Genomic DNA, 60,288 nt, shown 5'->3' with positions numbered 1-60,288 from the left:
TTGGCTGATGCCTGCTTACTACTCCACCGACACTGGACTCCTCACTCTGATTGGCTGATGTCTGCTTACTACTCTGCTTACCGACACTGGAGTAGCTCTGATCAGACTTCCTGTCCAACTTCCCACAGGTTCATCCTGAAGACATTTCCAAGCCATTTCCCTGCACATAAAACACCAGTCTGAAATCTGCTCCCCATGGAAATTGATCTGGACACCTGCCAGCTGCCATTTATCTGTCAGTTCAACGTTTGGTTACCCGGCCACCCATCCCATCCAACCTCGATCCTAATGGTCTCCCATTTATCCACAAGTCATACATCTATATATCCGCCACCTATCAGTCCATCTATCCAGCAACCAAATGTGTAGCCATCATTCAATCATCCAACCTCCTATTCTAATAACCAAATATCCACTTAAGTCAACTATCTGGACATTTGTTTATTCATCTATTTAGCCATCTGACCATCCATCCCTCTATTCATTTTTCTGTTTACCCTTTCTCCATTCATCCATTCATCAAACATCAACCATCTATTCTAGCATTTAGCCATCCTCACAGCCATCCACATGCCCATCACACAAATATTATTTTGTATCTACTGTGTCCAGATATGGGTCTGCAGATACTTTACTGCACAAGAAAACCCCACCCTTCTTGGAGCTTTCTTCTGAGTGAGCAATCCAATTAGCATCCATTGCTCTTTATGTGCCTATCCAGAGAAGCCCAAAGACAAAAAGTACAGCCTAAGCCTGCAAAGGTTCTCAACAGAAGAAAGGCTGGGGTTCAATGTCTATGGGCCGACTAAGAAGACTACCCTAGCTGGCAGGTCAGCAAAGGAAACCTGGGGGAAACAAAGCCTAGGTTTTTTAAGGGTCAGTCCAAAAAGGTAGAAAAAAGTATTTCAAGTACTGAACTGTGTAAGATGAACTGCCCTGAGCATTGTGTAGCTCACTGTGGAAGTGTGATAAGTACTTGTTGGAAGAGAGACAGAGAAGGAGAGAGAGGAGATGGAGAGAGAGAGGTATGGCTTTAGGAAACTTCATCTTGCTTGTCACAGGGTCTTAGCCAAAGTTTTAATGGAACAAAAGGACATAAAAAGCCAAAACAGTTTGCCTTTCTGTGAAATGGGGAATTAAAGCTCCACGAGGTTACGATCCAATTACGGCTCTTAAAACACAAGCGGTCTGGCACTGGATAGTACTCTGTGTTACTCTTCATCATCAACTAATAATAACTGATCATCAATCACACAATGAATACAATGTAGCAATAATAACCATTGGGGAAACATTAGAATATGGCTTTCTGGTTATTATCATTTCAAGCCGTTGCATGGGCACTTTTCTACACTCAGTTTTTGAAGGGAGCCCCGAAGGGGCACATTGCCTTTTGATGTCTCTCCTTACAGGATATGGTCTAAGAGAAGTGGATCCCCTCTGTCTGGAGGACCCCCGGGTCCCTGGAGAGCCTGCCCTGTGCCTGGCCTCCTGCTGCTGGGTGGAAGATTGGGGCCCCGATGGACAAGCAGAGCACCCTACTTTCTCTTAATGATACCATTACAGCACTAAAGCCTTTTGGAAAATTATTTGTATTTTCAGCTGAATGACCTATAGGGGATTGAGTATGTGGCCAGCGTGCTTCCGGCCTGGACCGGTCCTGCTTGCTCTCCATTCACCTCAGCAGCTCGAGTGGTTCCTGTTTGCTCTCAGCCCCAGTGGCCGGCGGTGGAGCAGAGGCGGGCCCAAGCCCAGGGTCTCCATCCCCCCTGACCGTGCGCCCACCCGTGGGGCCAGGGCTTGCATTTTGGCTTTGCCCTGACCCTCTCTGACAGGAGCTTGTCCCCAGGCAGGGTGGGGGGCTCAGACTGCAGCTGGCGGAAGAACCTGGAAAAGGGGAAGTACTTACAGCCAAAGGGGCCTCTTTGGCGCACAAAGAGCCCAATCACACAGGTCAAATGGCATTTCCCTCTGGACCCCTGAGGTGAGGAGACCGAGGAGAGCAGAGCGGCAGAGACCCCGAGAGACCACTGAAGGGCTAGCCTGTCAGGACACACCTGACTGGCAGGAAACGTGTGGCCAGCAGCCCGAGCAGGCCTTGGCCTTCCTGTGATGGCCAGGACAGCGTGGCTGGGGCCAGGAAAGCTGTTCAGGTTCCCATGTGGAGCCTTTGGAGGGAAGAAGGGGTTCTAGAATATTATACGCATGTAGGGATGAGCTCATTGGCAGCTCTTAAGGAGAGCTTAAGGCGTATAAGCATGAAGCATCTGAAAAGCCCCAGGCCAATTCCCCTGGCCGCTCTCGAAGAGCTGCTTGGTCTCTGAGTTCTCGGGAGAATGTTTGAAAGTGGAGCTAGCAGAACTGGGCATGAATCATCGTCTAGGCCCTGCTAGCTGGGCAGAAAGGCCTTGTAGTGTTCATGACGTTCTTTGTAACTCCCAAGCCGTCTGGTGGCATGGAAATCAGAGGGCGGCAGACCCGAGGTTCGCTAGCACTCCTTAAAAGGAGCAGCTGCATTATACCAAGCCCGCAGGGCCCTGGAGCTGGGCCTCACCAGTGTGAAATGAGAGCCCAAGATGGCGGCATGCAGACTCACAGAACGTCACAGCTGAGGAAGGCGCTGGAGAAGCACCAGTGGCTCCCGTGCGTGGCCACGGCGACATTCATGAGCTCTCCCGTGCTCTCCTCCCCGTCCAGCCACAGATGCCACCAAGGAGTAGGAGTGCTAAGGGCTAAGTGAATGCACAGAGCAACCAAAGGCTGGACCCACCCTATAGGCTACAGGGAGAGAGGAGGGGACTTTTTTAGTGCCACAACCAGGGAAAGCAACAGCTGGGCTGAGACTGATAGCCTGGCTGTGGAGGAGACAGCACGTGTGAAGGCCCTGAGGTGAGAGCTAACCTGGCATCTCCAGATTGTCCTGTGGCTTGAGTCAGGGCTCCTCTGGGTGCAGGCCAATAGAAAGAAGGAGGATCTGTGTGGTACAATCCCCAAGTCTTGGTTTCAGTCTCAGAAAGATGGAAGCCCTTGAGAAGGTCTGAGCTAGGTGGATAATCCCAAGGCCAGTGTGGTAAAGAGCAGATATAAGGGCTAAAGACAGGTCACTCAGCAAAGGCTGGGCCAGTTGCTGTGACAGAGGTAAACCGTGGATGGATCTAGAAAGCTGGTGCTCAGAGGAACACTGGCCAGGCTTGAAGCTGGAAGTCTCAGCCCCCAGCCCTGGTCCTGGTCTCAGCAATGGAGGTGGCAGGTGGTCTTGGTTTAAGGCTACAAGGTCATAGCCCTGGTTTAAGGCTACAAGGTCATAGCCCTGGTTTAGCAGAAAGCTAAGTTCAGCCAACAAAGGCAAACAAAAACAAAAACAAACCAGAGGTAAAAGACCTTCCGAGCCTGTCTTCACTGAGCCTTGGCAGAATGGGAGAAAAGAGCCCAGAAATGATGAGGGGGTGGGGGTGGGGTCGAGCAGCCTAACATTGGGCTTATAAAAGGAAAATCAATTTGTACTCCTCAGAGAAGGCTGCATGTGGCCTGAATTACTCCTCTGGCTTATTTAGTTTTGCCTTCAAATCAGAAAATTGTAGTTATTACAGCTCTGGGGTTGATGGACATGGAGGCAGCTGCAGATCCACACCTCTGCTTTTGTCTGCTGGAAATCTGACTTTGGAGTGGTCTCCTCCCCGTCCCCCCCTCCCCCTCCCCCCCCCAAACCACCACAGGGCATGAGTGAGGAGGCCAGGAAAGAGGGCAGAGGGCTGGGGTCTTGGAGGGACTTGAGGACCAGGCAAATGGATTTCCTAAGCTCCGGGAGCCATGATTCTTCCATTTGACATATTGTGTACTCTCCATAAAAGGAGCAGCATCCGGTCCCAGCTGCCTTCCACAGGCCCGCAGCCCTGCCCCCCGACTACAGAAGAGCACGTGGCCCTCCTCGGTGACTCGGTAATTACCCATTGATCATCTTCAGGCTTTGCCTTTAATCCCCTTAAGCTCCCACAAATAGCCCTTAATTCACAATCACCTGAAACGCTATTGATTTTTTTTTAATTTAACTTTCAGTACATTTCCACTCCCACTCCCTCCCAGAGGAAAGGGGGAGGATGATTTCAACCCCACCCCAGAGTCCTTAAAACACCACCTCCTCTCCTCTCCCCAAACGCCCCTATCTCCCACGCACAGAATAGGCACTCTCCCCCATTATTTACTGCAGCCTTGTGACCTTTTAAATTCTCAACAGTTCCAAGATCAAAGCCAAGCCCCCCGTGTGCATGAGTTGGGCGATTTGTTATTAACTTGAAGCCTCTGGATATAATTCACTCCTTCTCCTTGGTGTGTGGATCTCCTTGTGGTCCTGTACCCTGTGGGGTGGTGGGTTTGCATTTGCCCAGTGGGTCGAGCCGGTGCGTGAAAATGAGTGGGGAAAGAGGTGTGTGTGTGTGTGTGTGTGTGTGTGTGTGTGTGTAAGGGAAAGGGGTCCTGGCAGCCACATAATTGGACTTGGCCATTGAATGGCTGTGTCACTTACAGCAAGACCCCAAGCTTTGCCATCAATTGGAGGAGAGCCAGTAGCGACCCTGCTGACTACGATGACGCAGAAATGGTGCGTGAGATGCCACGGGGAGAATGGGACCTGGGGACGGAGCGTGTCTGCCCGTGTGTCCCTGGCTGTGCTGTCACCGTCACATAGATTTGGCTATTGGGGGAAACTGGGTGAGGGGTGCACGATTTCTGCCATCACCTTTGAATCTCTCAGTGTGTCAAAACAGAATGGCGGGGTTTTAAAAGGACAACACCCACTTCACAGATTTTTTTAGAAGGAATTTCAGAGTTAAGTTGATGTTGAGCATGGAGTGGCACACCTGGCATCCATGGGTGCTTAATAAATGGAATTTATTTTTGACCTGTCCATCTATTTATTTAAGCCACCAGTGGCTCCTTTTCTCATTAGGAGCTCCCAGAAAGTCCCAGTGTGATTTGTTGAAAGGGTGTCTATTGGCCTTTGCAAATGAAAAACTTTCCTCCCGTGCAGGTTCATTTATTCTCAAGGTTAATTGTTGCTAATTGCAGTTAGATTGCCAATGGAAGGCTCAACACAAGCCCAATTAGAAGCTGCAGGGAGTGTGGTTGGGTCAGCAAGCGGGGCTGGAAACCGGCCCTGTGGGCCAGTGTGGGGCTTGTAAAACAGGACAAATCTGGTCTAAATGGTGAAGAAAGACCTGGCTGCTGGACAGCCCGAGCTCCAAGCCTTGTTTTCCCTTCAGATCTCGCCAGTACACTTCACAGAACCAAGTGCAATCTTGGACATCAGTGAAGTTCTGTTCCATGTTGGCTCTCAGGCATCAGACAAGCCCATGTGCAGACCTACAGCCCGCTATTGGGTTCGCTCACAGTGCCTGGCTGGCACCTGCTCGTTCCTTCCAAACCTGTTGCTAGATGGTTCTTCATGCCTAGTGGAGACTCAGGTAAACCTCAGCCCCAATCCAAACTCAGATCCCACCGCTGCTGAGACCAGGGCAGGATCCTTTATCTATCTGAGCCTCAGCTTCCTCTCCCTAGATTGCTGACTAAAACACTTACTTCACAGCTAGTGGAAGAGGAAGCCGGGTAAGGGGTCGATGAAAAATTCAAAACAAAGGTGCTAAAATGGAACTATGCAACCTGAGTGCATGTGTGGGGTTAGAAAAGATGGGGGAGACCGATGGGAGGGGTGACACTGACCGAGATGCATTGTACTCATAAACTGATTTGCTGAATCGAAACCCCTTTGTGGAACTACTTAATTACAACACAAACATTAATTGAACATGTACTCCTCAGGGTGTCTAGAGACTAGAGATCACAAATTGGAGTGGCTGGTATCGACTTGGTGTTCACGAGGGAGGGCTCGGCCCCACTCATTGCTTTCGTTTTTAGTTTTCATTTTCTTTGCTGCGTCTACATCTGTAGAAATTGAAGAAGACAGTTGCATACGAAACAATAAATCCTTGATACTATGCCAGTACTATGACACTTGTAGACTCAACTTTAAAGACAAGTTAGGAAGGCAGCCAGCACGGCTTTGCTCGCCCACAAAAGGCTGGAGGCCACTGCAAAGCAAGGAAGCAGGGCTGGCATGGGAGGCATTGCCAAGCCAGCCAGAACCCAGGGTCCCGGGCCCCTCCAACACAGCTCTTCATGTGCAAGGCTGTATGTCATTCTGGAGCCCTGGGGAGGCAGAGAACGTAGGGCCTCCATCTCAACCATCAAATAGGATTGGCCTGTCCAGGGGACCTGGGCCGGGAGAGGCGACTGGGGCAAAAGGCAGAACGCTGGAAGTCTGGAGGAAGGCTTGATACGGAAAACCTTCATCCGAAGACAGTTCCGCCCTCTCCCCACCTGGAGACGGCAGAGAGCAGCATCCAGCACCAGATTTACTGCCCCTGGCACGGCCTCCACTGGGTAATAAACTGCGCTTTCTAATCAATACTGGCTCGGGCTGCCCGTCTGCAGCATGGATACCATTTAGCAAAGTCACGGAGTAATGGAAAACGCAATTGAGTTGCATAATGAGGCTGGGTAATTGGATGGACTGGGTAGAATGTCCAGCTAAGTATATTCAGTCTGCTGAATTAATTAAAAACTTGACACTTCAAGCGCCATCCGAAGTACCCCCATTCATTATTTCTTGAATGCAAAGGTCAGACGTAGTGGCTGAGTTACGGACGCTGATAAAATTGCTCAACTCTGGGGCCCCGCACAAGGAGGCAGCCTTGGCCTCCAGGCCCTACACTCACCTGGCTTTGAGGGGTGGTGGCTGAACCACAGCTCTTTCCCTTGTCCTCTCTGCTCTTAGGGGCAAGGGAGGACAGAGGCTGACCCCTGCCTGGCCCCGCCCGACACCCTGGGCCACAGCACCTTGTGGGCAGAGGGCCGAGTGCAGGGCTCATGTGTGCAGTTCTGGCCAATGTCCTTGTGCGTCTCCCCTTCCATCTCTGGGAACTGCTAAAGCGAAGTCAGAAAGTAGCTACAGAACTCCAAACACATGGGCTCTGTAGTGAGGGTCTTACTTTTTATGAGAAGAAATGGAAGTGCTATGCTTAAAGCAAAGAGCCCCGTGACTGTTATGCCATGCCCTGGATGTCTTTGGGCCCGTGGCTGGACCTTGTTTGCCTTCAGCTCATGTCACCTCCAGGCCTTGAAATGTCAATGGGTCAGAATGGTGCAGTCAGCTCAAGGGCTTCTCCCCGCACACAGGACCAAGGGCAAAGCCAATCTAGATGTCTGGGGCACTTCCAGTCCACCAACTCAGGACCTAACCCGATGGCTTGCTGTCCTGGACTCTGCATGGTGGACATCCTCATACCTTGGAGTTCAGAAAACTTAAGTCACAGCAGGAGGCACAAGCCAAGATCCATTCCCCAGAGGAGGAAGCAGGCATTGCAGACTCTGCAAACTTGCAATGGGGCTCACCACCAGCCAGCAGCCCCAGAGGCCGGGGGCCGAACCAGCTATGTGCCTTCGGACACGGAAGAGCGGAAGGAAGCATGTAGAAGATGTAGAGAACAAATCCTGCCAAGAGCGAGGAGCAGCCATGAGCCCAAGCCCAGCTGCCAGTCTGACAGTACCCACCAGCCAAGCGGCAGACGCACATTCCCACCCAAAGATTGCACCCCTGGGAATCGAGCGTGCTGGTGGCTGTGTGTCTGAGGCAAGGGGGTCACAGAAAGAGTTGTCACAACAAACCCCTGCTTCCATGGATGAAGGTACACCCAAACGGGGAGGCACCCCATAGCTAAGGGCCCTGTGAAATCCTCCCACTCCACACAGATACCTCTAGATGCCAACCAGAGACATGGCCTCCCCCCATCACGGCAACCAATGTGGAAGGACCTGAGAACAGATTCACTGCCTATCAATGCACCCGAGGGGGCACGGTAGCCAATATGAGACCCACATACCCATACATGGAAGATTCTGGAAAACCTAATGCGGGAGAGAAGGCGATAGGGAAATTTTTCTTTGTATTGTATTTCTTTCAGTCACAATTAATTTGTTTTTGCACCATCACAAGCACAAGTGTTTTGCACTTTTTTGGGGGGGAGTGTGGGGGATTGAATGACAAAACTTCCCTAATGAGCTCTAACATGTTAGATGAGATGGAATTCCTGCTTACTCCTACAATAATAGCTCTCCACAACCCGGGGCTCTGAGCAAGCCACACACGTTCCAAAGTTCAGAAGTCGATGAACACTCATCCGGTTGGAGTAAGCCAGTGTTCTGAGCCAGGCTGGCTCTTCAGTCTACAACAGCACGGCTATTTACTTAACCGACCATCTTCATTCAGATGATGCTCTCCCTGTCAGAAATGAATGCCCATTGAATCTGTCACCCTGACAAAGTGCACCTGTGTTTACCCTTCTGCTGCCAATGCTGAGAGTTCAATATTTTACTCATTAATTTTTAACACCTTTTCTAAAAATGGGGCTTTAGCGAGGGAATGAAGGGACCATCCTTTTCCCATGCATACAGCCTTCCTGCCTCCCGGCTCTCCTGGGACTCTTCTGGAAGCGGGGTGGAGTCACGCCCTCCGAGGCTTTGCTGTTCACAGGCCACGCTCTTTCAAAGTTCGCCGAGTGAGCAGGGATATGTGCGGGGATACTCCTGCTTGCGCCCGGCCCAGGGCTCCAGGGTGGACTTTTCTCTGTCTTCAGGAAACATGCAAATCGTGCCCCACCTCTGTCCACCTGCTCCCCCAGCCACCAGGGAGAACCCTTTCTCCCCAAACTGTCTCCAAGCAGATGTCTGTCAGGTCATTCCCATGACTGATTTGCAGGATCCTGCCATTCCCCGTAGGGAAGGACAGAGTGGCGCTGACATGCTGGCACAAGCAGGCGTCCAGTCCACTGTCCATGCGTTCTTTTCAGCCCCCTGTGTAAGTTGTCTGCCGAGGGCCAGGTGCTTTTTGTGGTCTCAGCACTCAGGACCTCCCTAAGGACGAGCTCACCATAGCAAGGCCACACAGACCTGCAGCTCTGCATCACCCTCAGGGTGTTAGGGGGAAAATACATGGCACCCTGGAAGCAGGCGCACTTGGCCAGGACTCAGGGAAGAGCTGGCAAGGAGGCTGCTCATCTCCAGGCCCCCGCGGTGTGTGCGTTCCCGACATCTCACCGTGCTTCTCTGCAGACGCTGGGTGGAAGGCCTTAGGGTGTGTTCCTTGGCTCCGCTCCTCTAACTCAGGCCTTGTTCACCTCATCATGTCTGGGCCTCCATTCTTTCGATTCGTTCCTTTTTTATTTTTCCTTTTGTGATAAGGTGGTCACAGCGACTGTTGTTTTCAGCGTGGCTGCGTGCCAGCCTGTCTGCCATTGCCGCCCTCTGGCTCTGATGATGGCCACGCTGGCACCTTCACAGGGCACCCAGTTTTGCCTTTACACCACCAGGAGGAAGACAGGACTCATAGGGGACAGCCACCAGACCCTGTGTGGGAGAGCCGGGACGCAAACTGGTTAAGCATGTTCTGGGACGGGGTCGGCTCGACTGTGGGAAGCCCAGAGCTTGGCCTGGGTAGGCTCAATCACCGCTTCCTTCCTTCCCCCCGGAGGGCTAGCCGGGGCACAGGACTGCCCACTTCCTGCCAGTGTGAAGTTCACCATGGGCGACCTCATCCTGTCACTCCAGCCATATCCTGTATGTGGCCTTTGAGGGCGGGGCCCCGCAGGGGTCTCATTGTGAGTTCCAAGGCTATCTTGTATGGTGACCCCTTAGCTATTCATAGATCTGCTACAATTCCACCCCAGAACTCCATTTGGAGGCCCCAAGGTCCTCTCTGTCTGTTGGAGAAAACTTCCTGGCCTTCTAACATGGAATCCAGTGCCTGAGAGAGGGTCCTAGTGCCTGTTAGAGTGGAGAGCAAGTGGGAGGAAGCAGGCGAGCAAGCAGAGAGGAGGGTGGGTAGAGCCCAGGGATGGGGAGAGGGCTGCATCCGCCACACAGACAATGGAAGCTGAGAAGAGGAAGCCTGGGGCCGAGCAGGATAACCAGCTTCCACAGTAGCTGAGCAGGGCGGAGCACCACGGGGTCAGGGGCCCACAGGCATTTCCCTTCCACCTTCCTGGATCCAGCAGTTACCTGGCAAGTGTTTCTGGGCCTCTCGTGGGGCCGCCCCCAGGCCCTGCAGCCTGCAGATAACACTTGTGACAATGGAGCCCCTCGGGCCTTTTCCTTTCTCCCCGTGCCCTAGTAATAATAATACTAAGGAGTAAAGAGTCACAGTCTGTAGGCCACCGAATGCTCACTCCCACCCTGTGTGTGGTTACTGTATGGCCAGATGCTGTTGAGATAAGCAAACTAAAGTTCTATGATTTCCGTGGCTGTCGCTCAGGGTTGAACGGAGAGGGGCAGCAGAGATCAAGTCCCTGGCCTTGATGTCCCTTGCACAGCTCTTGTTTCCTTGGCAGATTCCTCTTTCCAGAAGCTTGCGCTCCTGCCCTCTGGGGGAACCCAACAGCATTTGAAGGGGGAGCATCTGAAGAAGGGGAGCCCTCTTTTTAGGAAAGGCCTGAGGAAGGCCTGGCCTGCATGAAGGTGCTCATCCGGAGCCGAAGGTGTCAATGCCCAATGCCTTGTCTGTCCTGGGTGAGTGCTAGACGGTGTTGTACTCATTGCACCTGTCTCTGCTCTATCAGGTAAAGCTTCACTGAGGAGCAAATGGGCTTAAGGGAAAGAAAGGGGAACTATTAGTTAGATAGGGATAATCAGGGACTTCCCATGTGGCAGACATCGCGTGGCCACCATAATGCTTCTTCTTCCCATAATGCCTTGGGTTCACATGCAAACATTTCTTCCCATAATGCCACTCAAATACTTCTTCCCACTCAGCCAATGACAAGAGCTGGAGCAGCACATGCACAAGGCACCAACCAATTAGCAAGGAACCCAGGGGAGGAGCTAGGGAGGAGCCCCGTACTATAATGACTGCCTTCTGAGACAAAACTGCCACAATGGGGCTGGGAAGTTGGCTCAGTGGTGGTGCTTGCTAACATGCATGAAGCTCTGGGTTCGATTCCTCAGTACCAGAAAAAACTGGAAGTGGTGCTATGGCTCAAGTGGCAGAGCCTTGAGCAAAAAGAAACTCAGGGACAGTGCCCAGGCCCTGAGTTCAAGTCCCAGGACTGACAATAAATAAATAAATAGGAATGAGGCAACTGCAATGGACCCCTGGGTTCAAAACCCTACAGAGTCTGTGCTCCCATTTCAGTAACTTGTGCTTTACTCTACATCATTATTCCTCTGCTTTGTGTTTTTCATACCTGGTAGAGATATGGACTTGTACCCTTAGACAGCATCAGGCCTTTATCACCAGAGGCATAGATATTATTTTGCTTTTAAAATTTAAAAACATCACTGACTTAAAAAAGCAAAACGAAAATGCTGTGGGGCGGGGCTGTGAGGGTACTCAGGCCAAGGCCGGCGTGAAGGATTAGACTGGAGCAGGGTGAGCCCTCCAGGCAGAGAAGAGCAGAAGAAGTTCGCCTAGGCCCAGACAGGCACTGCGCGTGGACAGACACAAGTTCACTTCAGGCAGGCGGAGGGCTGGGCTCTGCGGCTGCAAGACGCCATGTGGCAGGAGTCAGGTCTGCTCCACCTGGGCTGTGTCCCAGCCTTTGAGCAGGGCAGATCTCTGGAACACTGTCCAATGTCCTCCTCCATTAGGTAGGATGGTGCAAGGAAGTCCTGAAGGCTTCCCAGGAAAGGCAGGGGTAGAGAGAGGAAAGGATGAGTCCCCTCCTTGCAGGCGCCCACTCATCCTCATCTTGGTCCTCAGGTGTCATCGAGGGGGAACTCTGAATACCAGGTGTACTCATTGGATTACAGTGCAGAGAATGACTTATCTGAGTAAGTCCAGCCCGTTGCTGGGCCCCCGTCTTGGGCAATGTAGATGAGCAGAAACTGTCCTGCTCCCTATGGATAAGATGCCACAGTCTAACTCTTCACCATGTGTCTATCTGCCAGAGAAGATGCATCGTGAGAGTCTCCCTCCCTCCCCAGGCATCTGAGGCCTGAGCAGCTCCACCAGAAGTAAGACTGATGCTGTCCACATTGGCTGTCACAGAGTTGATGTCAGATGAGTCTAATGCACCAAGGTCGAGCCTGGTTGTCTTCAGCCTGTCCTCGAGTGAGAACTGCATGGCCTTCCTCATTCCCCAGTTCCTTCCATTCTCTGTTAAATCAGCCCTGTCCCTTTGCAGGCCCCCAGTGCTAAATCAGGTAGGGACAGTGTCAGGTAGATACAAAGTTCTGTCTCAAAGTGGAGCTGGACCTCAGGGGCGTCCACTGCGAGGAGGCGGAGAAGCTCCAGCACGGTGACTTCCTGTAACACAGACTTGCCAGGACACCAGGGAGGCAGAAGGGCCCAAGAGGCAACAGAAGCAAAGGAAAGGAAAACTATAAGGAAATCTTGAGTGATTGTTTCGAGACACAAACTGCTATCCTGTTGCCCCTGGAGAAGACAGAGGGGTCAGACACATCAGGGATGGAGCAGGAGACCCCATAACCTATGACTCATCCTGAGACTCACACAAGAGCTGCCCAGACCCCAGTGCGAGCCACTTATGCCTTCAGAGAGGGTCAAAGGAGGAGTTTCATCCTCTAGCAACAGTCTGTCAGCTCCACAATCTTCTCCTGGGAACAAATTACTCATGACTCAGATTAATTCCAGCCCCGAATCCCTTTTCCAGTCCCACACGGATGACAAGACTCTGACCTGCAGAGGAAGGCAGCGGCTGTGTCCTTCAAAGGAAAGCTTTTCAGAGAAGCATCGTGTTGCTACTGCCAGGCTCCATTAGGGAAGGCAAGACTAAACCACTCTGAGCTCTCAAGACTACAAGCTAATGCTCATGGGGGCGGAGAGGGGGGGGAATAAAGCCATTTTTCTTTTGCTTTTTTCTTTTCCACTCTTCCAACTTGGTATCATCTGCTATGACCTACTCCCAGAATCTCTTGGCTGCAGGTCGGGTCCAAGCTCAACAATCAGGCTTACTGTCCTAACTCAATGCCCTTCACCTTCCTTTCTCCCTCCAGCCCTGCTGCCTATCAGTCTTCAGGAGAATGAGCCCCCTTCTCTTGGGCTCTGGGCTCTGATCTCCTGCTACTGCTCTTATTTGCAGAGGTTAGAAATGTAGGCATTGATTTGGTTATCTTTCCTCACCATGATCAGCTAATGACTTCCTGGAGGCCCTGCTGTTGGATGGCAAATGCATACATGCAAAGTTGGATGGATGGATGGATGGATGGATGGATGGATGGATGGATGGATGGATGGATAGTTGGGTGGATAGCTGAAGGGATGACAGATGGAATAATGGAGGATACATGCATATATGCTTGGGAGAAAAGGAGGGAGAGAAAGGAGGAGGGAAGAAGAGTAAATGGGTGGATAGATAGGTAGATGATTTATGAATGTATGGACAACATAAAAAAACTAAAGCTATCTACTGGGTGCTGGTGGCTCACACCTGTCATCCTAGCTACTCAGGAGGCTGAGACGTGAGGACCATGGTTTGAAGTTAGCCCAGGCAGGAAAGTCCATGAGACTCTTATATCCAATAAACTACTCAGAAAAGTAGTAGTGCTGTGGCTCAAGTGATTGAGTGCTAGCCTTGAGCCAAAGAAGCTCAGGGACCCCGACCAGGCCCTGAGTTCAAGCCCCAGGACTGGCACAATAACAACAAAAAAATGTAAAGCTATCAAATTTTAGTGTGCAAATGTGTCATCTCTAAAATTAATGACAGTACCTCAAGCTGGGAACTACTGTTCCCTGCTCTTCCCAGAGAGGGACGAAGCTTCGAGAAGGAGAGCTGACTTCCCAAGTGCTCACAGAGCTGGTCCCTGGAGCTCAAGGGACAGCACGGCCAGTCTGGAGTCCAACAGACAGGCACTAAGCACACAAGGGATCCATTCACTTACTAGCTATCACTATCGCCGATTACCAAGGAGCAGAGCAGGATGGAACCAAAGAGATGAAGAGAGACTTCACATGGCAGAGGCAGGAAAGAACCCAGAGGGGGCTTGGCCTTTGTCTTCATGGTGACTGTTGACTTTGCTTTGATTGGCTCAGTGTTGCTGAGACAGCTGTCAAAGGGTGACCTAGAGCCGAGAGTTTGTCAACACTGTCATCTCTTCAAAGAGAAGCCTGTGGGGAGGAATTCCCATGAAAGAGCCCAGTCACCACGGACACCATCTGCTCTGGCATCACCGTCCACCCTCTCTGCATCTTCAAGAACGGAACCGTCCCTGGGTGGTCGCAGCGGAGGTTCAGCTGCTCGTTTCCGGGGAGAGGGGTTTGTTGGGGCAGAGGTTTGAGGGGACAAGAACTGTGCTGGTGAGCTTCGTTGGAAGCTGTGGATCTCCCTGGACAACAAAAATGGCCTGGGGCCTCACACTCACTACATTAAATTGTACTCTTCATTTCTGGTGGGGGTTTTTTCTTACATATTTGTTTAGGTTTTAACACAATTCCTGGAAAGCTCTTATGTCCCATGGGGGTTCTAGAGAGTTAGTGCTAGAAGCAGCCTGGATGAACTTGTCATTTGAGGCTCCCAGAGCCCTACTCAAGGTTGATCACATGATTTCCTGGGGAAATTGTGTGGAGCCAAGGATGGTATGGCATTGCTCAGGAAATGCTGGAGGAGGGGAAGATCCACTTTTTTTTTTTTTTTTTGTCAATCGTGGGGCCTGAACTCTGGGCCTGGGCACTGTCCCTCAACTCTTCAGGTCAAATCAAAGCTAGAGCTCTACCATGTGAGCCATGGCACCACTTCCGGCTTTTTCTGCTTATGTGGTGCTGAGGAATCAAACCCAGGGCCTCATGCATGCAAGGCAAGCACTCTACCACTGAGCCACCTTCCCAGCCCCAGATCCACCCTTTTAAGTGAGCTAGAGTCTAGGGCTACCTCTCAATACAAACATAGTCTTCTAATATGGAAGAGGAAAAGATAGTTTCCATTGGCTCCAGGATCCTACATGGGACCCATCAGCCAGCAGAGGGAATAAGCCATGTGAGTGTGTGTGCAGGTTAGGGCACAGGCCTCTGGAGGGAGAAAAACTCTTTCCTAAGCAGCTCCTGAAGTGAGCTGGACCAGGAAGGCTCCAGACAGCACCACCTGTGCACAGCTCTGGACTCCAGTGGAGAAAGTTGTTTCCTTCAAGATGGTGGAAGGTACTGAACACTCAGGTCCCCAGCAGCTGATTGTGTAAGTGTGGGAGGAGCCAGTGTCTCACTGCTAGAGAAAGGCGAGGGACAAGGCTGGACTGAGCCATGTGAGATGGGCTGGGACTGGGGACATGAGCACAAATCCAGGTGCTTACACATAGAAATGGACGGATCCAGGGGCTGGGAAGGTGGCTCAGTGGTAGAGCGCTTGCCTTGCATGCCTGAGGCCCTGGGTTCGATTCCTCAGCACCACATAAGCAAAAAGAAAAAAGCAGGAAGTGGTGCTGTGGCTCAAGTGGTAGAGCGCTAGCCTTGAGCTGAAGAGCTGAGGGACAGCGCCCAGGCCCAGAGTTCAGGCCCCACAACCGGAGCCCCCCCCCCAAAAAAAGAAATGGACGGATCCATATACACACTGTGTATCTCATGGCTCTGTTAGCTGAGAAAGCTGAAGGCATGCATTCTCTGATAATGAACACACCTACCAACTAATGATAGAGAACACTGAAAGGAACCAAGATTCTAGGGAAGGGATCTCATGGTAGGATGGGGAGCGCGATAACACAGCAGGAGCTGGGATGTCCAGTACCGGGAAGCAAGGAAAGGCTAACATAAATGAAGTTGCCACCCACAGTCATGAGAATTTGTGGAAAGGACATGGGAGCCAATTGAAAAATACTCCCAACGGTTTGAGCCAGGAAAGGCACAAAGTATTATAGGATCATAATCCTAAGTCAAAATAAATATCCACGGGACTGAACTATTAATGATCAAATAAATAAATAAATTTGGGTCAAGAGACAAGTCTCCCACAGAGAGGAATTTTCCCAATTGTTTCTGTAGACACTACCTAAAGATGGAGAATAGATCACCTGCTTGTTTCACAGCACACCTCCTCCTGTGGGTCCCAGGGGAACTGACCCAATTTGGGGGTCTGCTCATGCTTCAGCCACACCCTGAGGGGTACAAGCAGCTGTGACGTGTGGTGGTGGTGGAGGAGACGGAGAGAAGAGCCTCTCAACACAGGGAACAGGATGAGCTAGGACCTGGAGACGGGAGGAAGCCCAGCCTGTGGATGCCACAACCCGAGGCCCATGGGTGGCACTCAAGCCAGGAAGGGTAAGTGGATCAGTGGGCACCCCCCCAGCCCCATGGAGGCTTGTCATAAGACTCTGGAGACCACCAGCCGGCATAGCTCTAGTGCTAGATTGGAAGACATCTTTAAGCTTCCTGGGGAGAGATGGAGGAGAAACTGGAAGTGCCAGGTGGTACCTGATCCACACTTAGCCTGAGGGATTTTCATAGTTCTACCTGGGGCAGCAAGCTTTCTGTCAGGTGCACCCAGTGGGTGATTTAGATTTGGGGAGCCCCACAGTGTTTATCACAGCTCTGTCACAGTGTGGAGGATACCAGCTGGTCACACCTAAGTAGGATTCCAGGGTAAGCCTGGGATATGTCCTCAGGTGCTGACCACTGTGGCCCTGTTGTATTTGGATACTGTACTCTTTGCCCCAAAGCTTTGGACTGTCCAGAATCCCACAGAGCAGCACAGAAAAGCCCAGGGCTATGCTTTGGGGTCCCAGTATCTTGGTATTGGAGAAACGTGAGGCGGGCAAAACAGGGATCTTGTACTCTGCCTGTGATGTTGCGGTTGGGTTCAATTTCATCCAGAAAGGCTTGGGATGGGTGGAGTCAGTGGCTTTAAACTTGCATCTCAAAGCTACCACTCTGTCATCAGCCCACCCCCCAAAATTTGGTCTCATTAATTCTGAAGTGAAGGCAGTGGAGCAATTTCCCCTTCAGGAAGGTTTGGTTTGGGGTTAGTTGTCAAAGGCCCAGCGCTCTTGACCACCAAGGCATCGTGTAGGAAAATCTTGGCAAGGGATAGGGTACCCCAAAGAGACTGAGGCCAGGAAAAAAGGTGAAGCCACTTTTTCTTAGGACAGATCAGCGTCTTCAGATGCCTCCTCTGCCCTAGGCATCATTAGTTACAAAATCAGCTGCTCGTAAAGCTCTCGAGAGTGCAGAGGAGTGAAATCTGTGGACATGCGGGCATGTGAAGGGATTCCACCCTCTCCTCACAGCTGCACGATGCTCAGCAGTCACCCCGAAGCACAAACCAAGGTCCTGTCTCTAACCCTGGGCCAGGTCCTTATTCTGGCCATATTCCCACCTCTTTACTCTTTCATCTCTGTGGCTTCTACCAAAAGTGTGTCCTGAGCCGCTGTCCTGTATGGACTCTCACCAGATCGCCCGTCTCCCACCGCCTGGCTCACCAGGTGCAGCGATCACCACACCCTTCCTCAGCTCCTGCAGCTCAGCCTCCACAGCGAGCTGCCCTCCCAGCTGCAGCGCCCTCCACTTCTGTCCTCACCCTGCTGCCCACAGAGCCTCTGCGCGTCTGCCCTCTCTGCCTCGTGCTTCCCACTCTCCTGCAGGCCGCGGAGCAACGACTCCACTTGCGGAGGCCTTGGAGTACCGCGCACCTCTGCTGGCAAGCTCTTCTCCCCGGGGTCATTTCCGGCATCATCTGGCACACTGTGCTTCCATCTCTCCCAGGTCTGCCCTGTGTGGACTTAAGGGGCTCAGTAATGAGGTCGGGCCAGCAGATAATCCCTCCTTTAACTGACTCAGAGTCGGCTGATTAAGAGCCTTAATTCACCTGCAAATCCCTTTAGCTCTGTAACAGAACCTAATCCCTGAGATATCCCATTTTATACAGTCTGCCCCTGCTCAAAGCAGGAGAGGACAGGAAGAGCAGAGCCAGGGGAGTGGCCTAGAGCCCTGGACTGCTGGCCCACATGCCAGGGGGTCTGCTTCCTGAAGCCGGAGGACTAGACACAGTGCGAAGCCTGGGGACAGCACACACGTGTGCACATGAAGCCTGGGGACAGCACACACGTGTGCACATGAAGCCTGGGGACAGCACACACGTGTGCACATGTGAGGGCAAAACATGAAGCCTGGGGACAGCACACACGTGTGCACATGAAGCCTGGGGACAGCACACACGTATGCACATGTGAGGGCAAAACATGAAGCCTGGGGACAGCACACACGTGTGCACATGAAGCCTGGGGACAGCACACATGTGTGCACATGAAGCCTGGGGACAGCACACACGTATGCACATGAAGCCTGGGGACAGCACACACGTATGCACATGTGAGGGCAAAACATGAAGCCTGGGGACAGCACACACGTGTGCACATGAAGCCTGGGGACAGCACACACGTGTGCACATGAAGCCTGGGGACAGCACACACGTGTGCACATGAAGCCTGGGGACAGCACACACGTATGCACATGAAGCCTGGGGACAGCACACACGTATGCACATGTGAGGGCAAAACATGAAGCCTGGGGACAGCACACATGTGTGCACATGAAGCCTGGGGACAGCACACACGTATGCACATGAAGCCTGGGGACAGCACACACGTATGCACATGTGAGGGCAAAACATGAAGCCTGGGGACAGCACACACGTGTGCACATGTGAGGGCAAAACATGAAGCCTGGGGACAGCACACACGTGTGCACATGTGAGGGCAAAACATGAAGCCTGGGGACAGCACACACGTGTGCACATGAAGCCTGGGGACAGCACACACGTGTGCACATGAAGCCTGGGGACAGCACACACGTATGCACATGTGAGGGTAAAACATGAAGCCTGGGGACAGCACACACGTGTGCACATGTGAGGGCAAATTTGATGCCTTGGCCTGGATGGGTGTGTAGGCTCACTGTGGTTTTTCAAACCTGCCAAATGTTCGTGTTTGTTGTGTTTGTGTTTGATAGAAATATTTGGCATTTGCCATCCGTTTAAGGAGGTTACTGTGGGAGTTGGACTCTTTTCTAAGTGGTTTCTTGACATCATCAGCACCGCCATTTTACAAGAAGACTAGCTGCCATCCTGCCGGATGCTCTTGCACTCGAGCCACATCCCTTTCTTTTCCTAACAAGATCCTGCTTTGGCGGATGTCCAGATCTCAGCTGATTGCCTGGCTAAACTTTCACCCTTTCAAGCTAACCACTCGTGCAAGATTGTGAACCTAAATTCTGACCAATGGAAACAAGGGGCGGTGACATGCTAGGGATAAAACCTGGGTGGACCTTCGCCGGGTGCGTTTGCATACGTGGACCTTCCCCCAGTGTGTTTGCATTCGTGGCTTCCTGACCATAGTGTGCCCTGCAGCTATGTAAGCTATGCCTTGTCAAGTTCTTATTCCCACATGACTTCACTAGCCCAAGACGTTTCCAAGACGACCCTTGCCGAGCTGGGCCGGCCCCACCCAACTACTGCACCCTTTCAGAGCAAAGCTGAAGTTTTCTACGTGGGAGGGAATCCTGCCTCAAGTCTATCACAATAAACATCTGTTGAAAGGCAGGAACCATGGCCTGGAGGGTTGTTGGATGGTAGAACACTCGTCCAGCATCCTCGAGGCCCTGAGTTTGATGCCCAGGCTCCCCTAAAATAAAAAAAGTTTTAAAAAGAGGCATGACCCAATGTCCGTTGTCTTCCCACCCCATCATTCTGTTGGTCCTCTCCGGAGAGGTTCCCTGCTTCCTTCCTCCATTGCAAATGGCAAAGTGGAGACGCACGCGAGGCTGCGTGACACCCACGCAAGCCAGCGCTTGGCCACTCACCTCACAGCAGGCTGTGAGCTCACGCTCATCCACCCTGAACGCCATCCATCCATCCTGCAGCCATGGGCTCCTCCACCAAGCCAGCTCTTCTCGGGCTTCAACTCGAGCTGCCTTTGGATGCACTGTCTCTGTTGTGTTTGCTCACCACACGGCAGCCCAATATGTTCATGACTATGAGCCAGGAGCTCTCACAGGGTGCTGAGTGACAAACATGCCTGTTAAGTTTCTTGCTGCTCAGCCTGGGAGTCTGGGGCCACAGATAGATGTGACAGGACACTCATTTCTCCCAGAGGTGTTGAAGATTACTGAGCCAACTTTCCACTGACCTGGGATATCTTAGCACAGAAGCCAAACCTAGGGGTAGGGGTGGGTCCAGCTCTGCACTCTGGATCTGCCACCAGCCTGTGGTTTGGTTGTGGACAAATCGGGTCTTCTCTGAGCCTAGGTCTAGCTGCTGTATGTGCCCGTTAGCTATTGCTGTAAAACTATAGCTCCAGACTCAGTAGCTTGATTAAGAAGTGCTTGTTATTGCCACACAGCAGCGGTCAGCTCTCCTGCCAACTTCATCAACCTGTGGTTAGTTGCTGTTTAGAGGAAAGTCCCTGCTGAACCAGCCTGGGCACACTTACCTGTCTAGGGCTGCTGGGAGGAGAGGATGGGCTGGGCTGGGACCACTGAGCTCTCCTCCATGGGTGGGCTCAGGTCCTGCAGACCAGGCCAGGCTTTCCTCCTCGCTGCGTTCTGAGAGACGGTTCTGAACAAGCCAGGCCTCTTAACTCTTGGGACTCCAACTTGGCATGCCTTCTGTCTTGTTCTGCAGGCCAGCCCCACGCTTACAGGTGGAGAGATGATTTCACATCTGGACAGAAGCCACTGGGTCGCATTGCCAGTTGAGTGAGCACAGGGGAGGTTAAGGCTTGATGTCATTTGTAACCTGCCTGGCAGCCTGTAGTGTTTCCTCTCGGCTGGACACAGGCTGGATGTGGTGGCACGTATCTGAAATCCCAGCACTTCATGAGCAGAGATAGGAGAATTGAGAATTTGATGCCAGCAGAAGAGAAGTTTTGGAGACCTTAGCTCAAAAACAAATGAAAAACAAAGGAGTCCAAGACCTGGATCCACCTCTAATACCTAAACAAACACACAGCCCTGGTCTCCCCTGGCCTAGGGACAGACCCACCACTGTGCAGGCCCGTCACCGCTTCCCTTAGGATAAATGAACCAAGAGCCTGCAGGAGTGGCCCCCCAAATCCATCCTGCTCTGAAGGTGCCTTTGACTCGGCCTACTCCCGGGGCAGTTTCCTTGCCTGCCTGAGGGTCCTGTATTGTAAGTGTCCTCTACCACCAGGCCGGAGCGTCTTTCCAAAACACAAATCCCAGGTCATAATCCTCCTTCTCACAGTTCACCTTCCCACCAAGCTCAGACCTGTTCCTGCCTGCCATACACTCCATACAGCCAACCCACGGCGCCCTTCCCCCTCCTCCTCCCCGACCTAGGCCTCCCATTCCCTGGTCTCCTTCAGACCCCTCAACACCCAGCTCCTTCTTTTATACTTTAGGCTGCAAGTTACTCACACCTAACGTCACCCCCTAAAATGGAGTTACAAGCAATCAGGGCTCCCAGGAGACTTATTGACCCAGCAGTGCCACCAGAGGCTTGGTTTTGTCCCACATCTCCACAGGGCCACCTGGGCGTGTCACCTCTGACCTCTCTGTGTTCTCAAGGTCAGGAAGAGGCTTAGAGAGTTCCAGATACTGTGTGTGGACACAGCAACTCCCATGGGAAAAAGGACCACTTCCAGGCAGGTGACTTTTGCACCATCCAAGGCCTTCCTTCTGAACAGCCCTCTCCTATGAACTAGATTCTTCTTTATTCTCTTTACATTGCATTACAGACATGTAAGGTCCACCCCAGGACCTCCTCCCTCCTCTTGGCTAAGATTCAGCCCAGTATCTGTGTCACCTAGGTAGCCTCCCGGGGTGGACCTTACGAGAACCTAACATAATCTCTTTTGTTTGGGAGGGGGGAGTATATTTATGGACACATATTAATTTCTGTCTCCCTAGAGCCAGGGAGCAGTGTCCCATTCTCCATGAGCAGTACCAGTGATGTTTATTGATAATGATGTCCAACCATTGGTTGTTGGCTTGGATTGGCCAAAGTTGAAATGTGAGTTTGGCAATGGAAGACACTATGAAGTCCATGTGGCTGCTGTACCATAGCCACGTGCCCTCAGACAGCAGACTTGTGTGTCCTCATCAGCCAAGACGAAAGACCCAAACTCTGGGTGCCCTCGGCGGGGAGCCCCGCTCTCCAGGCTCCCCAACCGCTGGTTGCCACCACAGGGAATCCTCCTAGTGTTGGTCTCATAGCGGAGCTCACCCCTCCCTGGGGGTTTTCACACCCTGCACTCCCACAGTTTAACTCAAGTGTGACTCAGGGTGTGAGGGAGCAGCCTGTGGAGGGGCTGGAGCTTGGTCGGAGCCCCCAAAGCTCACCTGGACTCTGTGTGTGTAGAAACGAGACAAATCGGGGTCAGAAAGGTGGGCAGAAGAAGAGCCCCCAAGACCTGCTTCCCCGTCCTGACAAGCCTCACAGCCCCGCTGGCCACAGGGTCTCAAACTGGGTTCCAGTGCTCGGAGAGCAGATGCGTCCTGGTACTGGGCTTGGGAAAGAGCACCTGGCAGCCAGCCGTGGTGGCATCGCAGGCCGACTTAGCCTCACAAGTACAGGTTCTCAGCTGGCATCAGCATGGCCCTGCCAGAGCCACTTGACAAGGCCTGGGGGTGGTTTTGGAAGTCAGAGCCGGTCAGGACTACCAGCATGCGATGAGCGGAGATCAGGAAGGCGGCCATGCGCCCCACTGCTCCCGGGACACCCCCACAGAAAGTGTCCTGCACGCCACCTCCGGGAGGCAACGGTGGCAGGCTGCGGTCCAAGGGAAACAGTGAAGAGGTTAAGCCTGTGGGTTGCCAAGCACAAGGTGCCAGGTTCAAAGTCAGCCTCAAGCAGCTCCACCAGAATTCCTCTCCGGCCCCTGGTCCTCTCAGCTGCGCTGTGTGGATGGCCTGCACTGGCAGCTGACCTCAGAGTGCGGGGCCTTCTAAGCCACACTTCAGGGGCCTGCTCCCCACCGCCCGTCCTGCCCTCGCCAGGGACGTCGCAGGGCAGATGCCAAGGCCGCCGCCCAAGGCACCTTGTCCTCGTTTGCTTGCTCCTCTGCCAGGAGCGTGACCAGGCCCAGATGCAGGGAGGCCACACGCCAGGGCCCCAGACCATCTGCAGAGATGGACCACTTCCCCTGAATCCTGAGACCTAATGCCCCATCCGAGGGACCCTTTGTCACCAGCGATGTCCAGTGGCATTTCATTTGACAAAGGCTTGGCCGAAGCCCCAGGGCCTTCTGGAACAGTCTGTTCTCTGCATGTGCCAGGCTTGGTGGCGGCCAGGCTTGGTGGCGGCTGTGTTCCCCACAGGGCGACGGGGGAGTCTGCACCGGCCATGAACGTCTCCAGAGGAGGGCTTTCCTACCAGCGTGTGGCTGGTGGCCCGGAGGCCTGGCGGGGACAGCCATTCTCGTGTTTCCAGCCTCTGTCACCACCTGCCTGGCTGGGTTATTGTCCCAGTCCCCGGCATCTCCGGGGCTCTGACCACCTACAATGCCTAGTGTGGACCCATGCTTCATCTTTGTCCTAAAGTGTGAGCCTAATGGGTATACCCTGCCCCCACCATGGGTTCAAAACTGGGCCTGGTTCCCCCAGGCCTCCAGGAGAAGCACAAAGATCCTTCAGTCCTTCTCGGGGGCTCCTTGTGATCACAGTCTCCTTCCTTTTTAATCTCCTGCCATTCTGTGATGGTCAGGATCACACACACACACACACACACTCACACACACACACTCACACTACTTTTTTTTGTGCTAGTGCTGAGATTTGAACTCGGGGCCTCTGGATTGCTTACCTGGCTTGCTTGTGAGCCATAGACTTCTACTGGTTATTTTGGAGATGGAGTCTTGTAGACTTTTCTGCTCTGGCTGTCTTCAAACTGTGATCCTGAGGATCTCAGTCTCCTGAGTAGCTAGAATCACAGGCATGCCCCTCAATGGCCGGCCCCTGCACGCCTGTGTGCACTGACCTGCGCTCTTTTCCAACTGAGGCACGCCTTTCCAACCCACGTGGTGTCAGGCAAGGCCTTCCCCAATACAGGGGCAGAACAATAGTTTTAGGGAGTTGTGCCAACTTTCAGAATCCCCAGGCAAATCTTCATTTAACCCTCGAAGAACCATCCCAGGGGCTGGGGCCCAGAGCGATTTGATGACTTGCCACATGGCAACTGGGCCTTCAGTGTGGGGCTGGGTTTGTACCTGGCTGTCCTCTTCTGAGCCAGGAGAACCTGTCACCACACGATGCTGTGTCTCTAGAAGGGTTTATCAACTTGAGGCTCTCAGCACACCCTGTCCCTTAGTGCGTCACCACCCAGCGGTGGCTTCCTAGACACCTCCTTCATCAGGGCCAGGTTCTAGAAGAACCATCCACAGAATTCCCACTGAGTCCCTGGCCGGACACATGCTGTGTTTTGCATGATTGTTGCCAGGGTGCTCTTTTGGTTCTGGGGTCTCTCCAACTGTTTGCAGGACTGGCTAGAAGAGTTCTTCCATCACCAGTCAGCCCTGCCATGCTGGGGCCAGTGTCATGAGAAGAGCCTTCCCGCACACGCGCCTTACCCCTCTGCTGGTCAGCTCTCCTTACAGCCCACGGCTCTCCGTGAGCACGGCTGCTCTGAATCCATGGTCTCATGTGGAGGTGCTCCAATGATGCAGAGAGCCTTCCTAAGCCAGGGGTCACCCCAACAGCATTTCAGAAGGCCCCCAAATGACTTCCCAACCCAAGATGGACACTGGTGGTAAAGGATTTAGCTTTGTTCCAGAGTAGACTCTCTTCTTACCATCCTTTTGTTCTTTCCTTGTGATTTCTATTGATGACTTGTGCTCGGTACGTATCATTATTGTGTGTGTGTGTGTAAGAGAGAGAGAGAGAGAGGTGGGGGGGAGGGAGGGAGAGGGAGAGAGAGAGAGAGAGGGAGAGCAGGAGAGGGAGAGGGAGGGAGGGAGGGAGAGGGAGGGAGGGAGAGGGAGAGGGAGAGAGAGAATGCAGCTTGAACTCAGGGCCTGAGTGTTGTCCCTTTAGCTTTTCTGGCTCAAGATTGGCACTCTGAGCTACACCTCCACTTCTGGCTTTCTTGCTGGTTAATTGTAGGTAAGAGCCTCATGGACTTTTCTGCCAGGCTGGCTTTGAACCGCTGATTCTCAATGAGTAGCTAGGATTCCAGGCATGAGCTACCGGTGCTTGGCTAAGGCACACACTATTCTAAGCACTCACATGCCTTATTTCAGTGAGAACGAGGCATGACTAGTACATTTTAGATGGGGAAACTGAGGCAGTGAATGTGAGGAATGAGACCAAGCCTCCAGCCTGGGTAGCCAGGCCTCTTGAGATTTCAGAAATGAAAAGACCTTTCTTTGGTGATTCCTCCAGGCTTCCCTGGGCAGGGCAGACTACAAGCCCATAAGAAAACTGTGCTTTTGTTACGCTTTATTTTGTCACTTAGAGTAAATCTTCATTGACAGTCACCAGAGGATGCTTTGTTCAAGTTAGAAAATGTAAGAAAAAAACGTCGCATTATTGCTATCATTTAAGCAATGTTCCCCCTTCCCCCCCCCAGGTATTTTGTCATTTAAAGTAACATGATGAACATCTTTGTAATCAAAAGTTTCAGTTTGGAAAATTTCAAGTTCTTCAATCATTTTGACAAACTGTTTATGTAAGAATCATTCCAGCTTACATTTCTTCCCGTACACTGTGAGAATCCCAAATCCTCTGCATCGTTGTCGGGTTTAGAAAATGCCAGAATAAATTTCAGTGTTCAAAATTGGCAATCTTTCTTCAACTAGGAAATAGTGGATGAACCACACCAGACTGAGAGAGAAACTAACTCCCATCTAGAATTAGCCAGTAAAATGTAGGACAGATTCAATTCAGAATTTCAGGTAAACAATGAATAATTTCACAGCATACGTCCCAATTATTGCACAGAGCATACTGACAATACATTTTTTTGTTTATTATTTACCTGGAATTTAAATTTAACTAAATTTTCTGTGTTTTTATTTGTTAACTCTGACAAACTTACTCCAATCTACTGGAGACAGAGACTTTTTTTGGGGGGGGGGGTCTGGTCATGGGGCCTGAACTTTGGGCCTGGGCGCTGTCCCTCAGCTCTTCAGCTCAAGGCTAGTGCTGTATCACTTGAGCCACAGCACTACTTTCGGCTTTTTTCTTTTTGCTTATGTGGTGCTGAGGAGTCGAACCCAGGGCCTCATGCATGCAAGGCAAGCGCTCTACCACTGAGCCACCTTCCCAGCCCCTGGAGACAGAGCCTCTTATCTCTAACCAGCAAAAAGCTGGAGTGAAGTTGTGGATCAAGTGGTAGAGTGCCAGCCTTTAGCAGAACAAGCTCAGGAATAGCTCCCAGGCCCAGAATTCAAGCCCCAGCACTGGGATACACATACACACATGTGTGTGCACACATACCTACATGTGTGTGTGCACGCACACACACATACATAACTAAATACTTCTAAAACCACACTTACTAACAGCGTGCAATGCAATTGTCTCCATGCATGTATGTTTAGACCAGAGCAAGCATATCTATCTCTTCAGATACATAACTCCATCATGGTGAAAACAGGCAAATTCCTCTCTTGTAGTTTTTTTTTTTTTAATGTTCAGTGGTACACCACTGTTCTATAGTGTCATCCTCTTGGTAAGTGTTCAAGCTTCCAGGAGCTCTGACTCCTAACTGTATCCACTTTCACTTCTCTGCTTTGCCTTTGGAACATAAGCATGAACACACTCTCCAGTCCCTTCAGCATGACCTCTTGCTCCCTTAGCTCTCTGGGCTGTGGCTTGACTCGCAGCCGCCGCCACTGGTTATATGAAGTTTCTAAGGCGTCAGGAACTCGGGAGAGCATCCGCCGAGCCTCTGTCCCCGTCATAAGGTCATCCCCTGGTGGCCTCCACACCCCTGCCCCTCGGTGCTTCTAGTAGCAAGAGCCCTCCCCGTGTTCACAGCAGCAGAAGTGGAGGGACCAGCTCTGAACTCCTCTGCAGTCAGGTCTGTGTGCCACAGGAAGGCCATCCTGTCCTCAGCTACCTTAGGTCGGGCTTTGCAACCGCAGGAATGAAGAGAGATGCCACCCCTTGGGAAAAGCGCTGATTACTTTAGTCGTATGTTACGGAACAACAGATGCTCTGGAAGGCCAGGGCCGGAATTTGTGGCTGTGAGTAGACTAAGCATGTCCCATGCGGCAAGATTATACTCTTAATTAGCTCTCTTCATGGATAATTCAGAAAGAGCACCCAGTCCACACCCTGTCAGGACAATTAACCACCTCTGGATTTACGGCCTCCGTTTCACCAGGGGCTGGCCAGGCCACCCTGCAGGTGCAGGAGGATGATGTCAGAGATGGTTTAACCCAGGCGTCACTGAGAACAGCGCAGATTCGGTTCCGGGTTTTCAGTAATTAACTCTGAGCCTCTGGGAGACTTCCAGTCTGAATGGCCACCTCCCTAATCCTCTCAACAAATGGTCTCTTTCTCTCCTTCTCCCACATTCCTCTCCATTTGGGCCTCTGTGACCAGGGAGAAAGTCATAACCCAAGCAAGCAGCACCACCTGTGGCTAGCTCCAATTCCAGGCCCGCAGCTGCTGTCCAGCTGTGGACACCCAAATCCCAAGGTTTGCTGAGGATTTTCCCACCATCTGGGCCCACCAATTCCTGTGCCCAGAAACTGCCTCATGAGCCAGTGTCCCGTTTCAGATGCTACCCATGGCCTTAGAAGATCTGTTTGCAGCCCCTTCCTTTCCCTGAGACATTCTAATCCTCTCCCACCAAGGCTCACCCCCCCCCCCAAGCAATTGCATCCCATTTGTCTTCCGGCAATGACTGCCCATCAGAAGTGGGGCTCTTCCCAGCCCTTCTTCCAAGTCTGGAACACCTCCAGTAACATTCTGTCATCCTTGGCTGTCAACATGTTTTTATTCTAGTAGCAAAAAGAAGTGTTCCCGAGTGCTGAGAAAGACCCCTTTCTCACCCTTCAACCATTCTGGACCACTCACCTATTGGCTGTATAATAACTCGGGTATTTGACACCAGTCAGGGAATCAAAGCAATTTTCTCCCTTTAAGAGATTCCCAAATGCCTGCCAAATCTCCTTGCCTTCTCTTTCTCATATGCAATTCATTCTTCTCTGCTGGAAAAGCCAGTCTTGCATCATTAATTAATTCATTCCACAATTGTCCCTGAACACAAACTGAGCTCTGGGCCTCCAACAAGAGCTACAGTAATGGCCAATGTGTACCAAGTCCCATTACTGCCTGACTAGCCCCATGCCAACCCCCTGTATGTCATCTCGGTGAATCCTTACAAAACCCCATAAGGTGGCTAAGGGGAGTGCAGAGAGGCTAATTCACCTGCTCAAGACAACTGGGAGAACACAATATTCCAGACACTGGGGCTTCCCATGGCAAGCCAGGGGCAGTGCCCGCCCCTGAGTCCACACAGCAGGAGGCTGTGGCAAATGTGCAGGCCTAGGCAGCCCTGGGTGCTTTGCATAGAACAAATGGAATGTAAGTATAGTGAAGGAACACACCCCTGCCAGGCTCAAAAGTCCTTTCAAATACACAGCACCACCTAGATTTGCTGTGCCAATGAGAAGATATTAACTCTAGTTCCCTCTCTCTTGGTAATGTGATTTTGTGGCTCTTCCTATCAAGGGGTCCCCCACCACCTGAATCTGATTTGCTTTGAATGCTAGAAAGTAGGCTCCAGAGACTCAGCTTGCTTCTCCCCTTGCCTTGGACCGTGGCCCCACCCTAAGGCTGAGCCCAGGTGAGCCTGGTGGAAGGTGAGTGACCCTGTGGAACAGATCCAGGTCAGTCCTGCCAAGGTCACACCAGAGCAGCCTGTCCCAAGTCAAGCCCCCAGTGACTACAGAAACGCAAGTAAGCCTAGCAGAGGTCTACCGAGCTTGGGCCAACAGACTTGAGGAAAGGTTCCGAATGATCTCCATAATGGGGCAATATCTAACTGATATAATAGTTATCAAAAAGCCAAGTATTGTGTGTCCTCTCTCCTAAATATTGAATTTAGGCAATAATTGCACTCACGCCTCTGGGGGACAATACTGGTGGCCCAGGGACATGGCCCCTGCAGGCTCATCCTTGTGAGAAAATGGCAATGGCTTAGGAGCCTTTCAAGGGCCTGTACTTGAAGGCTCAAATGAAGTCCATTGGCTCCGAAGTACAAAACAAAGGAAAACAAAGCAAAGCAAAACAACCTTGCATAACGAAATTAAGAAACGCTTCATTAAATCCCTTCAAAACATAGCATTATGGCAACCAGTCAACTGCCTCTCGATTAATCTGTAATCATGTGGACTGAGTAAAATGGAATGCATACAAGCCAAGGGAAGAATTTCTCCTTATTAAAAATCCAAAATTAAAAAAATCAAGAAAATCCAAATGATTATCTTGGTCACATCAACAGAGCCAAGTTCCACTATATATATATATATATATATATATATATATATATATATGAAGAAAAAGAGTAAAGTTTTCAGAGAATTTCATGGCCCCTCTCAGCAACTGTCTAATGTGGCTCCTCATACATTTCCACATCCTCCATGGGCTATGGCCCCTGAGGACAGAATAGCACCCAGGACCTCCAAGGATCTTGCATCGACTCTGGGAAAGCAGCCTCATTTTTCAGATGGACTTAAGAGGCTGAGAAGGCCCCAAGGAGACCTTGAGTACTGGTGTGAATCCAGAAACACACAGATACACAGACACACAGACACACAGACACACACGCACACACACACACACACACACACACACACACACACACACACACACACACACAGGGGATGGACAATTGTAGTGACAGGCTGAGGCTAGCTGTTGGTGGACAGGCATCTAACACAGCCTAGGAGCCCCACATCTCAATTGCACAGCCCACACCGTGCCCTTGTGTGTAGAATGGTCTGCCCGCCAGCTTGCTTTGCCTCAACTAAAGGTCTATATGGGCTCACCATCACCATGTCTTTGTTCATTTAGCAAACGTGCTTGGGGTATAACCACATAACAAGTGCTATTTGACCCAACCAGGCCTGGGCAAGGGGGTGGCGGGACAGGGAGAGGAAGAGAACATTCTAGATAGTAAAACTGTCTAAGGTCACGAGATGGACAGGAACTCAAGAAACTTCAAAGTGTTGGTGTGGCCAGGTGATTGTGAATATTGGGGTTGGAGAGATGGACCACACAAGAACTCACTGTTGCAGAGAATTTTTAGCTCAAGAATATCTAAGAAAGGCTTTAAGCTTTAAACATTGACTTAACAATTACCAAGAGAAAGGTAACTCACCTCAGACCTCACCCCGCCCCAGTTGTGAGCAAAGAAGTATGGCTGATGTCAGTAACTAGAGAATCTTCATAGCTACTGAACGTATGCTGGTGTGTCTTTATCTCCAAACTCTACCTACGCAGAGGGCTTCCTGATCCCCTACCCAAAGATGAGTCTGACAATTACTTGAAAAATGTTTCTCCTGGTATTTGACCCAAGCAATTGAAGACACTTAGGGGTCAGCTTTGAGTATCCTGGTGTGACTAGTTACTGATGAGTTTCTTGGTCACCCTAGGGACAAAGTCTCTCTCTGTCTCTCTGTCTCTCTGTCTCTCTGTCTCTCTGTCTCTCTCTCTCTCTCTCTCTCTCTCTCACACACACACACACACACACACACACTCAATGACCATTGACTTGTACTTACATTGTGATTCTTGGTGACAGTCCCCACCAACACTTCCAGAACAGAAACTTGAGTTTTCCCAGTGAGTGAGTGATCTCTTTTCCTCACTTATAACATTAGCTGATTCTTTGACCATGAGACATGGAGTGAGAAATGAACAATGTTCCTGGGTCTTCTCTAGTGAGAAGCACCACACAGACATGTGCTTGGAAGGAAGTATCTGAATAAGGCTGTCAAGATGTATTTTTTGTTGACAGGCTGAAAATGGATGAAAACAAATTTCTCTTGAAAAAAAGCACTTAATCCACTTAATTCAAGACAAGACTGATGTCTTAATCAAGACTCTTGGGTTAGGAGGCACCTGCAGTGAGCCCTTGTCACTCATTTCCCCTTCTGCGAAGAACATTTGAACTGATGGAGTACCAGAGCTCAGGCCAACTCTTGCCCTGTAATTCCCTTGCCCAGTGATTGGTTCTGGAATGGGCACATGACCTAGACTGGGCCAATCACAGTGGAACCAGAATCATATAAGAACAATTGAGGACAAGGCTTTCTCTTTACCCTTGGATGTGAAGCAATAAGAACTGGTAATTAGTGGGTGCTCTGTTAAGCTAGAGGGCAGTGCCCACATTGGAATTGTTATCCAATTACACAAACTTAAGTAGCTGGGAGCACTTCGCTGAGAGGAAAATGTATTGTTGCATGAAATCCAAATAAAAAGTGTAACCAGCCAGGCGCTGGTGGCTCACACCTGTCATCCTAGCGACTCAAAAGGCTGAGATCTGAGAATCATGGTTCAAAGTCAGCCTGGGCAGGAAAGTCCATGAGACTTATCTCCAATGAAGCACCAAAATAACTGGAAGTGGAGCTGTGGTTCAAAGTGGTACAATGCTTGAGCAAAAAGGAGCTCAAGGACAGCTCCCAGGCACTGAGTTCAAGCCTCATGAGTGACAAATAAAATAAAAAAGTATAACCAGACCTTGCACAAGTAGAGTCAGACATCAAATGTTATCAAGAACTGCAGAAGTCCCCCTTCCTAACTTCTCTCCTGAGTCTCCCTCTCTCCCCACCCCTGACCAGCTCACTCACACAACCCACTTCTAAACTCCTGGGGACAGTCTTCTCCAGTTTCCAGCCCAGGCTCAATTAGCTATAGCCAGATTTGTGATGTTATGCGATATGAATTTTATCACAAAGATTCAACCTGGAGATGGATGGGATGGGGGGGTGTTAATTAAGGTATAATTAAGTTATTTTAAAGGGGATTATAGGCACGTCAGAACATCTCATGGATGTGGATGGAACTTGTCTATACTATTTTGAATTAGGAAATGATTCTTCTCTTGGTAAAAATATGCAAAAGCTATTCATATGAGGTAGGGATCCAGTGTTTCTGAAAGTAGCTGCTGTCTTCCTAGACAACCAAAGAAATTAGTCTCCTCTGAAGGAGGAGGAGCTCTGGTGAGGGGACCTGCACTGAGTAAGGAAGAAGAGACAAACTTTTTCTTTCTGTTTTAAATGACTCACACTGCCCATCCCCATATTATCAAAATTGAAGACAAGAACCAGCTCCGGACATATCACAGGTAAGGAGAGAGGCTCAACAACCGTCAAGGGCTTCTGTGCTACTCGGAAAACTTCCTTATCTCCTTCACAGTAATAATGTTTCCACGCCCTCTCACATCCTAACAATTGCTGTCCATGTCTACCTCCTAGCTGGGTGACTTTAGGGACATTATTCCACCCTTTGAGCCTCAGGTACTTATCTGTAGATAGCAATAGTGATCATTAATAATATATACCTTAAACCTGACAAAGTCTATCAAAAGTTACCGATGCTTTTGCCTTTGCACACTTCCAGAAATCTATCCTACAAATAGGCCTATATATGCATGAAATGAAAATCGTAGGCTATTCACTACAATATTATTTGTTATGGCAAAGTATTGGAAATAACTCCATTCTCTATCTACAGGTACCTGTTGAGTAAATCATAGTCTTGACTCCCAATGGGAAAAATGCAAATAGTTGTAAAAGAAATAATAATAACAAAGTCTGTGTGCTAATATAGAAAAATCTCCTGGATGCATTTAGAAAAAACACAACACCCAAAACAATGTATAAAAACAATGTGTACTTGTGATTCAATTAAAAAAACGTATTTGGTCTTCATGTCTGGTTCCTAGCAAGAGCTCCTTAGCCCTTGGAAATAAGTAGTCTTTTGTACAGTAATGAAATAACTCCTGGGAGTGGGGGTTAGAAACTTTTGGTCCGGTATTTGTCACCAGAAAGAACTTGATTAGGGGGTTGGAACTTTCCGTTCCCTCCCCTGAACTCTGGGGTTCAGAGTTCAGTCATCAGTGGACAACAGCTTATCAATCAGACCTATGAAGTAAAAGTTTCATAAAGTTCCTAAGCATCAGGCTTCAAGGGTCTTTTCTGTTGGTGACTAGGTCAATGTGTTGGAAGTTCTTTCCTGGCTTGCCATACCTCATACAACATATTTCTTTCTTATGGCCACCAGTGAATGACAATCCTTTCTAATAAAGCTGAGATGACATTTTTGTGTATAATTTTGTGTTTTCCTGAGTTCCTGAAGCCATTCTAGTGAACATGAGAGAGGGATGACTAATGGAACAAGCTGGGAGTCAGCTGGGCAGAAATGGGGGTTTCATGGAGACCCTGTCCATGGCTGGTGTCTGCAGTGGGGGCAATCTATGGGTGTGAGACTTCAATTTGTGGGATTTGGTGCTAACTCCAGGCAGATAACATCAGAATTGATTGAATTGCTGGACACCCAGCAGAGTTGGAGAATTGGTGTGGAAAACCAGGATGTGTTTGGTGTCAGAAGAAAAAAAAATTTCAGCAGCAGAAGTGGTATCAGAAAAAAAAATCAATGTGAAGTGCTAACTTCAGCATAAGAAAGTAGGAAGAAGCAAGACTAGGTGTTGTATTTGCTCATACTTGGACTATAAAATCAGAAAGGATAGACAAGAGAATAATAAAAATGATGAACTTGGGTGGCAGGGAAATGGGGTGACAGGGGAAGAGGTGTGGGCAAGACATGCACACAGAAGTTTCTGGTAGTTTCAATTTTTGAATCGTTTTACTTGTTAAGTATTTTCATCAAAATTATCTCCTTCCTCTAGATCTAAAGTAAAACCAGACATTGATACTGGATTTTAGGCATTCCCAAACCAACAGTCAGACTAAAGGGGGATACTCTTAGGAAAGGAAACCAAAGAAGTAACTCCTCTGAACATTTAAAATGCTACTTATTTAAAATACTATATAGAACAGTTTAAATGGAAACATGGGATATTTTTTGTTGATGGTGGTAGTGTTATTGTTGTTGTTTATTTTTTGTCTTTTTCAGGGCCAAGGGAGGAGCAGAAAGGGAGGGAGGAAGGGTGAACAAATGCAGTCATGGTATAAAGTATACACAATGTGGAAAGTGAACTATGTAACTGCGGGCATGGGATGGGAGGGGGAAATGGGAGGAACAGAAGGAAGGGTGACACAGTCCAAAAATGAAATTTAGTCATTACTGACTTATGAAATGGTAGCTCCTCTGTGCAACATCTTAACAATAAAATATTATTTTAAAAATACCTTCTTACTAAGTACTATCAGCCTTAACTGCTCACTGTCACTTGCTAATTATGTAACAATGCAAGCAAACATTACACATGTGAGTGAGGAAAAACTTTGTGTTTTTATACTGGGAGATTGAAAAGATGGTGCATACTTTGTTATACATTACATTCTTCACACACACCTTACATGTGGAGAATCCTAGCAATACCTATGAGTTCATTGATGGTCAATTTATTGATGGGGAAACATGCTCTTTTAACAGCCCTGAGTTTTCAATACTAAAGTCAGGCTCAGAGCAAGAGAATATTATGAACTGGAGGGTGGCTCCAATAGTAATGGGCCTGCCTGGCAAGTATGAGGCCATGAGTTCAAACCCCGGTACCATCCAAGAAAGGAAAAGGAAACATTATAATACACAAGCAAAAGAGAAATGGAGAAAATATATACCTTAAGTTAAATTCAAGTAATCATCACTAAAAGGCCACAGAAGGGCAGAGCAACCCTGTTGGGTGAGAAAGCCCTAAGTCTTCCACAAATAACAGGGAGAGGGTCCTGAAAAGTGATGACCCATGCTAGTTGGTACAAACTGAAGAGTAAATGTTATCCTACCCTGATTACTTTCTACTGAAGCTGCAGAACACCAGAGATTTAAAAAAAAAAGCATTAAAGTCACCAGAAAGAAAAGAAAAATGGCCTACAAAGGAAGGACGGTTGATTTTAGAGAAGGCTTTTAAGTGCATCAAAAAAGAATGGGATAACGTCATCAGACAACCAAGGAATGATAGCTGTCAACCTAAAGTTTTATCCCCAGCAAAACTATCCATTACAAGGTTTAAGACAAAGATGGAGACATTCACTACCGAGTGCTTTATGGCAGAGGTGTTGAGTTGCAATGGCTGGTCATCCAGCCCACTGACCGATGACATCTAGGTCAGATGGAAATTGGACAGTCACATACTGACTGTGGTGATTTTCCAGTTACAAGGAAAGAGTATTTGTAACAGCAATGCCAAGATATTTGCTGTGTATGAAAATAGTAAAATATTTACTAATAGTGACACAGCAGGAGAGCCAAGCATTTTAGAAGGAAAAATGTTTCTTGTTTACAATGTGTACTGAGCTCTGTTCCTCCCTAGGATTCGGTGGGTACTGAACCCTGTTCTTCCCTAGGACTCAGTGGGCACATTCGATTAGCACTCCACATGGCAAAACAAATGCCCTACTCCCTGGCCCTCAAGGCCTTTGTCAGGGGTCAACTCTCTGGGAAGTTCATCTGCAGGGCCACTCTTCTTGTGAGAAGATGGTGGGAAGAAGTCAGAAGGCCCAACCCAGGGCTGGGTTGAGAAACAGCAAGACAAAGAACCTATCAAGGCACCAACCAGCCATTCGAAAAGTGAGTTGTAGAAACTCTGCTCACTTCAGGTATGCCAAGAGGGTTCCAAATTCACAGGAACCCTCTTGCCTCACAGCTCATCTTCTGACCCATCCTTCAGGGCCCTTCCCCATTCTTTTCCAAGCCTCGGGCCCTACCCCTTATTTGGGCTATTCCTCCCAAGTGTCCTGACTTGACTGGCTCTTACTCAACTCCTCCAGGAAGTCTCCCCTGGCTCTCTGGCAGGGCCAAGGCCCCACCTTTGGTAAAAATTTCCTTGGTACTATCTCATTTTATTGTGAATTATATAGTCCCTATGTTGAGTGAAGGTCACCATCTCCGTGTCTCTGTGTCTGACTCTTCTCTTTCTGGGTTGGTCACTTCTAAAACCAAGATAGACAAAGGGAGCCCTGGCTATGCAATTCAAGGGAGAAGAAGAAGCAGGAGCCTTTGTTATAAATATCCCCTCCTGTGAATAAGAAGAGGCTGTGAAAAGGGGATTATGGGCCTATGAGGGTATCAGTCTCCACATGTGGTGTTGAAGGCTGAGCAAACTGGCCCCTGGTGGCTCCTGTTATGTGAATTAGCAGGAAGATCCACAAGGTAGAAGGAAAGGAAAGGGAAAGAGGAAGGCTGAGAGGGAAGCAGCAATGTTAATCTTATTTGTGGTATACCCTCCACTGTCCCATAGGATTGTTTTTCTCCACCATGAATCCCTGACACATCTACCTTTTCCACTTCTCAGCCCTACTTCTCTCATTTATTGAGTACATGATTCTAGAATGCTAGGAGGGTTAACGAGACAGGCATGCCAAAAGATTGTTATGTTCATTCATTCTGGCCCCTGACAGTTACTGATTCTTACAATTTCCAAGCACTAAGTATCATCCACATCTCAGCAGTTCTGAGCATCCTTGCCAACAAAGAAAAAAGAAATTGTAGATTCAGTGACAGAAGGTCTCAAGTAGATTTATACTGTACTAAACAATAGGTAACGGTATGTGCTTAAACTTTCAGATAGAGTACTTAGGAATTTGCATGTAAGATTTGGAGTTTTGGGAAAACTTCTAGGGAGGAGAATATTGACTACCTTGACACATTTCTATAAACCAAAGTAACTCTCACTTTGAAGTACGTCCTTGACTCCAAAGCAGGCTTCCACGTGCAACTTTCCATAAAATAAATAAATAAATAACAAGAACTGGGACTAGTTCTGAGCAAGTTTGAAGATGTAAATACTTGATTTGTTCTCTTGAAAAAGTTGTGAGGTAGACAGGGCTGCTTACATTGCGGCCATTTTGTACATAAGGAAACTGGAAGGAGTGAGTATAAGGTGGGTGCTACTTAGAAGCTGGTAGCAAATCCAGGTGTCCAGACTCCACAGCCCTTTTCTGTATACTTCCTGAAAAGGCCGCTGGGTCATGCTCAGAAGGACCCTGCCTCCCACCCCTGCTGCTGCCTGGCCAAATGGGCACACTCAGAAGAGCCTCATCTCCGCCCTTCATCCCTCAGTGAGGCCCTGCAATTTCTGCAGCTGGCCCTGTTCACACTCCATAGACAGTCTGTTCATTACTCTTCCAGGCACCAGGAAATTTCATCACATCTCGCACTTGATACTTGGATCTTCCCCACTGTCCACCCTTGCTCTTGGTGCCTACAGCCGCTCGAAGGGCTACCAGCTTTCAGCTCTGTCGGTACCTCCCCACCCACCCCCAGGAACACCAGCAGCTCCTGCTGTGTCATTTTCCACATCCTGCTGAATAAATTAGTACCCAACTCTCAATTCATCAAAGTCAAAACTCTCTAAAATGAGTTTAATTAAAAGAAGAGGCTCTTGGGTTTTCTCAGATTGGATAGTGATCAAGGCTACTCGGAATATTGGATTTATCTTTGCTCTTTGGCTGAGTCTCTGCCTTTGTCTACATGTTCCCGCTGAAGGTCTCTAAGTCAGAAGGGGATAGGGAGATTGGAGGCGGTGGAGGGAGAGAAAACTCACTCCCTGTTAGCATCCCATCCCAGACAGATGTGTTGAGAGGCTTAAGCATGCCACCCCATGGTGACTTCAAGGTCCCCTTTCCCTCCCCCAATGCCTCAGTGCAGTGTTAGGGGTGAAGTGACCTGGCTGTGTGAAGCTACAGTAGTAGCAAGGAAGGTGCCAACCATCTCCCCACACCCCCTCTGCCTGTCTGCCTTGAATGTTTTCTCTTCTTTGGATGGTCCCCACACCCCACTCCTTCCTTAGTATTCAAGCTGCTCCTCATCTCACTCCCTAATTGACTTTAGGTGGATTCTACTTCCCAAATTCTCACTCCCACCTCTCATCTGCAGAAGGCCATGAAAAGCTGATGTGCAGCCAGGCACCTACCAACAGGAAGGAAAACCCCACAAATCAGAGCAAACTTTCAGACTTTTTTATTATTCATTCAACAGCATTTTCTCAGCATTCGCACCATGAATGAATTTCTCTCCAAGATACCATCTCCCTGCTGTGCCAAACAGTGCGCATGCCTCTTCAAAAATAATTCCAGCTCTAAAGAATATGAGCTTGCATTTAAAACACAATTTACAATCTACCTATCTGTCTATCTATACATATACATACATACATACATTTATATATACAGTGACTTCATGTATAACAGAGCCTCTAAAGGAATTGAAGTAGAGAATAGTTCCCCAATAAATAGTCATTTCTCTAAACTATACAAAATCCTGCCAACAAACCACTCGCTTCCACCTCCTCCTGATAGATACACACTTTTCTCCCTGTAATAACTTACAATAGTCCTCAAGAGGCCAGTGCTTTGCTCTGCACCACCCAGCTTCTCCATATGTGGCCTCGGCACACATTCAAAGCAGGTCGTCTTTGTGCTATGACCAGGTGGGGATGTGGGCCGCCTCTCCTTGCTTGGGCCACATGTAAACAACTTTACACAGCCAAGTCACAGTTGCACACACTTGCTGTGAACTCAGCATGGCAGAAAAAAAGCACAGCTGAAACAGATTTTGAACCATCAGGAATTCTAATTCCCAGCTGTTGCCAACTATATAGATGAATAGGAATTCACATAATTTGCAAAGAGTTGGTGGTTTATTCTGAGGCCACTCTTCAAAGATCCACATTTATTCGTGAAAGCAAGTGTTCAACCTAAGAAGCCTTGTGCTTCAACCAAACGATCATTCTAACGTGCACGGGCCCAGGGTTACAGGGTGCAAGAAAACATCCATGGGAAACACATGCCTGCAGCGTGGCATGCCCCGCGCTGGATATCAGAAAACATTTTCTCCTTTTTTCCCCCCACAAACATCCAGGCTGCTTCTTTTTTCTCCTCCTCCTCCTCCTCCTCCTTCTCCTCCTCCTTCTCCTTCTCTTTTGAGATGTAGTCTTTTAATGAATCCCAAGTACAGCTGAAAATATCTAAGTCCTCTAAGCTGCTAACTCATAAACTACGGCTATGATCCCAGTTTCAAGCTGATGCCTGGCATTCTTACTAACTCACACGTACCGTGCAGTCTTCAGAAGTTGACGGACACATGTTTATCTTTGCAAAGGGCCAGGCTGGTGTGCACTTACTCTCCAAGAGGAATCATGTCAAAACCCACTAAGTGGAGTTCCCACTCACCATACCTCTCTAAAATCAATTTCCTGTGAAACTGGAGCCGCAGGCATCTGGCCCTGGGGCACATCTGGGATCATTTTAACCATTTAGGAGGCTGGGGGCATTTGGATGTGGGCATTCATGGAGTAGAGGAAACTGTTAAGTAGGGCGGGGGGGGGGGGGTCTACTGGATGAGTGATCTGCCCCAGGTAAATTCACTGTGTCTACAAGGGTGGATATCTGAACTGTATAGGAATAATAACTCCTTCTTGGAAGAGATGGAGGGTCGACAGGGACAGCGAGGGCAAAGTCCACTGGGGATCAGCAGCAGTGGAGGCCGTCTAAGGCCTATGTGCTTTGTTGGCCTTTGACTTCAACCTGTCTCCAGCAAAAGGGACAAAAGAAAAGAGAGGTATGTTAGTTAGGAGAGTTGCTCTCCTTCGCTGGGAAAGCTGACTCTGGGTTGGCTGTCCCCTCACCAACACCTCTCAGAGCTGCCAGCAGAAGGGGGAGGTGAGCAGAAAGGTCCCAGCAGGGCACCTGGCAGAAGGCCTCTTGTAGTCCAGCTCCAATTCTGACTATCACCATCCAAGGATGGTTTAACAGCTGCACTCATGAACGTGTCTCTGGTATTTCTAAACTCTAGTCTTGCAGGAAGGCAGGGACTGTGGTATCATGAAAGACTGCTCCTCCAGGAGCTTCATTGAATCATAAAGTCCTGGAAACCCGCTTTCCGAGGCCACACCTGTACACCTGGCCAATTTGAATTGCATCTTAGAAACATGTATAGAAAGGTAATGGCAAACCATAATAGCAAAATCCTCAAAACCCTCTGCCTTTTCTGCAACAGGTTCCCTTGCTAGCTGTTCTAGGGATATACCCAGGGCCTTTGTACTTCCTGTCCCCCCTGCTCTTGCTCATCCCTGTGACTCACCCCTTGACCTCTTCAGGTCTCTGTGCCAAAGTCACCTGGCCAATGATTCTATTCCTGGTTGCTCAGTCACAAATCACAGCCACTCTCAACCTGCTGCCCTGTCCTCTGCTGCTCACCTACATTGTATCTATTTCTTTGCTATCTGTTTACACCACCATTTAAGCTCCTTGCAGACCCTTTGTGGTGTCCCCAACAGGGAGAACAGTGTCTCCACAAAGCAGGTGCTTTGCTGAGTGAGTGAGTGAATGAATACGTGATGGAACGGAGGGATGGTTTAATTACTCCCACCCTCATTGAGAGTCTTAGTTTGGAGTAAGGCAGAATGAAAAGGTTAAGTGGAGGGCAGCTGGGGTCTGACTCACACTCCCCTGGGAGACCTGCCCTCTGCATCTGCCCCCCCACACTCCCCATTTTTATTATGGATGCTGACAGATCCCTCTCCAGACCACCAGAAGTGATCAGCCACCAATCTGGAAAGCCACCTGTATACTGGATGTGGTTTAACCTCCCTTGATAAATCCCTGAAGGGTTCCCAGCTGCCTCTGGGCCATTAAATGACCATGAACATAGATGACCATGAACACAGATGATTATCATGAACATAGATGACCTTGAACATAGATGACTCTGAACATAGATGACAGTGAACATAGATGATTACCATGAACATAGATGATTACTATGAACATAGATGACTCTGAACATAGATGACAGTGAACATAGATGATCGTGACCATAAAGATGATCACCATGAACATAGATGATCACCATGCACATAGATGATCGTGAACATAGATGATCGTGAACATAAAGATGATCACCATGCACATAGATGACTGTAATCATAGATGACCATGCACAGAGATGATTGTGAACATAGGTGACTGTGAACACAGATAACCGTGAATATAGATTACCATGAACATAGATCACCATGCTGTGCAGATGTGCTGGCAAGTCATCAATAATGATTTCTGATTGACAGAAGGACAAATAACCCCAGGTTGGCTGAAGAAAACCCTCCGGACTACTCATTCAAAGAAAAAAAAAAAAAGAGCAGCTAGGCGCCTGTGGCTCACGTCTATAATCCTAGCTACTCAGGAGGCTGAGATCTAAGGATCCAGGTTCAAAGCCAGCCTGAGCAGGAAAGTCAGTGAGATTCTTATCTCCAATGAACCACCAGAAAACCAGAAGTGGCGCTGTGGCTCAAGTGGTAGAGTGCTAGCCTTGAGCTGAAGAGCTGAGGGACAGTGCCCAGGCCCAGAGTTCAAGCCCCACGACTGACCAAAAAACAAACAAACCAGCAAGTTTTTTTAAAAAAGGAAAGAGAGAGAGAAAGTAGAAAAAAGAAAGAGAAAGAGAGAAAGAAATAGAGAAAAAAAGGAAGGAAGGAAGAAGAAAGAAAATAAATGAGCTGGAAAGTCAGAAGGACAGCTCAAAGGCTGTCTTCACCCCTGCTGTGGGAGCTCTGGGAAGTGGAGCTCTGGGAAGCTGGCTTGGTTGGGCCCAGTGACGTCCATGCCGGGCATCCCTGCCTAGAACTAGATAGAATGCACAGCAGGCTCAACAGGGCCATGGATGTAATGGGGACTGTCCCCAGCTTCCGCTTGTGCTGTCTCCAGAGTCAATGGGCCCCCAAATCACTGTCAACTCTGAGTGCAGCGCTGGGGTCCCCATGGCTACTGTCTGATCCCGGACACCACCCATGCCCTGTGAAGGAAGGTACCCACACGTTCACCTTTGAAGCAGGCCTCTGCGGGCCCCACCAGCCTTCCCTTTCTTTTCTTTATCTGCTCTTTCGGCTCCCCTGGAGTCACTGTGGGGGAAAAAGAGCTGATTTTAATGAGTCAGCCTGCATTTCCATGTGGCTGGTTTTTTTCAGTGTCAAATTATGACTTCCTCTTCCCCACCAACGAGCGCATTAGCACATTCCCCAGGGACTGCATCTCAGGCACGGATCCCGAGTGCTGAGCGCTTGGTGGGTGGGTGGGTGTGTACAAAGTACAGCACACACTCCCCGCTTACTCATCAGATGTTTCCAAGCCCAGGAAGAGGAGAGAAAGTGCTGTTCATGCTGGGCTTTCCAGACAGCAGGCCCTAGAACCCGGTGGCTGTGGACCAGTCCTGCTGGGGCTCGTCTCAGTCAGGAGGGATGTGAGAGCCACATCCCCAACATGAGCCGTCGGGGGTGGGCTGGAAGGGGATGCTGCACATGGCTGGGTTGTGGAGTCTGGGCACAAAATAAAGGGAGGGAGACGGAGACCACTGGCAGGACACCTGCCTCATGAATCAGTCTGTAAGGAGGTCAGCCTGAATCTGGCCCAGGCTGCTGCTTCACGTGCTAGAATGACTCATGCCTTCTCTAGGTGGCTAGAGCAGACAGACAGGACCCCCAGGTGCATAGGGCCGTGCTATCTACGGGAAAAGGGGGCAGTGGGGCCAGAAGGACCAAGAAGCAGAAAAATGTGCATTTGGGAGGCTGGCTGGGTCTACCAACTTTCAAAATGGACAGTGTGTCTGGATCTGTGCAACCTGCTGCTCAAAGTCAACATGGAGGCAAACAGACAGAGCTGTGCCCATGCATGGTCTCCCTCCCAAAAGGCAGCCCACGTCGGGGATGTTGTGCCGCCCAACCTCTAAGACAGGAAGGTCAACAGCCTCTGGGCTTGGTAACCTCCTCCTCCTGGGCAGCCAGACCTGGTTGAGCCCCTCTGCAGCCACCTTCGAGAGGCCCCCGGTCTGGCAGCAGATGGGATTCGTACCTGCTGACGCCCAGGGAGCGTGTGCAGAAGCGTCTGCATGCCCGGTCATCTCTCCCAACACAAGCACAGCGTGAGGGGGTCTGCGTGGAGGGTGGGGCGCTCCCTGGAACGGTCCCTGAGGAGCGTTTGCCCCGGAAACTTCCTCTGTAGTTGGAGAGTCCATAGGGCACCGTCTGCCTGCAAAGCACAGTGAGGTCAGGGCAGCAGGGTCTCCTCCCGACACGGACCTCCGGGGCCCCCGGGCCTCCTCCCGACATGGACCTCCGGGGCCCCCTGTGTGAGGCTTGGCAGGGTCTCTGCCTCCCCCCACCCCCAGCAGAGCATAAACCACACCAGCCAGAAGACAGCCAGCTCCCTAGCCTTTAGGAAGCAAGAGAGGGTGGAGGGAGGGATTGGAAAGACAGGGAGGAGGACAGGTCTCCCACGGGCAAGGTGCCCCTGTGCCCCGGGCTCCCCAGCATGTGGCAGGGTTTCAGCCATTGCTAGATCAAACCAAAAAGATGGATCCTTCAGGGCAGGCTCCTATTCTGGAGAGCCCAATCAGGGCCTCCAGCTCACTCCCTGCAGGTGAGAAATAATGAAGAATAGTTGGAGGGTCTCCAGCTTCCCACCGCCCCAGTTCCTGACAAGAACATTTGGGTGACCCCAGGCTGGCTCCGCCCACCTCCCCAGCTCCAGCACCCAGGCCTGGGCACCTGGACTTTGAGACCTCTGGACCCATGAGCCTCCTATAGCCAACCCCACTGGGGGTGCTGTCCCCAGCAAGTCGACCACAAACTGAGCTTCTTCCAAGGGCACCGAGCAGAACTTGCTGTGTGCACAGAGATGGCGATGAATACAACAAAGGTCATCAGGAATGCACCCCGGCCTGTGGACACCACTTCCTCAAAGACACACACATCAGAAGGAACACTGTGCCCTCCAGGAGGCGGCGACGAAGGCTTGGCAGGATGGCTGAAGCCCGAGCTGCTCTTGGGAAACTTGCTTTTGAAACAAAAAAAGTCTGAAAGCCTTGGCCACTTCTGTTTATGGCCAACATGGGAAGGGGTGTTGTTTGGAGCAATGACTATTAAAATATGTTTCCTATGCCTATGTATATTCAAACCATCGCTCTCCAAAGGAGAGCCATTCTTCTCCAAAGGAGAAGAAAGACAATGCCAGTTGGGGGGGGGGGGGGGAGTTAATGCCATATGCCTCATTCATTAATAGAACTGAACATGACTTAGGGGACAAATTACTAATAACTCCAAGAAACAGGGCTACTTTTCCAGTAAGTCTTGGTTTTCTCATTTGTCCTCAGAGATGGAGCCACCTGGGTTTCAATGAGGCCCGTGGAGTACCACCAATTACCCAGCTCAAAGAGGGCCCTCACATCCTCTCTGCATGTTCAAAATAAAACCAAATTGAATTTCTTTTCTTTAGAAACACACTCCATGGAGCCTTTTTTGGGGTGGTGAAAGGAAATCAGGCCGGGCCACCCCACAGTGACCAGATGCTCAGAGCAGCCCATCCCTCCCTGCTGTGCTAGTGAGCAGAGACCAAGAATGCGTCCGGCCCAACTCTCTCCTCTTGCTCTTGTCCCAGCTCCTTCCACCCAAGTGCCTTAAGAAATAGCAGACGCGCGCCGACCCTGCGGGTGGAGGCAGACCCAGCTGTGCAGCAAAAGAAAGCAGGGTCCTGTCTGCAGCTGGACCTCTCCTCAAGTCCCGTTTTCCTCGGAAATAGCAGATGTGGTCGGGACAGAAAACACAACAATGCAACCATTGTTGTGAGTCCAAATTTGGCTAAAGGTATATTTTTCCAGTAACAGGGCCACGTTAAATCTCTAAGTGTTGACATTAAATCCAGTCCTCCATTTTCTTGGTGAAAATTACACACAAGGAATAACAACGCTTCCATTTTTCCATCAACAGAGAGGCCTGCAATTTTGAAATTGCTGTCAGCTGATTCTGCATTTGTGGGTGGAGAGCCACTCGACAGGAGAAAAATGATCCAAAGTGTTTTAGGTAAGGAAACAAGGCCATGAGGTGTTTGTTAATAGAGACATGTTTAACACCTCTCCGGAAGTGCAGAACGCAGCCATCTGCATGCCGACATCCCCACAGTTTCCAAGGATGTTTACAAAGAAGTCAGCCCCAGGAACTGAAACACATTCAAGAGATGACCAGATCCCCTCTGGCAGGGCCTGCTCTAATGATCATGTGCAGGGTTTGGAACAAGAGTTCAAATGGAGGCCTTCCGTCCATAAATCTAACCATTAAAAGACTTTTAGATCAACTTAACAAGCTCTTAAATAAGAATTTTCGCCCCCAACTTGAACAAATGTGACTTCACAATGCTTGGGAAGTCCAGCATTAAAGTTAGAATTTGAGAACTTCTGAGGGTACTTGGCATAGAGAAGACCAAGGGTATCTGGCACCATTGCCTCCCACTCCCAGGTGGATGTCTTCAGTTGCAGCTCTAACCATCCGCCCTGCAGGCAGAGGCCCCTTGGTCACCCTGCAAGCTGAAGAGTATTTTCTGACCTGGAGGGTCAGACCCTGGAAGTGTGATTGGGGACCCTGAATAGGTGGGACTTGGCTTAGAAGAAGGGGTATATGACTTTCATGCCTATAGATGCCTTGCAGCAAAAGATGCATAGCCCAGGGAAGGTCCTGGGTATCCCTCTAACCCATAGGGCAAGTCATGTTCCTTCTTAGCCAGGTCTCAGAGTTGAATTCCAGCTCCTCAAGAATAGAAGCCAAGTCTTTTACTTCTTTAGAAGCAACTACAGACATAGCATAAGGCAGAGCAGATGAGAACTATCAAACAAGCAACTGGTAGTTAATTGTGGGGTAATTGTAGTCTAACAGACTGGATTCTTCTATACAACAACCACGAACATCATTACAAAGAATCTCTAACTTCTGTCAAGCACCTGCTCTATTCCTAGTATCATTCCAACTGTGATATGGATACAGAAAGATACATATGTGTCTGTGCCTCCAAGAACTTCATATGCTATTGGAGTCTGAACTCAGGTGAAGGGAAATGTCAAGCCCGCATGTACAGATGCACAGAGTGCAGAGAGATAACCTGGCAATTCTGTCATTACATTCTAAAGAACTTACATGATAATCATTGTTCCCTCATTTCCTGTTATCGAAGTGTTCTTGGACAAATGTGATGAGGCACTACATGGGAAATATTTAGCAAAGGATCAACAGTGAATGAAAGTTACTACTGCTATTACTTACTTGGTGTGGGAGTTGTGAGTTTCATGAGGCAAAAAAAAAAAAGTCCCCTCAATCAGGCCCGCATTTGTGATATGTGACTAAGCAATAAGAAGGGTAATAAAGAATCCGAAGTCTACAAGGCCCAGCAACGCCATATTCTCCTTTGGGCAGGTCTGTCATTCACCACTGCCTACCCCAAGGGCACATGCACTGTATTTGTGTCTCTGTCCTTTGTCCCTGTTTCCTGAATTGGGAACAGGGGCCAAACAGTGGTACCATGAAAATAAAGCTAAATTGGCTGACCACCTTGAACCAGCACACTGTACCCAACAGTGCCAGCCTACTGTCGAGCAGCAGGGTTTGCAGAATGTAGGTCTTTGTAGAAACAGGCAGCTCTTCCACACACTGATGCCTCTGAAGACACAGAGCCCAGCCATTGATGTTTCCTAAAACATAGATGTTTTCTTAGAGCACAATGCAAGAGAAGCAGATGCAGAAATGAGAAAACAAAATGCTCTCCATCATACCTGCATTTGTGATGTCTAAGCTGTATGTGTTCGTGTAATAAATCTTCTCTCAATTTTTGTGTGCTGAGAATATTTGTTATTTGATCAGCAGTGGGGGTGCTAGGGTCTTATTTATCACAGTGTTCCTTATTTGTCAAGTTTTCCCAAATGTCATATACAAATGCCATTAAATATTAAACTCCCAAGTCTCTCATATCCATTCTTCATGGGTAGCACCCCGCTGAAAGCACTTCATTTATCTCTACAAGAAGTTCTTAAATAAGCAAAGTGACTTTTTAAAACAACACTGCTTAAAGTTCTGTGTTGTCTTTTCCTAAAGGAATGAACTATTTCCATTTTCCTGATGGGTAACTGACTTCTTCTGAATTTAAAGAACAGACATAGATGGTCACAGAGGCCAGCTTAGAAAGAGCAACAAGATTTTAGCTTCTGAATTCCACATTTTCAGAAAATGGTGTCAAACTGTAATTCCCTCTGAATGGCCAAGCAGTGTTTAAGGAACAGGCACACAGAGCTTTGAGGTGTAGAGCAGGGTTGGGAGAACAGCACAATGCAGACCAACAAAGGATCCCCCACACAAGCATTTCTCATTTCATACAAAAGTTGACAAATTGGCATTGTTTACTTTCAGTCAGTGTTGTTAGATTAGAAATTTCACAAAAATACCTGCATTTCTAGCTTCTCTTGAGTATCTAGGAGTTGGGTTGATCCAGGTCCCAGATTCCAACATGGCAGCCACACTTGGAGTTGACCGCACCTAAATACTCCATTCTGCCCCAGTCCTCAGCATCCCAGTACTTTATTCCTGTCCTCCACTCATTTCTGTTACAAGTCTGGTCATCCCAGGTCTCTAAATGTACAACTCTGAAGCTTACCCCATAAAGGAAAACCAGACAGGTGTCAAGACCCTTGGACAGCATTTAGCCCCTAGTGCTAGCTTTCTCTTTATTAATACAATTGTTTTCATTTTAAAGCCCAAGCTTTGGCTGACTACCCTGAAGGTCAGGTAAGTTCACTTCATGATTAGAATACATGTCAAGATGATGGTCGGTCTCCTTTGAGCCCCATTTCTCCTGGAGTGGGGGGACAAAGGCAATAAGGTGACTCTGTGCCTGCAGAAGCAAGGCTCTAGGAACTACACTAGCCACTGAGAGGAGAGGGACACAGATGCCTCCTCCTAGAAGCCAGGACTCAATCCCTTCCCACCTTTCTCTAGACAAACAACTTCAAGACCCCAGCATGCTTCCTAGCTTTGGCTCGATTTCAGATTTTATTAAATTCCTTCCTTGGAAAATACCACTTGCTAACCCATTGCTTACCCGAGCTCAGTGCTTTGGGGAAGGGGGAGGGGTAGTCTCTGTTACATTCTTTTCTATCTTTTGAACATCAGCGGCTGGACTTGGTTCTAATGAATTAGGATAGGGGAGCAAGAGGTGGGTCAGTCAAAGGGTATAAACACACCCTTCCCTTCAAGGTGTCTGCATGCGCTCACCTGCTATGCACAGATGTGTGGGCAAGCTCGTTTAACTCAGAAGAAGGATCACTTGCTTCCAAAGATGAAAGAGTTGGGCTTCTCCAGAGACCAAGGCCAGTCCGTTGATTCTGGCTCCGGATCTTTTCAGAATCATCTCCCTCCCATTTGTGGGGGCCTGAGGGGCTGACCACCACTGGCCTCACTTCTCCTGCTGGAGGACTGGTCAGGTGACCCCACGGGGCCAGCAGACCCTTTCTCTCTCCTCTTCAGTGAAGGGACTCACTATCAGATAAGCACTCTGGAGCTGCTATTTGTCAGAAGGCCCTGTCCTACCTTGTCCACAAGACCGTCACCTCTCTCTGCCCCCCCACATCCTGGCCCCTCTCCCTTCTCCTCTCAGCCTGGGCTGCTGCTTCTTTTGAAGTTAAAACACCCTGAGTGCTTCTAGTGAACCTCCTTTGTGTATTGTTCACTGGACTAGGTGTCTGTTGCTTGTGCCCAGTGAACTCTGAGCCAGGACCTCACGTTCATGAAGTGACAGGTGGACGTCTGGTGTAACAAGAAGGGTATTCAGTCTCCTCAGCTGCTGGGGACAATCAGAGATTTTCTTCCCTACAATAATATACAAAAGAGCATGTCCTGAATCAGGAAAAAGCCAGCAAAGTCGGCTGGCCAGAGAGCATTTGTTTCAGCAGTGCCTTTGGTAATATCTAGCTTGGCTTGTACTGTCCTGGAGTAGATGGGGTCAACTATCCACCCCTACTCCACCCCAGAGGCCCAGGCCTGGCCCTAGCCCTCGGCTGACCACCCAGAAGTCCAATGTCCTCTGTTGAGCCTGTTCGTTGTCCACTGACCAAGTGGCTTGTACAAGCCACAGTGGGCGAGGCCTTAATGTCAGACAATACATGTGGGGTCTTTCTGATCTCCAAGAATGAAAATGAATCTGGAAGCCTAGGCTTTCTTTTATGGCCTTGGAATACAAGCAGAAAATATGCACACTTGCTGGCTCTAAAATAATAACACGCATACCTTATTCTTCAAAAACATAGAGATGGGGGGGGTTCCTTTACTCATGCTGCAGAAAATCTCAGCTTACAGTTGGAGTGCTCGTTCGGTATTCTTCTTCCCATTGCCATGGAAAAGGCTGCTCCCAAAGCCCTAGAAAGGACCTGTGACCATGGAGCCCTTGGAAACACCAAGGGCACAGTGAGCAATGTGCTGGGGACTGGTTGCGTAGCTTGTAAGGAATTCCAAAACAATGCTACTAAGCCTTCAAATCCAAGGTGAAGGGCCATTTTTCCTTGCAGGTGTGGCTTCCCTGAATTTGTCCTTCACATACCAGCTGGGGTCCCTGAGTGCATCTTCCTTGTTCATTTCTACGACAAGTGTCTGGCTCACTGTGGATGCTGACTAATGCCCCTGCATGTCAATAATGGGCATCTGTGAAATGACTACCCATCACCCATACCAAATGTATGAATTCTGGGCTGGCTGATGGAACGAGTAGGTTTCTACTCCATGTTTTGTCCAGTTGACTGGAACTGGAGGAGCTACATCTCGATCATCACTGGTGAGGCTACAACCTACCATGATGGACAGTGCAGGCTTCACAGACCGACAAGGCAGAGGCCATGCTGTGGGCAGTGTTCTGAGGGCAGCCCCAGATCTTGCCACACTGAGGACTCGCTCCCTTAGAGTTCTGGGTAGACAGCAGAGGTCAGCCTTTGGATCTGAAAAATGGCAAGGCCGGCTAGGTTCCTCAAAGGCCTCACCCAGCTCCAAATTGCTCCACCACTTGGGACTCTTCAAGCAGTGCAATCCCAGGAGAAGGGCCTGGAGACCTGCTCTCCAGCAGGCAAACCACAACTCCGCATGGGTCTCCTGCCCCACCCACAATACAGGAGTCCCAGCATCTCCCAAGCTGTTTACAGTGTTCTGTGGCACAAAGCCATGTGGCTGAGCTTTTAAATAACCCCAGAGTCGTGGAATTCATCGTCCTCCAGATCACTGGAACTCAGCTAGTCCTCCCCTCGCACAGGGGTCACAGGAAGGAGACAGATAGGAAAAATGCCCTGTTGTAGTGAGGTATGGGATTTTTCCAGTTACAGTCCCCATCCCCCAAAGCTACGGAAATAAACTCCTCCCAGGGGTGGAGAATGGAGCCCTCTAAAGCTAAGGCGTCCTCTTCTCTGTGCAATTCCAAGGTATCAAATGCAGTGAGGCTAGAGTTTCTCTCTCCGGGCCCTTGCACTCCTGACAGATTCCAGGTCGAAAGGAGGCATGAGGACCCACATCTGTCTGGCCTGGCTTCATTATAACTTTATGCAAAGCTGCAGACAGATGGGACTCAAAATAGCTGCCTGTGGTAGAAACAGAGCAGACATCAAGGGAGCAGATATTCTCATGGGGATGGGGTCTCCAAGGAAGGATTTTTTTAATATTATATTGTCACACATCTTTTTAAATGATACACCGAAAACAAGAGAAGCCAGCCTGGCTAATGTTCGAGGCTTCCACGTTTGGGATAGGAAAGTCCTTACTGACAGCTCTGGCTCATACCCTTTCAGTGATAACAAGATATTCATTTTCTAGTATAACGGTGTGTGACCTTGTGCAATGCTCTCTTGGCAGCTCCGACAAATGTCTCACGTACCCCAAACTCAGAATATTGGGGTCCTTACTAGGGATACTTCTTGCTGACCCTCCCCCAGGAAGCCCGGGCTAGGGTGCAGCAGAGGCTCAAGAACAGATCCTTCCTTATTAGAAATGTGGATATTCTGTCAATGATGAATTTTTGTACCCACTTGGACTTTCTGCAAATATTGAATTACAGTGTTTTTCCAGGTGAGGTTCTGAGCCTCCTAAACATCCGCACAGCCTGTATTCTCAGCCCTACAAGAATCCTGCAGAAATCCTATTTATAAGCTGAGTGCTGGTGAATCATGACTGTAATCCTAGCTACTGAGGAGGCCGAGATCAGAGGACTGTGGTTCAAAGTCATCCTGTGGAGGAAAGTCATGAGACGCTTGTCTTCAATTAATCACCAAACAGCCAAAAGTGGATCTGAGGCTCAAGTGGTAGACTGTCAGCCTTGAGCAGAAAAAGCTCAGCAGGAGTGCATAATCCCCGAGTTCAAGCCCCAGTACTGGCACACATCCACAAAAAGAAAAAAAATCGTACATATAAAAGCCAGAAAAGATGGGTAGCCCTCAATTAGTGTCTTCTTTCAGCGAAGCTCTGTGACACTCCTCAGGCTGTGGAATAAATCTGTCCCCATTAGCCATTTGCCCTGAGTTCCAATTGGCCAACCCCCTCCCCAGACCTGACTCATGCGAAGAATCTGTTTCTGGTTTTCAACGTGCTGGGCTAGGATGTACATCTCTGTCCTGCTGTGTTCCGGAGTTCCCGTTTATCTCCTGCTAAGTCAGCCTGAGAAGGCCATAAAAGAAGGCAGGCTGAACATTGCTAAGTTGTGTGAAAGCTTTTGGCTCTAAGAATCCAGGCCAGGGCAGAGGAGAACACAGGCAGATACATGATCCCGTTGAGTGGCTCTATGGAGATCTGGTGGGTGGGCCAGGATTCAGCACCACCCCACTCACAAAAAACCACACAGGGCTGGGAAGGTGGCTCAGGGGTAGAGCGCTTGCCTCGCATACATGAGGCCCTGGGGTTGATTCCTCAGCACCACATAAGCAGAAAAAGCTGGAAGTGGCGCTGTGGCTCAAGTGGTAGAGTGCTCGCCTTGAGCTGAAGAGCTGAGGGACAGCACCCATGCCCAGAGTTCAGGCTCCACGACCAGCAAAAAACAAACAAAGAACACCACACAAAACTATGGCTGGGCAAGCAATTTGTCTTATCACTGCATTTAGTCATTCTCCAGACTTATTTTCTCTCTGAGTACAAATGATATCTATCTCAAAGGGGGGTGGGGGTATCTGTGTACACTCACACATGGGTGTGCCTGTGTTTGTGCATGGGTGTGTACAAAGTGTGTGCATGTTCCTGTGTGTGCATGGGTGTGTTTCTCATCTTCAGGAACTCCCTGTTGTCTATTGAAACATGAAGGAAGAACAGGACATTTTCTCATGCAGAACTGCTCCAAAACTGGGCTGTGGCTATACAGAATCTCCTTAAGTATGATCTGGGGCCCTTTACAACTCCCCACTATTGGAGGGGGGGGGAGGGAGGAAATGAGGGAGGGAGGAAGGGAGGAAAAAGGGAGAGAGGAAGGAGGGAGGAAGGAAGAACCAGAGTTCTGAAGCCAGGCTGATTCCAGCCACCACTATGAAGCCTTCTTAAGGAAAGTATTGTTTGCCTCCAGCTTCCTTTGTTTTAAATTCTTGCAGGGATAAACCACACCAGAGATGTTGGAGACGTTCATCTGCTTTCAGATTTAAGGCCAAGTTCCTAGCTGCAACATCCCTTTCATCTAGCAGAAATCCAAATGCTCCCTCAGGGTCACGTTGGGTCACAACCTCTTCCTACCCAAGTGCTCTTGCTTCAAATTAAACTGCTTCGGGGCCTCAATCTGGGTCAGTTGCACTCCAGCCAAGCCTGTCTTTGCCCCCAGACAGCTCACATCCTTACAGCAGCTTTCGGGGTTCTCAGTCCCCGGGAATCCATGGGAAAGGTCAGCTTATAGTGTCAATCTTTTCAACAAACTCTGAAATTGAGCCCCACGGCGCTCACATTTTAAAGTATCTTGTTATCAAATGATCTGAGGACTCCCCAATTCCAAGTCAAAACCAACATGCAAGGTATGCTAGGTTTCCAAGCAGGAGATGGAATTGGTGACTAGAAAACACAATTCATGAGTGAAAGAAAACCGTGATGGGTCGGAACTCAGAGTTCAGGAGCACTGTTATACATCCAGAGCCATCTTCTTCTTCATGTCCTGCTCAAAAGCACAGCATGGAATTATTCCTCCTAAACCCACGTCCATGGTATTTCCAACTCCCAGGATATGGTACCCATGTCAGGACCCTGGTAATGCTAGGCCCGGAGATGGGAAATGAAGTCCTGTGCCCCATGAATCCTCAGCTGCAAACCCTGGGTGTGACAGTCTGCCAAATTCCCCTGTGAAGAAGGTACAAGACTCCTCTTCCTTCCAAAAATCTCCCTGGAGAGTTTAACTGGTCCTTCAACCCATCTTCCCACTTTGTGGAGGGAGCACCTTGCCCAGTCCCCAGACCTTCTTCCTATTGTTTACCAAGCCCAAAGGGAGCACCAGGAAATGTCAGAGGAAGGACACAGATCTCATCCCACCTGCTGCAACCTTTGGCCTCCCCCCATCTTTATGGAGCTGCTTATCAGCAGCAGAAGCGGCCAGGTGGCCTTTCCCAGAGTCTGGGAACTTTATGCTAATTGAATTTTAATGGCTGTGCACCTGCACCTCACCTCTGGAAATGCCCGAGGCCTCCAGGACAGAGGGTGTGGGCTCATGCTGGGTTACTGCGGAAGGATGAGAGAAAACTAGAGTTGAAAGTCCCTAAAAGGCCAACTTCTGCAGCCCTAGAGGAAGAAAGTTCCAGTCATTAGTGCCCCTTACTACACCAAATGGGCAGGAAGACGTCTCTGACTGGGAAAGGTTTCTGCAAGGTTGTATTGGCCCCATGATGGCCACATGACCTTGAGTGCTGACCAGATACAAAGTGACCATTGCCCATGCACTCTCCTATGCTTTCTTCCAAACGCCTTTACTCTTCAAGGTCCAGCGACTGCCCCTGTGCAGATAGAGACCTGCTCTCACAGAGGGCATGCGCCCTCGGTAGGAGATTCAGAATTACAGCAAAAATGATGTGAGCCCTGGCTTAAGCTCCTAACCATGACAGGGGGGTCCGCTCCCCTCTAAGAGAAGTCAGTGAAGGGAGCCTGGATGCCCTTTCTCAACCCCAAAAGTGAACATTTGTGCAAAGCAGGACCCATGGGGCTTGGAGTCAAGCAGACCCAGCCCCGGCCCTGCCCAGTCTTAGTGACTGCACCAGATAGCAAGAAGGCAAAGTGGGGCATCAGCCAGAAGAAGATTGTGTACAGAGCAATAGCCGCATTAAGCAAAGTCCTGCTGGGTATGGAGCGGGGGTCTTTGAGTCTCTCTCAGCTGGGGATCTTAGTTCTCAACCGCCGGTGTGCGGGGCCTACAGGCTCACGTGGCTCTCAAAGGCTAACAGGGAGCCTCGCGCTTCTCCACAAGCCCATAATATCTCTCCAGAACAAAACCTAGGACACCGAGGTGGACCAGGGATGTGCTTTTGCTCCTGTGCCCATTTATGTCTATCAAGTCACCGTGCAAAGGTCAACTGTGTTAGGTCATAGAACTATACAATGCATCAGCACCCCAAAAAACAAAACCACCTTTCAGGAGTCAGGATGGGGGAGCAGGTCTTTCCTTGGTTATAGGCCCGAGCCCAGCCCAATGCCATGCAGATACGGCACCCCATCGAATCCCATTGGCTGACTGGTATGCAATGACTGATGTGTGGCCAAGTCCCACATCACCATTGATATTGAGATCAATCACTCCTGACACCATTCTTGAACCATAACACCACAAAACCATCGTGTTTCTGCTTCAAAGAGCCGAGTCTCCACCAGTGCTCCTGCTCAGGGCCGGGTCACAGACTAGGTGACTTAAAGGGCTCCTTCTGATCCTCTGGGTGGGGGACCCAGCTGTTTCCAGTCTACAGAAAGCTGGGCTTCCAGAGCCATCCCCAGGATATTCTGGGACTTGGAAATGTGGTCAAAGGCTTTCTTGAAGAACACAAGAGGCAAGGTCAGAATTTGTAGTGATGTTGCCTTTTTGTGGTAGAATCCATTAGAATGCCAGTTCAAATGGTTTGTTAAATATGATGATGATGATGATTTTACTCTTTACTTCTTTGGGAAGGAAAAGAACATAAAACAAATGTCATTCTTGTGGGATGAAGGAAGCTTGGGCAGCAGGCTGGACATCCCACAGGAGAAAGTCAGTCCTTGGGATCAGGGAGACCCAGGGGTCCCTGCGAACTACAGTCTCACTGCAGCCCACACCCTATAGAGGGGAGGCGGGGAGCTGCGAGGCCCTCCCACCCCGTCATCACAGCCAAGACTCCAGGCGCAGCGAAGCTCCAACGCATGGAGACCACAGATACCAGACTTTCCACCACACTCATCTTTCCAAAATCCTGCCCTGCCCTTTCCACAAATACATTCCTACTTGTCAGCCATGTGGCTCGGATTTTTGTTTGGAAAACATGGTCACCATCGCAGTATCACAGTGCCTTGCTCATATGTCCGTGTTGGAATGAACAGATGGCAGGTCCCCTCAACCACAGGCTGGGGAGGGGCGTGGCCGGCTTGGTGGGGTGCTCTGAAGCTCAGTCACTGTTTGACAGACTGACATTCCTCTGTAACCAGGCCATGGTGGGACACAGCTAGAACTGATGTCCCACCCATGTCTTCAGGGAGACGCAGGCTCTCCAAAGAGGGCTCTGCCCACACCCTGCATGAAGAGACCTCAGGGAAGGCAGGGCGCCTATGGACCAGAGCTGCTGAAGCCACGGAGGTGCAGGGGGGTGGGGGTGGAATCAGGTACAGGATTTAACCAAAAGTCAGGCAGAACTTACCAAGAATCCACTGCATTTTGGGTGTTGCCAGAAAGGGCTGACCAAACTCAGATTGAGGAATAAAACGAGAGAGACAGGGAACCTCAGATCTTCTGTCTCCAGACTGGCCTAGACAGTCACCCTCCCACAAGGATGCAGGCAGGGTCTCCTACGTTATTCCTGAGCTGCGGAGATGCCGCCTGAGACACAGCCTAAGCCACCCTAGTCTCAGCCTGGCCCTCTGAAGATGCCCACAAATGCACTCCAAAGACCAGGTTGGATTGTAGGTGGGCTGATCTCCATTCAACCACATGGACTCAAGGAAGATTGGCTGAAACGCTCAAAGTTCATCCTGGAGCATCGAGATCCCTTCAGGCTCCAAAGCAGAAGGGACCAGGAGCAGGCCACCTCCTGGAGGAGAAATTCTGGCACATAGTGAGACTAGGAGGTCTGGAGGATAGGGTGAGTAGAGCTGAGATAGAAGAGGCCCCGGGCCTCTGGAAGTATCACACATGCATGGTGACCTTTAACTTCACGCAGTATCTCTTTAGGCTCTTCTGTTTTGTCACCTCCCATGCTCCCTGTCACTGTATTCCCCCTCTTCCCTTTTTTTTCAAATTATAATCTTATTCCAGATGTTTTAAAGACAGCAAGTAGATCCATCTAAGGGAGGAAGGAAAAGAAGGCATCAGGGTGGGCTGCAGGAAGGTAGAAAGGCTGTATAGGAAAATCTTCCTTATAATATTGATTTCCTTTGTCTAGTTTCAAAGTGCTCTGGTGGCTGCCACTTTGTTGTCTAAGCAGCTCCCCCCCCCCCCACTGTTCAGAGCAAAACAGAGTGAGGGCAAAGGGAAGAGGTAAACTTGGAGAGAATTGATCAAGTTAGCTACCTTGGGAAAAGTCAAAGATCCCAGATTTGTTTTAGGCCACACGCGCCAAGTCAAAATTCTGAGGTAGGATTCCAAACACCTCAGTGTGTCCCAAGTAACCACTTCCTCCCCAGCTAGTGCTCAGGGGCTTGGAGGACAGGTGGAGGACCCAAGGGGTCTCCATAGGCCCCTTCCCCTAGAGTCCCTTACCCCTCACAGGGTGGACTGGCTTCTTTCTCCTTCTGGAGTCATAGCATGGGATGCTCACTAAAATCAGGGCTCTGTCCCACTGTTGGCTGCCCAGTGGTCTCTGCTCAGTTGGGCTAATTTGGCAAGATCACACAGGCAAGAGGATCAGAATCACAGAAGACAAGTGACAGGATGATGGAGCATACAAGAAAAGATGACCGTGACTTTGTCCCAGAGTAGAGAGTGATCCATGACAGCCCCAAAGTCCTAGCTCCTATCATGCATCCGTGACTACGGAGCCCCATCAGAGGCAGCCAGACAAACAAATCCTGGCATCAGGATCAGGAGGAGAATTTTGTGACAGCTCAGGAAAAAGCCCTTGGTTCAAAGGGATGAAGAATTGCCTGGTGGTCACGGTGGCACATTAACCAGGGTCCATCTCAGTGCTAGACATCTAGCTGAATGACCAGGTAGCCACAGGATGCCGGCCCTGCCACCCACACTGGTGCTGAGGCTGAAGAAGGTGTAGAGCCCTGGTCCCCTGGTCACCCTCCCTTGCACTTCCTTCTTGAGATGTTCAGGTAAGAATGACACCTCAAAGCTGACCCCCAGAGGGTCACAGAGGCTACAAAGGACATCACGAGGGAAGACTGGAGATGACTCCATGGTGGCCAAGTTGCCTTTCCAGGCCAACAATCTGCATTCACAACCATCGCCAAGTTCCCAGCCAGGAATCTCTAGTGAGAAGCTGCAAAAGCATCTCCCAAGATCCCAACACCACCACAGCATGGACGCAAACAGCGGCATGCTCAAGCCAGGTTCTACCGATTCAGAGAGCAAACCAGGTGGAGGCCAGAGCAAGGTCAAGTCCTCTAGAGTGTTTGTGAGATGTGTCTCAGCAGAAAGGTCTCCTGAGGCTGAGCGGAGAGCTCTCCCGTGGCCAGGCCCTGGGTACGAGCTCTTAAGGACTAAGAGGAGGGGTCCTCTGTGGCGTGCCTGGACCAGGGCATGAATCACCTGGAGATGGGCAGTGGTGGGTGCCTCACCCTGCCTCAGCGCCCGGGAAGGCAGGGGACCAGGAGCCCAGGCCATCAGCCTGGACGGCGGGGGCTGTCAGAGTCTCTGAGCCCACCAGCCTCTCCGCAGGAAGTGGGCTGCTTTCAAGGAATGTTCGCTTCCTCGGGGTCTGGAAGGGTCAGGAGCTGGATGGACCCGCTTAGCCCCCGGGGCAGGAGAGCTGGCTTGGAAAGGAGCCTCAGAGAGACTTCTCAGGTGTCTAATACCCTGAGTGGATTACTGCCCCTCTGACAGAGCCCCTGCCTGCTGGATTCCTAGCTATAGATTGAGTTTCTCCTGGGCCGGCCTTTGGGGGGGACGGAAAGTGCAGGGGGGAGGGGGCACACAGACTGGGTGAAGGCAGAAAGGAAGAAGGCCCTGAAGAAGCCAAAGGTTGTGCCAGGGCCGTGCCCCTCCCCCCGCGCCGCAGGCAACTCACTCGGGAGTGTTGATCCAGATGATGTCCAGGTGGCAATAGTAGACGCACTCCTTGTCCTTGTAAGTGAAGCACGTGCAGCGCCGGGCGCGGGGGCGCGCGGGGTCCCCCCTGGCTGCCTGCCCCCCAGCCTGACCCGGTGCCCGCTCCGGCCCGCCGCGTGGGTCCTGCACGGCGGTGGGGGACCCCGTCTTCTTGTGGGGACCAGCCACCGTCTCTTTGCAGTTCCACTCGGATCCGGCTGCGAGAGGGGCCCGGGGCACGCTGGTCCTGCCAGAGCCCCCCGCCGGAGGGCAAGGCACGAGTCCTGCAGGAGGCCAAGTGAGGGGCGCACTGAGGGGCCCTTCCGAGCTGCAGGGGAGACCCCAACACCCCCGTCTCCTCGAGCCCTGCGCGGGAGCCACGGGCTGCATGCACTTTGCACACTAGCGGCCAACTCGGTCCCACGAAGTTTGCGAAGCTATCCTGTGCCCAGAGCCTAGAACGTCTGCAAGTTACGTGCAGACTTGGTGCAAAGCTTGGGAGCTGTGTGCACTCTCTGCAAAGTCTGAAAACGGTTTTGCCCGGGATGGAAGGAAACTTGCACGCCTGCTGCACTTTCGGGGCGTCTGGGCAAGCCTTCCCTGCGGTCTCCAAACGAGGAGCTTGCAAAGGTTCTGACAAGTCCCCGCTGCGTGAAACACGGAGCGCGCGGTTGGGGGCCCCGCAGCCCCCGCCCCCCGCCGAGCTGCACCGACCCCCTTGCCCCGCTCCTTTTGTGTGCCTGGCGCCACGCGCGGCGCGCCCGCCGCCCGCCCCTTACCTGCGGCGCAGGTCACGGTGAGCCCGAGGAGGAGCCACAGCCCCGGCTCCATGAACCCCGATCGGGCGCTGGAGGCCCGGGCCGGGAGGTCGGCCGTTCGGGGCTGCGAAAAGGCACTGGGGTTGGGCCCAGCTTGGAGGTCCCGCCGCGCACCGGCTGCTGCGTCCCGGGTTCTGGCGGCCGAGAAGTGCTGGTGGCGGTGGTCACGAACTTCTAGAGCTCTCTGCCCATCCCCGCCAAGGGCCGGCGGCCGTGGCTGGGGCTTTTCTGGCTCCTGCACCACCCCCTTCGCCTCCCCGCCTCCCGGAGGGGCTGGAGCTGCTGCGCGGGGCCTTTGAACCTGGGGCGCACGGGGGTCGCCTCGGAGGCGCGGGGGCGGGGAGCCGGTCGGAGCGCAGCGGCGGCCCGGGGCGAGGCGCACCCCGGGCCGGCCGGGGGCGGGGGCTGCGAGGCCTGGGGGGGGGAAGGGGGGCGGACAGCTGCACCAGGCTGCGATCCGCTCCTCGGGCTGTCCCGTCCCGGACCCGCGTCCCCGAATGGCAGCCCCTTCCCCAGAGCAGCCAGAGGGACTTGTGTTGAGTTGGAAAGGAAACAAGGCGCTCTGGGGCTCACTTGATGACACCTTCCCCTGACCGGGCTGCGGTGCCAGGGCGCGGTGTACTTTACACCCGTGACTCACGGGCACCGCCGGGCTGCTAGGTGGGGTAGTGGAGGGGAACAAAGTTACAAGCATTCTGGAATAGTTAGCGGTCTTGGGGTGTCCTCACAGCCCTGCGCCGGCCTGAGCTTCAGTGAAGAATTGTCGGGGGGAAATACCCCCAAAGAAGTCCCTGTCTTCCCTCCTAGCCTCCCAGCTCCCCCAGGACCCCCCCCCCCAGACAGCTGGGAGACCTGGTGTGATCACAGACATCCCGGGGCCCCCACAAGAGGTGGAAAGCATCTGTAAAGCCCCCGACCCTCCTCTCACACACCTTGGGGTTCAATAACTCCCGTGACCCCCACTCACAACCTCTTCTTAGATGAGTTATAAAAGGTGCTACAACTTCCACTCTGCACGTTTGCCCATCCACAGCCACCATGACAGAAGAAAGCTCAACACAGTCCAACTGAGAGACCACGTGGAGGGCCTGGTAACCAACAACCAGGTCAGACACCAAGACCAGAG

The 60,288-nt window shown here is 50.3% G+C and overlaps 1 protein-coding gene across 1 annotated transcript; it reads right to left on the bottom strand.

Annotated features, from left to right (window-relative positions):
* Positions 1-41,947: 41,947 nt before the first annotated feature.
* Edn3 (endothelin 3) lies at positions 41,948-59,230 on the bottom strand. The gene is made up of 4 exons (XM_042699291.1): positions 59,124-59,230; positions 58,325-58,628; positions 42,976-43,152; positions 41,948-42,029 (listed from the first exon to the last, which is right to left on the bottom strand). The coding sequence occupies exons 1-4, from the start codon at positions 59,173-59,175 to the stop codon at positions 41,948-41,950; spliced, it is 615 nt and encodes a 204-aa protein (XP_042555225.1). The 5' UTR covers positions 59,176-59,230.
* Between the last annotated feature and the right edge of the window lie 1,058 nt (positions 59,231-60,288).

This window comes from Dipodomys spectabilis, unplaced genomic scaffold, assembly GCF_019054845.1.
Source record: "Dipodomys spectabilis isolate Male_0828 unplaced genomic scaffold, ASM1905484v1 ptg000240l, whole genome shotgun sequence".
In the NCBI taxonomy this organism is placed as follows: domain Eukaryota; kingdom Metazoa; phylum Chordata; class Mammalia; order Rodentia; family Heteromyidae; genus Dipodomys; species Dipodomys spectabilis.
Note: the sequence above shows the minus strand (reverse complement) of the source record. Positions and strands in the feature narration are given on the sequence as shown.

Bases quoted from the DNA above. Each gene is read 5' to 3' on its own strand.
- Edn3 (XM_042699291.1), bottom strand. From the start codon at position 59,175: ATGGAGCCGGGGCTGTGGCTCCTCCTCGGGCTCACCGTGACCTGCGCC. The intron at 58,629-59,123 runs GTAAGGGGCGGG...GGCCTCCTGCAG, and splicing joins CACCGTGACCTGCGCCGCAG to GACTCGTGCCTTGCCCTCCG. The intron at 42,030-42,975 runs GTACGAATCCCA...TTTCCCCCACAG, and splicing joins CGCTCCCTGGGCGTCAGCAG to TGACTCCAGGGGAGCCGAAA.